Source organism: Syngnathus acus, chromosome 19, assembly GCF_901709675.1.
Source record: "Syngnathus acus chromosome 19, fSynAcu1.2, whole genome shotgun sequence".
In the NCBI taxonomy this organism is placed as follows: Eukaryota; Metazoa; Chordata; class Actinopteri; order Syngnathiformes; family Syngnathidae; genus Syngnathus; species Syngnathus acus.
In genome coordinates this window covers 142,833-203,780 of record NC_051103.1, presented here as the reverse complement: position 1 = coordinate 203,780, position 60,948 = coordinate 142,833, and the positions used below count along the sequence as shown (strand labels likewise).

The 60,948-nt window shown below is 46.6% G+C and overlaps 1 protein-coding gene and 3 long non-coding RNA genes across 5 annotated transcripts; 2 read left to right on the top strand and 2 right to left on the bottom strand.

The window, feature by feature from the left end:
- Nucleotides 1-14,740: 14,740 nt before the first annotated feature.
- Nucleotides 14,741-53,929, bottom strand: LOC119137899. Of its 2 annotated transcripts, XM_037277503.1 has the most exons (5): nucleotides 53,770-53,929; nucleotides 49,645-49,753; nucleotides 45,945-46,064; nucleotides 45,729-45,807; nucleotides 14,741-16,051 (listed from the first exon to the last, which is right to left on the bottom strand). In XM_037277503.1, the coding sequence occupies exons 1-5, from the start codon at nucleotides 53,859-53,861 to the stop codon at nucleotides 15,960-15,962; spliced, it is 492 nt and encodes a 163-aa protein (XP_037133398.1). In that variant the 5' UTR covers nucleotides 53,862-53,929; the 3' UTR covers nucleotides 14,741-15,959. The 2 variants fall into 2 exon arrangements, with proteins under 2 accessions (XP_037133398.1, XP_037133401.1); XM_037277506.1 differs by lacking the exon at nucleotides 49,645-49,753.
- LOC119137916 lies at nucleotides 19,527-34,829 on the bottom strand. Its single transcript, XR_005101024.1, has 3 exons — nucleotides 34,694-34,829; nucleotides 23,010-23,014; nucleotides 19,527-19,536 (listed from the first exon to the last, which is right to left on the bottom strand). It is a non-coding gene; the product is annotated as an uncharacterized LOC119137916 (long non-coding RNA).
- On the top strand, nucleotides 34,743-35,597 carry LOC119137941. The gene is made up of 2 exons (XR_005101048.1): nucleotides 34,743-34,842; nucleotides 35,456-35,597. It is a non-coding gene; the product is annotated as an uncharacterized LOC119137941 (long non-coding RNA).
- Nucleotides 36,232-59,396, top strand: LOC119137938. The gene is made up of 3 exons (XR_005101045.1): nucleotides 36,232-36,241; nucleotides 45,345-45,349; nucleotides 59,271-59,396. It is a non-coding gene; the product is annotated as an uncharacterized LOC119137938 (long non-coding RNA).
- Nucleotides 59,397-60,948: the final 1,552 nt, after the last annotated feature.

The following is a 60,948-nucleotide window of genomic DNA, read 5'->3' as shown; positions in this document are numbered from 1 at the left end:
CTATAAAACTGGGACCCATTGTCTCCCTGCTTGGCACTCAGCATTAAGGGTTGGAATTGGGGGGTTAGATCACCAAATGATTCCCGAGCGCGGCGCCGCTGCTGCTCACTGCTCCCCTCTCCCCCAGGGGATGGATCAAAATCACACGGGGATGGGTCAAATGCAGAGGACAAATTTCACCACACCCAAATGCGTGTGTGACGATCATTGGGACTTAAAAAAAAAAAAAAAAAAAAAAGTCAAAATTTGGGTGCGTATTATACATGGGTACAGGCTTTTTTCCAGCATTGACATGCCATTTTTAGGGTGCGTATTATACATGGGGGCGCATTATACATGGAAAAAAACGGTACTTAAAAGTTAGTTCTTCAAAATTAACTATTGTTAAATTGGTAAAGGGGAATTTGTTCGTTGAACCAGTAAACCTTCATTCCCGTTCCAAATTTCACCAGAAGATGGTGCCAAAGTCAGATTGACCTAACATTACTATAATTAATAGTTTAAAAAGTCATCGATTAGATGAAGATTTGTTCTGAAGCACAGCAACACACAATTTTGGATTATGTTATATTATTTTGTTTTGCTATAATATACTTTGAAACTGCTTGAATATTTTAATTTGCTAACTAGGGAAGCCCATGCTCATCGTTAGGTAATGAGAATGAGACATGTTAATACCAGTTAGAGTAAGCTGCAATATACTTTATTTTATTTTGTTTTGCAATAGTTAGTATAGTTAGTAGCAACTTGAGCAGCATTATAGTACTGATGTTTCATTTACACATGAATGTATTAAGAGTTGAGTAAGGACAAGGGGCTGACAGTGGTACCGTGGGTGGAAAAAAGTCAAAAAAGTCAAAGTCTGCTTTATTGTCAATTTCTTCACATGCCAAGACACACAAAGAAATCGAAATAACGTTCCCACTATCCCACGGTGACAAGACATAGTACACAATATGCATACAAGTAAACAACACAAAAAATAAAAACAAGAAGGCACAAACAATGAATAAATAAGAGTGATGAATAAATAATAAATAAATAACATAACAAATAAGAGGAGCAAAAATGGAGCAAGTGTCAGAATAAAGCGCAAAATTACAGGACGCTACGCAGAAGGGGGGAGAGAGTTCAGGATCCTAACAGCCTGGAGTATGAAGCTGTTGGTGAGTCTGGTGGTGCGGGAGCGCAGGCTCCTGTACCTCTTCCCAGAGGGAAGACTGCAATCCCACGTTGAGCTTGACCTTGAGGTCACCAGCTTGTCAAAATACGTTTTTAAGATGCTTGAGTGTTTTAACTTGCTAAGAGAATCCACGATCATAGTTAGGATTATGTGTTAAATTGACTATTGTGAAAGTATGGGTTATTATTGTCACGATGTTTGATCAGTATCAAACATGTATGTAATATTGATGTACCATTTACACATGAATGTATGAGTGTGAGCGAAGACAAGGAGGCGGAAAGGGTTAATGGTGATACTAAGTGGTGGAAGACTGAGGTCCCACATACACTACCGTTCAAATGTTTGGGGTCACAAAATTGTTTGGGTGACCCCAAACTTTTGAACGGTAGTGTATATATTTATTTAGATAATTATTTATAGATTATATATATAATCTTCTGTGTAAAAAATCTTATAATATATATGTATACTTATATTCATAGATTATATATAATCTTATACAAATATAAGATATAATTTATAATATTTAATTCATAGTATTTTATTATAATAATATTTACACTACTGTTCAAAAGTTTGGGGTCACCCAAACAATTTTGTGACCCCAAACTTTTGAACGGTAGTGTATGAGTGTGACATCGGTCACGTTCATCCAGTTGAAGCCTAAACAAAATGCTGTTTGACGGAACACAAGTCAGAGAAAAAACATTTGCAAATGTCACGTTGATGGACAGTTGACAAGATTTGGGAGTGGGAAACAGGATGAAGCATCCCTGAGAAAATTGTTACTTCCGTGAGAACATGGTCATCTCATCTGGTTGAATCCGGTTGAGACCGGCTGAGATGCAGGTGTAGTCTATTCTGGAAGCATTTGGGTCATCTGAGGCCAATGTATGACGTCATGGAAAAAAACTGGTACGTGACCAAGCAGGCATAGTACCCACGAACTGGACTGGTATAAACGGTTCGTTCGGACAAAGAGCTTCGCTCTCTCTCGCCCGGTAGGCTTTCCCCGTCAGGGGTATGGCCCCTGCGGCTACTGCCGTTGGTCGAGAACGCCTATTAGACAAAGATAGATTTCATTCTTTCTGAGATTAACCGTATTTCCGTTAAAATGAATTTATACTATCTTCAAATTGGACTTAGTCAAATTTTAAGCTCAAAGACAGGCTAGAAGATGCAGACCTCGGTGCAGGAGAGAGGAGCCATTTTTAGGGCGTCGTCATCTCCATTCTTTAGGCCAGCCTGTTCTTTTAAACAGAATTCGGATTTTGGAACAAGGAGAACTGATCACTCGACTTTTCCACCAAACAGACCTCTAGCCTCTTACCCTTTTTTACTATATTTTTGAGTTTTCAAGAGAGAACTTAGAGACTGAATAATTTTTGCTCTATTGAGAATGGTGAGTGGAAATTATTGTTAGTTGTTCGAACAATTGAAACTTGTAATTCTCTTTCTTGCTTATTCATTAAATTTCTACTTTATAATCATTTAATTTCGATTAATGATTATTTTGATCTTTTATGCTTTAAATCTCTTTTGTTTCTCTATCATAGTCATACTTTAAACCCTTCAGTTCTTTTTTAAATGAAGACAGCTTTAATCCTTGACATCAGGGAGGGTCAGAATCTGGTTCGAAACCGTTAACTTAAGCTCAGCTAGTGTGAGTGTACGCTAGTGAAAATAAACGAGTTCCCGCGGTCTTAACAAAGACAGCTAAACTATTCCGAGCGGATAACAAAAGCAACAATCTTAATAGGAAAGGAGAGCTGCTGAAACGGCCGCGATCGAGGAGATCCTGGGTCTCGACAAAGTAGTTACTCAACCATCGGGTTTCTTTGATTTCAGCGGGACTGGCGTCCGGAAATGACGGAATTAATCTAACAATAGATTAATTAACTAAACAGCGGTTAGACTCGGAACGAATCTTCTTTCTGTACCGGCTTAAATCAATTCTCGTCTCCCCTACAGACTGCGTTACTGCAGAGGGGCTAAAGTACAGAATTTTACCCTTTAAACGGAGAGCCGGTCACTTACATCAGATAAATGCACAATTGACAGCCCTGCACATTAGCCTGTGCCCAATGACTTTTACACCCGCGCAGTGGAACCCCATGTTGCTCGTGTTGTGGCCGTGCAGCCTGTCCCTCGGCAGGAAGGATGGTGCCTCGGGCATTTGTCCACTGACGGCTTCTTCTTCGAATGCAGAGGCCCGTGTGGCTACTATCAAGGACACCACGCCCCCCCGAGGCTCTGTTTACGAGTGTGATGGCCCTTGCTATGGGATGCCTGATGACCAATCGCCGGTTGAGTCACCCGCTAACCCCGCCCGGCCGGCGGACGAGAATTTGGAGCAAAATTCCGCGGCCGACGGCGTCGATATGGGCGAAGAGGACAACTGGAACTTTTACGGCGACAGTGGCCCTTTGGGTGAAGATACACCTCCAGAATTGAGAGCCCTGGCTGAGGGATCCGGCGACGCCAGCAATAACGACACCAGCGACCAGTACGTTGGCGCGTTCGGTCAGGACCGCATGGAGCGCTTGCTTCAGGCCCTGGCACGAATTGCTGAAGAGGGCTGTTTCACCCCACCCGACGGACTGCTCCCTGTTTCCTCTGCCGGGAAAGTTGTGAACATTTTTGACTCTGAAGACGAGATGCCAATGTAGCTCCCGAACATGGTGCGGGGCAAGGCGGTTTTGTCGCCTGGTCCTAAATCCAAGAAGGGGGTATCAAGTTACATGGAGGGTAGGATGGTACAAGATGGTGCGTGAATGTGTATTGGATTTGGCCCAGACGAAATTCCAAATTTCACCAGAAGATGGTGACAAAGCTTGACATGGAAGACCTGAAGGAGGGGGCCTGAGTATAAGTTAATTCTTCAAAACTAACTATTGTTAAACTGGTAAAGGGGAGTTTGTTGGTTGAACCAGTCATCCTCCATTCCCGTTCAAAATTTCACCAGAAGATGGTGCCAACGTCAGATTGACCTAACATAGTAAATTAATAGTTTAAAAAGTCATCGACTAGATAGAGACTTGTTCAGTTTTAATCCTTGACATCAGGAAGTCTCAAATCTGGTTCCAAATAGTTATCTTAAGCTCAGCAAGCGTGGGTGCACGCTAGTGGAAATAAACGAGTCCCTGCGGTCTTAACAAAGACAGCTAAATCTATTCCGAGCGGTTAACAAGAGCCTCAAATCTTATAGGAAAGAGCTGCTGAAACGGCCACGATCAATTTGAGCCCCGGTTTCGACCAAGTAATTACTCAACACCGGGGTCTTTTTGATTTGAAAGGGACTGGCGTCCGGAAATGACGGAATTATCTAGCAATAGATTACTTGAACAGCGGTTACACTCGGAACGAATCTTCTTTCTGTACTGGCTTAAATACATTCTCGTCTTCCCGTAAAGGCTGCGTTGCAGCAGCGGGGCTAAAGTACAGAATTTTACCCTTTAAACGGAGAGCCGGTCACTTACATTTGATAAGTGCACGATTTGACACACCCCACTGGAACACATTGACAGATTGACAAATGTTCTGGAGAGAATACGTCAAAATGGATTAAAACTGAATCGGGACAAATGCCAGTTTGGTGTGCCAGAAATCACATTTTTAGGGGGAAAACTGTCTACTTGAGGTGTACATCCAGATGAGAAGAAAATTACCGTTTTTTCCCGTGTATAATACGCAAAATTTAACTAATTTATTGTCCTAAAATCTGGGGTGCGCATTATACATGGGTACAATTTTTTTTTTTTTTTTTTTTAATTAAATTTTTTTTTTTTTTTTTTTTTAAGAAAATCATGGTACTGGTACGAGTATTGATTTATGTATTGTTCTCTTCTTGTCATGTTGTGAAAGAATGTGGGTTGAATAAATACCGAAAGAACAATAGTGTGTTTGTACTGTGCTCTGGTAATTTCGTCAAAGAAGGGATAATAGTCCTCTTCTCTTCTTGACTGACAATGAATGTGATAGTTTAATACAATCAGCAAATAACAAAATGCGTATTATAGGTAATATTTTATTTCACAACACTTTGCCTTGTTCCTTTCGTCTCTGCTGTTCACTTCAAACACGCTCCATACGAACGCAATGCTCTCGTATCAAACGCTTGCTCGATCACCTGCTCGTTTGCTGTCACAATGTACCCTACACAAATCCGAAACATTTGTTGCGGCTCCGAGTCACGACGAGGGGCAAGTTTTGGTTTCCAAGGGTGTTTTTATTCCTCTTCAACGTCTCTCCCATACAGAGCCGCCTTTTTCACATGTCCGCACGTCACTTTCCTCTCTTTTCATCTGATCGCGGTGGTGCCTTTATGGGCAGTCGGAGAAATCAACGCCAACAAAAAAAATACATCCAGCCTAGTTAAGACCATACCAAAGACTATAAAAATGGGACCCATTGCCTCCCTGCGTGTGTGACGATCATTGGGACTTTAAAAAAAAAAAAAAAAAAAAAAAATTAAAATAAAAATTAAAAAAAATTGGGTGCGTATTATACATGGGTACAGGCTTTTTTCCAGCATCAACATGCCATTGTTAGGGTGCGTATTATACATGGGGGCGTATTATACACGGAAAAAAACGGTAAAGCAATATTGACAACAACGGAGTGCTGATAGTAATGGGAATGATCAACTTCATTGGAAAATTCATACCCAACTTGTCAGTGAAAACATCGGCTCAAAGAGACCTTCTACATAACAATTCGGAATTCGTTCTGACACAGAGACATGAGCGCGAGTGGAACACTTTAAAGACCACGGTGACAAGTCCACCAGTAGGGGATAGTGGGGTAATTTGTGCCAAGGGGCAAGTAGTGCCACACCTGTTCTCCAGAAAACCATAGAAGAAGTTGGTCATGTGACCACCTATTTTTGAAGGGGCATCCATTTCACGCATCCTGCAGAGAAGGGAGACACGTGGCTTGAGAGGTAAGCACATTTAAGTTAAAAAAACATGTTTTGCCCTCAAAAGTAAAATTTCTATGATAAAGGGTTTTTGATTGCTGTGTTTGAACAATTATAAACAACTTTGAAAACAGTTCACACGGGTTTTAGTGCTGTAGTAAGCTACAGCATGAGTCCATACAATTAGCATGATGCTTGCTCAAAACAGCAGGAGGATGCATTTTTTTCAAAATGGTGGGTCTGGGGTAATTTGTGCCAAAGGGCCTGGGGTAAGTTGTGCCACTGGCAGAAGATAAAGATAAAAAGGCTGAACAGGAAAAGGAAAATAATGAAAGAGAGAAGAAAGGGGCTATGAAAGCCTCAAATCAAAACAAAACCAAGAAGAAAATGACCGTGTACAGCAGTGGTTCCCAAAGTGGGCGGTACCGCCCCCCTGGGGGCGGTGGAAAGATCTGGGGGGGCGGTGAGGAAGAAAGGGGCGGTAGGGGGGCGGTAGGGGGGGCGGCAGTCGATTTGTACACAACACGCCGCTCTGGCCCAGTCAGATCCGACAGCATAGACTACAAAAGCAAAAGCTCAGGTTTGTAATTTCAAGCTTGTAATGTTCAGAATTTTATCTTATAATAAAAACCGCATTCTGGCGGTCAACATCATCTTGAGTTCAAGTCAACATGAAATTGGGGACTCGCCAGAACGCGCCGTGTTGTGTTGTGTTGTGTTGAGCTGGTTAGGGCAGTGGTCCCCAACCACCGGGCCGCGGACCGGTACCGGTCCGTGGGTCACTTGGTACCGGGCCGCCAAGCCGCACAGACATTTTTTTTTTATCGACGATCAATTAATTCAGGTCAAGACACTCGTCCCGGTCACGTGACATGTTTCCCCAGTCGAGCCCGCAAAGCCAATATGTGGCGACAGGCTAACTAACCAGGCAGTGAAGCATTCAAAACTGCTTCAACACATGGAGACCAAGCATCCTGCAATAAAAGACAAACCTTAAATCACTTCGGGTGTCATTGTCTCCGATTACGTCTAGATGGGACCGGCTCGTTTCTGAGAAACAAACTCAGTGCTCCCACTAATTCAACGTAATGGTAATGATATTATAAATGTATTATTTATTTATTTATATAAATGTATTATTTATTTATATAAATGCCGGTCCTTGATGGGGGGGGGGGCGCTAGGAATTCACTGGGAAGCCAAAGGGGGCGCCAGCCTGCAAAAGTTTGGGAACCACTGGTGTACAGTATCCATTCATCCATCCATCTTCTTCCGCTTATCCGGGGTCGGGTCGCGGGGGCAGCAACTTCAGGAGGGACTCCCAGACTTCCCTCTCCCCAGCCACTTCATCTAGCTCATCCCGGGGGATCCCAAGGCGTTCCCAGGCCAGCTGAGAGACATAGTCTCTCCAGCGCGTCCTGGGTCGTCCCCGGGGTCTCCTACCGGTGGGACATGCCCGGAACACCTCCCCAGGGAGGCGTCCAGGAGGCATCCTGATGAGATGCCCGAGCCACCTCATCGGGCTCCTCTCAACGTGGAGGAGTAGCGACTCTACTCCGAGTCTCTCCCGGATGACCGAACTTCTTACCCTATCTCTAAGGGAGAGCCCGGACATCCTGCGGAGAAAACTCATTTCGGCCGCTTGTATACGGGACGCGGGTCACCGGGGGCCCCCTCTGGAGCCAGGCCTGGAGGCGGGGCTCGAAGGCGAGCGTCTGGTGGCCGGGCCTTTGCCCATGGGGCCCGGCCGGGCACAGCCCGAAAAGAAAACGTGGGTCCCCCTTCCCATGGGCTCACCCCCTGTGGGAGGGGCCAAAGGGGTCGGGTGCAGTGCAAGCTGGGCGGCGGCCAAAGGCAGGCAGACTGGGGTGGTGGTTCCCCTCTTTAAGAAGGGTGTGTTCCAATTACAGGGGAATTACACTCCTCAGCCTCCCTGGTAAGGTCTATTCAGGGGTGCTGGAGAGGAGGGTCCGTCGGGAGGTCGAACCTTGGATTCAGGAGGAACAGTGTGGCTTTCGTCCTGGCCGTGGAACAGTGGACCAGCTCTTCACCCTCAGCAGGATCCTCGAGGGTGCATGGGAGTTCGCCCAACCAGTCCACATGTGTTTTGTGGACTTGGAGAAGGCGTTCGACCGTGTCCCTCGGGAGGTTCTGTGGGGGGTGCTTCGGGAGTACGGGGTACCGAGCCAACTGATAAGGGCGGTTCGGTCCCTGTATCACCGATGCCAGAGTTTGGTCCGCATTTCTGGCAGTAAGTCGGATTCGTTCCCAGTGAGGGTTGGACTCCGCCAAGGCTGACCTTTGTCACCGATTCTGTTCATAATTTTTATGGACAGAATTTCTAGGTGCAGCCGAGGCGTTGAGGGTGTCCGGTTTGGGGACCTCAGCATCGCGTCTCTGCTTTTTGCAGACGACGTGGTGCTGTTGGCTTCTTCAGGCCGTGATCTCCAGCTCTCACTGGAGCGGTTCGCAGCCGAGTGTGAAGCGGTCGGGATGAGGGTCAGCACCTCCAAATCCGAGTCCATGGTCCTCGATCGGAAAAGGGTGGAATGCCCTCTCCGGATCGGGGATGAGATCCTGCCCCAAGTGGAGGAGTTTAAGAAGTTGAGAATTTGAAAAACAATAATGTTTTTGAGGAATTTCTAGACAAAGGTCAAACATGTGTTTCTGCAAGATGGGTCTGTACGTTGAAAGTCAAAGTCAAAGTCAAAGTCAGCTTTATTGTCAATCCTTTCATATGTCAAGACACACAAAGAAACCGAAATTCCGTTTCCTCCATCCCACGGTGACGAGACATACAAGTAGGCGACACAAAACAAAAACAAGAAGGCACAAACCATAAATAATAAATAACAAATAATAAATAAAATAAAATGAGCGATGAATAAATAACAGACCAATAACCCATTAAATAAGAGGGGCAAAACCGAGCCAGTGTGCATACAGCAGACAGCAAGAACAGGACGCTACGCTGAAAGGGGGAGCGAGTTCAGGATCCTAACAGCCTGGAGTACGAAGCTGTTGGAAAGTCTGGTGGTGCGGGAGCGCAGGCTCCTGTGCCGCCTCCCAGAGGGCAGAAGTTCAAACAAAGAGTGAGCGGGGTGACTCACATCACTCACAATCTTGGTCGCCTTGCGGGTGAGATGGGAGGTGTAAATGTCCTTCAAGGAGGGGAGAGAAGCACCAATAGTCTTACTAGCCGTTTTCACTATGCGCTGCAGGGCCTTCAAGTCGTGGTCAGTGCAGCTGCCACCCCAGACAGCAATACAGCTGGAGAGGACGCTCTCAATGGTGCCGCGGTAAAAAGTAGTCATGACGGCCGGAGGAGCCCCCGCTCGCCTGAGTTTCCGAAGGAAGTACAGGCGGCGCTGGGCCTTCTTCGCCAGCCATGCGGTGTTGGTGGACCAGGAGAGATCCTCACTGATGTGCACCCCCAGGAACCTGGCGCTGCTCACCCTCTCCACCACAGCACCGTCGATGGTCAGCGGCAGGTGTTGGGCGTGACCCTTCCGGAAGTCAACAACAATCTCCTTGGTCTTGTCGACGTTCAGCAGGAGGTTGTTGTCCCTGCACCACGCGGTCAGAAGGTCAACCTCCAGCCTGTATTGAGTCTCGTCTCCCTTGGTGATGAGACCCACCAGAGTCGTGTCGTCAGCAAACTTCACTATGCGGTTGCCGCTGCAGGTGGCAGCGCAGTCATGCGTCAGGAGGGTGAAGAGCAGCGGACTGAGCACGCAGCCTTGGGGGGCCCCTGTGCTCAGCGTGATGCTGGCGGAGATCTTGTCGCCAACACGTACCACCTGTGGCCTCTGACAGAGGAAGTCCAGTAGCCAGTTGCAGAGGCAGGTACTGAGGCCCAGCTTGTCAAGTTTGCTGATGAGACGCTGCGGCACAATGGTGTTGAAGGCAGAACTGAAGTCCACAAACAGCAACCTCACATACGAGTCCCTCCCCTCCAGGTGGGTGAGGGCCGAGTGGAGGGCAGAGCAGATGGCATCCTCAGAGGACCGCTTGGCTCGGTACGCAAACTGGAAGGGGTCAATGGTGGGGGGGAGAACTGACCGGATGTGCTCCAAGACAAGCCGCTCAAAGCACTTCATGATGACGGGCGTAAGTGCCACGGGGCGGTAGTCATTGAAGCAGGACGGAGCAGGCTTCTTCAGCACAGGTACGATGGTGGCAGCTTTGAAACACGACGGGACGATGGCCTGCTGCAGGGAAGTGTTAAAGATGTCCGTGAAGACACCCGTCAGCTCACCAGCGCAGTCCTTCAGCGCTCGACCCGGGATGTTGTCCGGGCCCGCCGCCTTACGGATGTCGATAGCGGCAAGCGTCCTCCTCACGCTGTCGGCGGAGAGGCACAGGGGCAGCTCGTGGGAAGGTGGAGTGGCCTTCAGCGGGAAAGTGCTGTTCTGAGCGTCGAAGCGAGCAAAGAAGCGGTTGAGGTCATTGAGCAGACGGACGTCGCCTTCACAGCTCTGCGGCGCGGGCTTGTAGTCCGTGATGGTCTGAATGCCCTGCCAAAGGCTCCGTGCGTCCCTGCTGTCCTTGAAGTGGGCGGTGATTTTGCCCGAGAACGCCCTCTTCGCTTCTTTGATGCCCCGGGACAGGTCGGCCCTCGCAGTCCTCAAGCCAGCCTCATCCCCCGCCCTGAAGGCTTTGTCCCTGGCCCTCAGCAGCCTGAAGACAGCCCCTGTCAGCCATGGCTTCCGGTTAGCCCGAGTGACGACGGATATTGAGTGTGTCACATCATCAATGCACTTCCCGATGTAGGAGGAAACAGAGTCAGTATACTCCTCAATGTCCGCCCGACCGTCGCAAGTGGCAGCCCTCCTAAACACGTCCCAGTCAGTAGAGCCAAAGCAGTCACGAAGCGCATCAGAGGCACCCTCAGGCCACACCCGCACCCGCTTGCGAACTGGTCTGGAGGTTCTCACCTTTTGTCTGTATGCGGGCAGAAGCATAACAGTGATATGGTCAGAAAGTCCAAGATGGGGGAGGGGGGCGGCTTTGAAAGCTCCTTTATGCGAAGAGTAGACCAGGTCCAGGAAGCTGTCGCCACGCGTAGGAAAATCAACATGCTGGTGAAGCCTCGGAAAAACAGACTTCAGATTAGCATGATTAAAATCCCCAGCGAAGATGGTGAAACCGTCAGGGTGCGCTGTCTGTTGGTCACTGACAGCCCGGTACAGTTCACTAAGAGCCGCGACCTCTGTCGCCTCCGATGTTGGAAGGCGGGATGTAAACCGCGACCAGCAGAATCGCGGTAAATTCCCTCGGCAGGTAAAAAGGACGGCACTTAATGACCACAAACTCCGCCAGTGGCGAGCAGTGCCTGCATACCACCACAGAGTCCCGGCACCACTCGTCACGGATGTAGACGCATATTCCACCTCCACGAGATTTCCCCCCTCGTACAATGGTCCGGTCCGCCCGATAGCACGCTAGCCGCTCCAGACGTACAGCCGAGTCCGGAATGTTGACGGTCAACCAAGTCTCAGTGAACACGAGCACACAGCAGTCACGCACCGTCCGGTTTGTAGATCTCAGCAAGCGAATGTAATCCATTTTGTTGTCCAGCGATCGAACATTCGCCAGAAGAATGGAAGGCACGGCCGGGCGAGCCGGGTTGGCCGCCAGCCTGGCCCGGACGCCCCCACGCTTGCCCCTCTTCAGCCTCCTCGCACACCGCTTTCGACGCCTCCCAACCGGGGGAGGAATAGCAGACGAGTCCGGCGACGCTTCAGGACGTAGCAGTCCGAGCTCCTTTAATGTCCCCGCATCAAAGTCCAGAACTCGACAAAACTCGCTTTCGCCGATGTCGAGCAGAACCTTCCTGCCGTACTTGTAGCACGACTCAGTACGACGAGACGAACGCACAAAACCGCCGGTCAAACACTCATTTGACGAACAAAACACCGTTCGAGCGGGACAGAGAGAGGTCGCTGCGTATGCATCTTGAATTGGTATTGTACCAAAGAAACGGATTGTTGCGAGGGTTTTTTAGAAAATGAACATTCAAGACTTACAGAAGGACTCCCCTACATGTGCATCAGAGTCACTCAGAGTGCTCCTAGCTATTGCCAGTCAAACAAAGTTAAAGTTAAAGTCATTTAAAGTCCCAATGATCGTAACACACACATCTGGGTGTGGTGAAATTTGTCCTCTGCATTTAACCCATCCCCGTGTGATTTTGATCCATCCCCTGGGGGAGGGGGGAGCAGGTTCCCCTCTGGAAAGTTCATTCTATTGATATTAAATCTGCTTTTCTACAAGGAATGGAACTTTCAAAGATCATTTAAGTCCGTCCCCCGCGTGAGGCAGGTGTGGACAATGTACTCTGGAAACTCAAGAGATGTGTCTACGACCTTGCAGATGCCTCCCTCTACTGGTACAACAAGGTCAAGGACCTAATGTTAAAAACTGGTGGTAGAGTGTCCAGAGTTGACCCAGCAATTTTCTTTTGGCCAAATGAAGATTCTTAAGTTGTGGGCGTACTAGCATGCCATGTAGATGATTTTCTCTGGGCAGGGTCAGACCATTATGAAAAAAATGTAATTTTTGTACTCAGGGCTACTTTTCATGTTGGGCGTGAAGAACATGAGAGTTTTTCTTATGTGGGCATGGACATTACAAATTTAGGTGATCAGGTGGTTCTACATCAACACAGCTACATTGAAAATCTGCAGCCAGTTCGTTTGCAGGCAGCTCAGGCTGTTCAAAGAGATGCTCCTTTGAACAAAACTGAGGCAGAGCAGCTTAGGTCAAAAATAGGACAGCTGTTATGGGTTGCCAAACAAACGAGGCCTGATGTAATGTTTGACGCATGCAGCCTGGCATCTAACATTAAAAATGCTTCTATTTAGTCTATTCATGAAGTGAACAAGATCCTCCGCAAATTGAAGTCGGAAAAGGTCACACTTAAGTTTCAATACTTGGGGAGGAGTGATGCTTGAGTTTAGCTGTCTTTAGTGATGCTTCTCTTGGCTATCTCCCGGATGGAGGAACTCAGGGAGGAGCTTTAATTGCACTTACGGGTGAAGAAGGAAAGTTCTCCCATTTGTTTTGGCAGTCTAAAAAAAAAGAGATGTGGTGAGAAGTACTCTAGCTGGAGAAACCCTTGCCATGTCAGATGGTATAGACAATGGAACGTTTCTGTCCATGCTGTTTTCTCAGCTCACTACTGGAAATGCGAGTCTTCATGTTCTTCCTCTTATCTGTGTAACTGACAATGACTCTCTGTTTGATGCACTGAAGTTGACTAAGCAGGTTACAGAGAAGAGGCTTAGGCTAGAACAGGGGTGGGCAAACTACGGCCCGCGGGCCACATCCGGCCCACGGGACCGTTTAATCCGGCCCGCCAACCCTGAATTAATTGTATTATTAAACTTTTTTTTTTGTCATTTTGCCTGCAATGACTGCGTTTCCCCAGTAGATGGGGAACCGCTCGCCTGCGCATTTACTACCGGAAGCCGTGTCAGAAAGCTCGGTGCACACTCACAAGTGCGTGTACGTACGTACTCAGTAGTACGGACATGGCGCACTCGCGCTCTATTTGTATCAGTCCCGAATTTAGAGCGTGGGCTGTGACGACAGCATTCTTGTAATTCGCTCGCTGAGCTTTCAGATACAGTTTTACGCTAAAGCCACCCACAAACCTTCCCCTGGAATCCTTCCATTAAAATGAGTGGCCCGAAGAAAAGAAGTGAGTGCCGAATGTTAAAAGAGTTGCCAATTTGGCTCGACGTACGCGACGTGACGTTCAGCCACATCAACCCGTCACAGATCGAGGTAAACGGATCTCTCCTAAGAATTGCCACAACAAATTTTACTCCAGACTATGATGCACTAGCAAAAAAGGGAGACCAACAACACTGTTCCCACTGAAAATGAAGGGGAGGCTCTCAAGTTTGTTGTAAAAAAATGCATTTTGAATATGATTTGTACACATAGCAGGGATTGAAACTAGCGACCATTCTCATTTTCAAACAGTGCAGGATGCTCAAGGACATTGATGCACCACCTGTTTGCGACTAATCTTAACCTGTAAAGTTCTTAAGGCTTACTTTAAGGAAGTGTTTCCCGTTTCCTCACCTCTGTTACCAGGTGTTTGTGAGTTAAAACTCTGCTCTGATTTTCAGATACCCCTCACCGTGTTGCCGTTTTGATTACTTTATTTGGATGTATGCTTTCACCGATTCTTCAAGATGATATATTTGGTCAGAATGTTTGCTGTGATCTCATAAGATAAACATTTTTCATTAATCTGACCTGCAGGCACTGAAGTGATGGAGACTGTTATTCATAATAATAGTGTCGTATTTTATGAGAATCACTGATAGCAGTTTTTTAGTGATTTTTTTTTTAATGCTGTTAATAAATGCATTTGTTTTCAAAAAACTTGTTTGGAATATCCATGCTTTACTACCTACTAAAGGCCAAAATCTTTTATGCAATGACCTTTACAGGTCGCTTATATTACTTCACACAAACACTACGTCCATCTGCTCCTGGTTCGGCCCTCCGGTCCAAATTTAGAACCCAGTTCGGCCCGCGAGTCAAAAAGTTTGCCCACCCCTGGGCTAGAATTAAGTAGTGTTAAAGAGCTCCTACAGGCCAAGAAAATAAAACAGATATTTTGGTCAGAGACTAAGTCCCAGCTTGCAGATTGCCTGACAAAAAAAGGGAGCTTCTTCACTCATGCTTCTCAAAGCGTTAGATGAAGGTTCATGGCTACTTAAATTTTTGTTTATAGATAGAAAATAAACCTTTTGTTTTGTAGTTCAAAAAGGTCTTTATTCAAGCACACTTTAAATGTTCTGTGTATTTGTTTATTTTATTTTTAAGAAAGAGGGAGATTGTTAACTCCTGATGCTATGCATTGTGGATAAGGAGGCGGTGACGGAAGTGTTGGAAGTTTTTTTGCTGTCGGGTCACGGAGTGCGATGGAGTGAAATAATGTGGCCGAATAAAGGTGTTTATGACAAGCTTTGTCATATATTGGAATTCACATCAACAAGTCAAGGTAAGGTGGAAGGTTTTAACAAAGTTAATGTTTCTAGTCAACATTCCAACATAATCATACGATCAATATAATGTCAACCCTAATACATCCTTTTCCTGAATTTCTTTTCCTCACGAGGGTCGCGGGCGTGCTGGAGCCTAACCCAGCTGACTTCGGGCAGTAGGCGGATGACGCCTTGAACTTCTTGGCAGTCGATCGTAGGGCACGCAAAGACGAATAACTATTCGCACTCAACCTTATTGACAATTTGGAGTGGTCAGTCGGCCTACCATGCACGGGAAGAACATTTAAACTCCTCACAGGAAGGGGACAGAATCAAATTCACAATCATCGCATTTACCTCCTTTTTCAAACCATATATTATAAATTTGAATAATGCAATTGCAAAAACAAAGAGATGCCTAATATCAGTTTGATATGTTTGTTTGAATCCATTTTTATTTAGTTGTGCTTTTAATTCACATAGACATTAATTGCGTGTGATTCATGGTTTAGGGATTTTCTTCAGCCTGAGGTTATTAGAAATTCACAATTACTGTAAAATACATTTTAGAATACAAATGCTTGTGGTGCATTTGCATGTGTAACTGTTCTAACTGAAACATAACGCAATACTTAATGCATATTCGGGGGCAGCACCATAAATCATAGAGGCTCATGTAAGTCTCAGTTGCTGGCACAACCGTCACTCATGTTGGTAACGTAAAGCTATTTCTGAGCAATATTGAATTCAATTGTACAGGATTGATACATTTTGCACATTTTTGCATTTTTCATCCACACTTAAAATTACTCATATTACTGAAGTAACTTATTATTGGAGTCAGAAGTCAAACTACTGTACAGTTGGCTGAAGAGCGTTGGGTGCATAGAAAGTCGCTGGTGATCTCCTTGTAACCCCTGGCCTCAGTCAGACTGCTTCCTGTTGAAGAAATGACATTCACATAATGGTTATTGTTGGGGAGGCTAGTATTTGGCAGGATCTTTAAGTTATATACAGTGGGCCTACTACACCTGATGGTGTATTGGTCGAAATACAGGATTGGTATTCAGTAGAGTTTAACAGAGACATGATGCAAATGATGGATAGCAGACGACAAGGCTATGAAATATCAAAATATCATTAAGTTGCACAACAGTTGAAAAAACATCCGTCCGCATAGAACAGGGGTAACCAAACATTTTGCAAGGAGGGCCAGGTTTGATAAAGTGAAGGGGCCCGGGTGCCAATAGTTTTTTCGGACATTTTTTAACTACATAAATTCCATGCAAATACACACTATTATAAAACAAATGTCATTGTCCCAATAGTCTTTATTTTTTTAAATGACAAAATAACTAAATATAAGTCCAACAATAGAACACCGCTCGGGTTCAGATCGGGGGACCGTTCCTCCCAATCATGCCCTTCCAGGTCTCACTGTCATTGCCCACGTGAGCATTGAAGTCACCTAGTAGAATGATGGAGTCCCCAGAAGGAGCACTCTCCAGCACTTCCTCTAAGGACCCCAAAAAGGGTGGGTATTCTGAGCTGCTGTTCGGTGAATAGGCACAAACAACAGTCAGGACTCGTCCCCCCACCCGAAGGCAGAGAGAGGCTACCCTATCGTTCACCGGGGTGAACCCCAATGTGCCCCCCAGCCGAGGGGCAATAAGTAGGCCCACACCTGCTCGACCCCTCTCACCGTGGGCAACTCCAGAGTGGAGGAGAGTCCAGCCCCTCTTGAGAGGGCTTGTACCAGAACCCAAACTGTGTGTGGAGGCAAGTCCGACTATGTCTAGTCGGAACTTTTCTGCCTCACACACCAGCTCGGTCTCCTTTCCAGCCAGAGAGGTGACATTCCATGTCCCAAGAGGCAGCTTCTGCAGCCGGGGATTGGACCGCCAAGGTTCCCGCCCTTGGCCGCCGCCCAGCTCACTACGCACCTGACCCCTTTGGCCCCTCCCACAGGGGGTGAGCCCATGGGAAGGGGGACCCACGTTCCTTTTTAGGGCTGGCCCCATGGGTGAAGGCCCGGCCACCAGACGCTCGCCTTCGAGCCCTGTCTCCAGGCCTGGGTCCAGAGGGGGGCCCCGGTGACCCGCATCTGGGCGAGGGAAAATTAAGTCCATATATTGTATTCTTCATAAGGGGTCTTTTGAGCCGTGGTTTGTCTGGCCCCTCACCTAGGATCCTTTTGCCATGGGTGACCCTACCAGGGGCATGAAGCCCCAGACAACATGGCTTCTAGGATCATAGGCACACGCAAACCCCTCCACCACGATAAGGTGACGACTCAAGGAGGGGAGAAGAATTCAAAGATGCCCAAAATAAAGATGTCGCCATAAACCGATTGTTAGCCTTGAAAATAATATTTTCTCGCTAAAAGCGTAAAGACAAGATGGCAGAGAGCAAACCAGTCATACACCTACCTTCCTTGCGAGTGGTCCCAGATTGATGGAGGTGTTTTCAAAAGAGAGACCAAAGTGAGGTCATAATTAGTGGTCCCCGATTCTCTAAAACCCATTGTCTACAAGCACCTACAAGAGGAGATGGGACACCTGGGCACAGATCGTATGATCTAGCTTGAGCGCGCTTCTTCTGGCCTAAAATGAGACAAGAGATGGAGCACTATTGTACCCAAGTATGCCGTTGCATAAAAAGGAAGAAACCAAACAGGGTAACTAGAACACCTATTCAGAGCATTGAGACTTCTGCACCTTTTGAGATGATCTGCATTAATAATAATTAATAATAATTCATTAAATTTGTATAGCGCTTTTCAAAAACCCAAAGACGCTTACAGGGAACAAGGCAAAGACATACATGAGGGGAGGGGGACGGGGAAGAAACAATCGGATAAAATTAAGAAGAGGAAACCAGTTATGGGTAGGGGAGGTCATGCGCTTGGGAGAAGAGGTACGTTTTTAGATGGGACTTAAATATGGGGAGTGTGGGTGAGTCACAGACAGACTGAGGGAGAGAGTTCCAGAGTCGGGGTGATGTGCAGGAGAAGGCTCTGTCACCGAAGGATTTGAGTTTAGATTTTGGGACTGTCAGACGTGAAGTATTGGAGGATCGGAGGGGACGATTGGGGCAGTAGGGGACAAGGAGGTCGGATAGGTAAGTGGGAGCCAGGTGGTGAAGGGCTTTGAAGGTGAGGAGGAGTATCTTGAAGATGATACGCTCCTTAATGGGGAGCCAGTGAAGAGAGTGGAGAACAGGAGTGATGTGTTCACGGGACCGGGTGTGGGTAAGGAGGCGGGCAGCAGAGTTTTGGACTAGTTGAAGTCTATGGAGTGAGCGAGCAATGATTCCAGTGAGAAGGGAGTTGCAGTAGTCAAGCCGGGATGAGACGAAGGAGTGGATGAGGGATTCAGCGGCAGAGAGAGAGAGGCAGTGCCGGATTTTGGCGATGCGTCGGAGGTGGAAGTAGGAGGTCTTGACTACTGAGCTAACATGAGGGTGGAAGGACAGTGTGGGGTCAAAAATAACGGCAAGGTTGCGTGCCAGAGGGGAGGGAGTGATGTTTGAGGAGTCAATGGTGAGTGTGATGGATCCAGTTTTATTAAGGGAGGATTTAGTGCCTATGAGGAGGAGCTCTGTTTTGTCACTGTTGAGTTTGAGAAAGTTGTGGGTCAGCCATGTTTTTATTGTAGAGATGCAGGTTTCAAAGTGGGTGAGGGAAGGGTTACGGGTTGGTGTGGTACGTATATAGATCTGGGTGTCATCAGCGTAGCAGTGGAAGTCCAGATTGAGTTTGCGGATGACAGTACCAAGGGGAAAGAGGTAACAGATGAATAGGAGGGGGCCAAGAACTGAGCCTTGGGGGACCACTTGTGTAACTGGGGAGAGGATGGATGTGTGACCGGAGAGAGAGATGAACTGGTTTCTGTTGGTGAGATAGGAGGTAAGCCAGTCGAGTGCAGTGCCCTCAACACCTAGTTGGCGCAGCCTTTGGAGGAGGATGGAATGGTTCACAGTGTCAAAGGCTGCGCTAAGGTCAAGTAGTAGTAGGATGTTGAGGGCACCAGAGTCTGCAGAAATGAGGAGATCGTTGGTGACTTTAACTAGAGCTGTTTCGGTGCTGTGAAGTGGGTGGAATCCGGACTGGAAGGGTTCATAGAGGTTGTTGGACTGGAGATGGGTGTGGAGTTGGGCGGAGACAATGCGTTCAAGGGTTTTGGAAAGGAATGAAAGGTTGGAGATGGGACGGTAGTTGGAAAGGTTGAGTGGGTCCAAGGTGGGGTTTTTGAGGATGAGGGTGATGGCTGCAAAGGAAGAAGTGGGGTCGGAGGGAAGGGCAGAGGATAAGAGCTGGCAAAGCGTGATTGGGTTTACAGTCTTGATGTTGCAGTAGGAGATGGTGCGTTTTGTGGAATTATGAGGCGAGGGTAGAGGGGCGGAGAAGAGGATGCAGAGATGATCTGACAGTGGAAAGGTGAGAGGACGGGGGTTGGATGTGAGTGGAAAGGAGGAGCATACTATATCCAGGGTGTGGCCTTTGGTGTGGGTGGGGAAGTTGATGTGCTGGGTGAGATGAAAGCAGTCCAGAAGTTTTGGAACGGACTACGGAAAGATGGCGGCGCACGCAGTTGCAGCGGCTCAGTGCTCTCCCGATCTACGCATTGTTTGTTTTTTGTTAGTGTTTGTACCCACTGTATGTCATACACCACCTACAACCGGCAGGAGCTCCTCAGGATAGGTGTTTGCTGCGAGTTGAGTGTCGCAGCAGAGTTTCACCGCTCGAAAAACATACCGGAGGATATCATCAGGCGCCCCGGCTCCCCTTGGATCACCATCCCCGCTGGGAGGAAGCGAAGGCAGCGCAGAGAGAGAAAACAAAAATGAGGCTGCAGGGCCGGCGCGTTAACCAGGCTACGGAAGCAGCCGTTCAAACCACCGCTCCCAAGCCTGTTTCTTACCAACGCCAGGTCTCTTGCTAACAAAATGGATGAACTAAGGCTACAGATGTCTGCGAACCAGACCGTGAAGGACTGCTGCATGGTACTGATCACCGAAACCTGGCTTCATCCACTCATACCGGACTCTGCTATCGAGCTAGCAGGATACACCACACAGCGTCATGACAGGACTGAGAACTCCGGCAAGAGCAAGGGGGGGGGCTCTGTATGTACGTCAATAACAACTGGTGTACTAATATGGTGACTGTAGACAGTCACTGCTGCCCGGACCTGGAGTACGTGACTATTAAATGCAGGCCCTTTTACCTCCCTCGTGAATTTACCGTAGTCATGACGACTGTTGTTTACATACCTCCGGAGGCTAATGCTAAGCTAGCTATCGGACTATTACATGGCAGTATTAGCAGCCAGCTGAGCAGATATCCTGACGCAGTCCACATCATGGCAGGGGACTTTAATCATGTAGATTTGAAAGCAGCACTCCCTAGTTTCCATCAGCATGTTAAATGTGCCACTAGAGGAGTAAACACTCTGGACAAGGTCTACTCCAACATCAAGCTAGGCTACAGGGCAAAACAGCTACCTCACCTGGGCCAGTCTGACCATATGTCACTGCTATTACTCCCGGCATATACCACCATCAGGAAATCAGCTCCTGTCATCACTAAAACTGTTAAAACCTGGCCTGACGACGCCTCTCAGCAGTTGCAGGACTGCTTCGACAGGACTAACTGGGACATCTTCGAACACCGGGACTTGAACGTGTTCACAGACAGTGTTCTGTGTTATATCAAGCACTGCACAGACACTGTCACAGTGGACAAACTTATACGGATATACCCCAACCAGAAGCCCTGGATGACCCGGGAGGTCCTTCGGCTGCTGGAGGAGAGGGACACCGCCCTGTCCCTCAGGTCTGAGGACGGGGCTCTCTACAGCACAGCCAGAGCCAACCTGAGGAGAGGCATCAGAGAGGCCCAGCTTGCCTACAAGAAGAGGATTGAGGATCACCTGAACAGCAACAACAGCAAGCAGGTGTGGCAGGGAGTCCAGCATCTCACCAACTACAGAACCACCATCGGAGCTGCTGAAGGGGACGCCTCACTGGCAGAGGTCCTCAATACCTTCTTCGCCCGGTTCGAGTCCGAGCCACCTGAAGGGGCCACATCACATCCCACAGACCGCAGCAGCTTCACCCTCACAGTGAAGGAGCACGAGGTGAGGCGCACGCTGCGGACCATCAGCCCGAGGAAGGCTGCGGGTCCTGACGGCGTCACTGGTCGTGTCCTGAAGGACTGTGCAGATCAGCTGGCTGGAGTCTTCACAAAGATTTTCAACCAGTCCCTTACTGAGTCCACCGTCCTATCCTGTTTAAAATCCTCCACTATAGTCCCCCTGCCCAAGAAACGCCACATCACCAGCCTCAATGACTACCGGCCAGTCGCACTCACCCCGGTGGTCATGAAGTGCTTTGAAAAGCTGGTACGGGGTCACATCACAGCACTCCTGTTCAGAGGTTTTGACCCCCACCAGTTTGCCTACAGGGCAAATAGATCCACAGAGGACGCAGTAGCTACAGCCCTCCACGCTGCACTGTCCCACCTGGAGCAGCCGGGGAGCTATGTGCGGATGCTCTTCGTGGACTTTAGCTCTGCTTTTAACACCATCCTCCCCCACAGACTGGTGGACATACTGGAGGGCCTGGGACTTCCACATAATACTTGCAGGGGGATTAAGAGCTTCCTGACGGGTCGCAGCCAGAGGGTGAAAGTGGGCCGTCATACATCCACACCTCTCAGTCTTGGTACCGGCTCCCCACAGGGCTGCGTACTGAGCCCACTGCTTTACACGCTCTACACACATGCATGCACCCCCGCCCACCGCAGCAACACCATCGTGAAATTTGCGGATGACACCACCGTGGTGGGGCTCATCTCAAAGGGGGATGAGTCTGCCTACAGGGACGAAGTGGTCCAGCTATCGGAGTGGTGCGGAGAGAACAATCTGCTCCTAAACACGGCTAAAACCCAAGAACTGGTCATTGATTTTAGGAGGAAAAATAAAACGGACATTCCACCACTCATCATCGACGGGGTCTGTGTGAAGAGGGTGTCCTCCTTCCGCTACCTGGGAGTCCACATCGAGGAGGACTTCACCTGGGGCGTGAACACCTCTGAGCTGCTTAAAAAGGCCCAACAGAGACTCTACTTTTTAAGGGTGCTGAGGAGGCACAGCATTACACGGAGACTGCTGGTGTCCTTCTATCGCTGCTCCATAGAAAGCACTTTAACGTACTGTATATGTGTTTGGTACTCCAGCTGCACTGCTGCTATGAGGAAAAAGCTCCAAGGGGTCATCAACACAGCACAGAAGATCATTAGCTGCCCTCTCCCCACACTGGAAGACCTACACAGAACCCGCTGTCTCAAAAAATCACAGAACATTCTGAAGGACACTTCCCACCCTGGCCACTCCCTTTTCGAACTGTTGCCATCAGGCAGACGCTACAGATTAATTAGGTCGAGGACTAGCAGATTCGCCAACAGTTTTTATCCTACAGCGGTAGTCACATTGAATGCAGCTAAACGTAAATGATTATGTCTGTGTATGTTCTTCTGTGGGTTTTTAGCTTGTTTTTTTTATCTTTTATTCTATTTATTCTATATATTTTTTATCGCATGCGCGGATCGGTTGGCACTTTTTAAATTTCGTTGTACATGTGACAATGACAATAAAGATCTATTCTATTCTATTCTATTCTATTCTAAGGGAGATGAAGTCAGACGTCAGTGGAGCAGTGGGCTGGTCGATGTGGATGTTGAAGTCACCGATGAGTAGGAGGCGATAGGAGACTGAGGATACGATGGTGAGGAGTTCAGAGAGTTCAGAAAGAAAAGACGGATGTGACTTTGGGGGGCGGTAGATAAGAACAGCAGTAATAGAGGCTTTGCAGCTGACGTCATCAAGCTACCCACATTAGCTTGGCGGCCATCTTGGCGGTCAACTTTTCAGTGCCTGTCAACGACTCACACACGCTTTCTTGTTATATCTGCTGCTATTTGAGCTTAAAAATGCCGGATACCTGCTGTGCTGTTGGATGTAGCAATAGACGAGGCGATAAACCAAATCTTAGCTTCTATAGATTTCCGGCGAACATGAAAAAACGTGATAAATGGATCGCGGATATTCGTCGTGAACGATGGAAACCTACGATTTACACAAGGATATGCAATGAGGACTTCATATCAGGTATGTAAACAAACCATTCACCCCTGATTTGTTTCACAAAATGTGAAATAATACAATATGGGATGATACAAATATGATTGTTGAAAATGCTGGGTGCATTTTTAGAAAGGCAGCAAGAGCAGCAAGGCAGGGAATGGGATGATTTCTTCAGTTCACCCCCCCCCGTTTTTATTTTGTGTTTATTTTTTCATGATGCTTCATCTGATTGGCTTGAAAACGTTATCAATGTAAATATTGAACTTCATATTGGAATTGAACAATTAATTCTCGAGTGAATGCATTAGGAAATTTCCCAAAAAATTATTATGAACCTTGTGAAACAATTTTTTTTTAATGTAGCATTTTTTAACAAGAGGGTTTTTGTTACTTCATTTGGCACAAGTTTTCAAGCCATTGGCACAAGGTTAAAATTTTTATTGGTTAAGTTTTCAAGCCAATCAGATGTGGCATCATGCAAAAATAAACAAAAAATAAAAATGGTAGCAACTTGAACAGACAGGTACAGTATCTGAATGATTTCACTCTATTCAGTTTTTTAATATGTCAAGTTATGAAATGCCATTACAAAACAAATCGACGAGGTAATTATAAATATCTGGATATGAGAGTTCAGGCAGGTCGGCTGTTGCAAAATGCTCGGGCGATTTTAGAATGCTTCTCGGTAAAAGGTACGGATCCGTTGTGCCAACAAGGTTCAACTTCTCTCTGTAACGTTTCTTGGATTCTTCATCCAAATGCCCAACTTCGTTGGATAGCAAATCAGCCATAATTCGGATGAAATCGGTGAAAATGTAGCGCAGAAATCAAACAATCTATACAAACACGTAGGGACGAGTTGACCGCCAAGATGGCGGCATAACACAAAATCACGTGATAAAACCACGTGACTGCAAAGCCTCTATAGAGTTGGGGAGGGAAAAAGCGAGATATTCAAAAGATGAAATAGATGGGAGGTTGAGGTCCAATTCAGTGATGGGTAGGGACCGCTTATGGAGGACAGCAATACCACCTCCTCGCCCAGAGAGGCGGGGTTTGGCGATGTAGCTGTAGTTAGACGGAGTGGCTTGGTTGAGAGTAAAATAGTCCATGGGCTGTTGCCATGTTTCACAGAGAAGGAGCAGATCCAAATTATTTTCCAATAGTAGTTCGAAAATAACTAGTGATTTGTTGGAGAGGGAGCGACAGTTCAGCAGTGCGAGGGAGATGGATGAAGGAGCGGGGGTGGGGGAGCGGAGATTGTTGAAGTTGACAGTACGGGAGGTGGGGGTGACGGGGGGGCGAGAGGTAGTCCAGAAAGATTAGGATCCCAGCCTTGCTGGCAGCTGAGGCAGCAGCAGCAGGGAGACGTTGATTATTGTTGAGATGATGAAGATCAGCAGCAGTGTAGACAAATGGACGAGAAGTTGGTGGAATGGAAGCCCGGAGTAGCAGAAGTGATAATTCATGGACGAGATGAGACGTGACAGCAGCTGGGAATAATTCAGAAAAAATGGTAGAAATGGCTAGTAGCTGGTTAGCTAGGAGTTGGTAGGCAGTGAAATGCATGGAAGCAGCAGTGGACCGAGTCGTGATGTTGGGGGAGTGGGTGGTGGTGTTGGTCAATCCCAACTGTACCCGTGCAAACGGCACGCCCTAGTGTGTCATGGCGGCACACAGCCGAGCCACGACCGGCGAGCTCGCAGCGAGCGGGTGCTCCCCCCGAGGACGCCGGCCAAGTGGCCAGAAAGTTGGGTTGAAGCCGTTTGCCGAGCCAAGAGCAAGCAGCTACAGGCTCAGAGCCGGGAGGTAGGAGGGTCCGGTGGTGGGTTGGCTAGCTGGCTAGCGTAGCTCGTACTCAGAGGGAGCGGGATCAGAGAGGTGCGAGCAGAGCTCCAGAGATACGCGGTGGGCAGGTGAAAAGGCGAGAAAAATAAAAGAAAAAACGGGCACACTTACAACGGGAAACACAAAACAAACAGGGGACAAACAAATAGCGGACACGGTTCGGGGTAGAAGCGGCAGTCAACAATCCAGACGCCAGCGTTGCTCTAACCCGGAAGACAAGAAAAGGGGGCGGGTTGCAAGTTGCAAGGAGCTGGGCATTGACTACCTGCTTTTGTACAAGTGTATTGGAAGAGAGGAATATATTTTTATAGTAATGGATAATCTCACTAAATATGCTTAGGTGTACGCAACAAGAGACAAGTCAGGAAAATTTGCAGCAAAGAAGATTTTTGATGACTTTATTATGTGTTTTGGTTTCCCATACAAGATACATCACGACCAGGGAAAAAAAGTTCAAAAACAACCTCTTCCACAAGCTCCAAGGCTACTGTGGTATCCATCATTTTCGCAGTTCCCCGAACCACCCCCAAGCCAATCCAGCTGAACGCTTCAACCGAACGCTGTTGGGTAGCTGCGTACATTGGAAGAGTCCTAGAAATTGACATGTCCTGTCCTCCTGTCCTTGGTCTTCAAGCTCCCCAAAGGCTCCACATGTTTTATAAAATTGGAACTGAGGTTGCCTTTATCTGGTCCGCATCAGAGAGGGGTACGAATGGAATATGTCTTTCAACACCACCTTTCGGTCTCACTAACACGCCCGCTGTCTTTCAGGCACTCGTTAACAACGTCCTCCAAGGTATGCTCAACCGCTTCGTATTTGTCTACCTCGACGACATCCTTATTTTCTTCCGTACTCTGTCGGAACACATCATCCACGTCAAGTCCGTCCTCCGCCGCCTCCTCGAGAATTTCTTGATCATCAAAGTGGAGAAATGTGAATTCCATACAAAATCAGTATCTTTCCTGGGCTACATTATCGCTGAGGGATGCTTCCAAATGAACCCGGCAAAGGTGTTGGCGGTCACATCCTTCCTACCACCTGCAAGTAACTACAACAATTCCTCTGCTTTGCCAAATTCTACAGGAGATTCATTCGGAACTACAGCTCGGTCGCCTTACCACTGACCGCCCTCATCGGCACCTCCGCCCCCATTCTCCGGATGCCCGATACGGGAAGGCATTTCGTGGTCGTGATCGACGTGTCGGATATGGGGGTAGGGGCCATCCTCTCACAATGCTCCAGGCCGGACGACAAGCATCTTCGCACTTTCTTCTTGCGTCGGCTAACCGCGTCTTGACATTGGCAACCTCGCGCTCCTCGCTGTCAAGCTAGCCCTGGAAGAGTGGTGGCACTGGCTGGAGAGCACTGCCACTCCACTCATCGTGTGGACCGACCACTGCAATCTAGAATACTTACAATAAGAGGCTGAACTCCCGCCAGGCGAGGTGAGCTCTATTCTTTGGGTGCTTTAACTTTACGTTGTCTTACAGACCGGGATCCCATAACACCGAAGCGGACGTGCTTTCAAGACTGGCACAGGAAGAGGAGCACGCTCGGGAAGGGCCGGCAACCATTCTCTTTGAATCCGTGGTAGTCGCGACAGTCTCTTGGGACGTCGATTAATGTGTCAGAGGTCAGCCCGGCCCGAGCGCTTGTTCTGATGACCGCCTTTTTGTTCCCAACCAGGAGCTGGATAAGTCTACATGTCCCCTAACAATCAGTGCGGTTGGGCCCAGCAACTGCCCTGGGTGGAATATGCCCACAACTTGCTTCTCAGCTCGGCCACAGTCATGTCCCCATTCCGATGTGTGTTCGGCTACCAGACGCCGTGTTTTGAACACCAGGAGCGTGACGCCACCTGCTCTTCGGTGCTGGTAAACATAGGCTGGTGCCACCGGGCGTGAACCAGGTCTCGGGGTTATCTCCTCCGGACCGTCACCGGCTATGCTCGCCAGTCCAACAAACACCGGATATCAGCACCTACAAACTGTGTAGGCCAGCGTATTTGGCTTTCTGCACGAACCTTCCACTTCAAGTGGAGTTGCGCAAGTTGGCACCACAATTCGTGGGAGCATTCCCCGTCCACAAGGTGATCAACCCATCTCAGACTCCCAAGGTTCATGAGGATCCATCCGACTTTTCGCATTTCCCAGGTGAGACCAGTACACGAGCGCACGCTGACTCCTGCGTCCACGCCTCCGCCTCGTCAACTGGGATCCTGTGTACATTGTGTGGGCCTTAATCCAGTCAACAGGAGTGTGGATTCTAATACCTGGTCGACTGGGAGAGGTACGATGACTCCCACCGTTCGTTGAGGAGTTCCACCACCAGCATCCCGAACCAACCTGCCTGCCGGTTGTGTCGTCCACTCCAGGTGTTCTGGTGCCGCCAGTCCCAGTTTCGCCTCCTGACGTTAGGGATTCAGACGCCTCTGCAGAGTATTGATCTGCTGTGGAGTATAGATCCACTCCTGGTTCTCCCCCGCCTGTCCGGCATCTGGGTCCTGCTTGATCACCATGGATAGTGCTTACAGCCACACCCCCGCTATCAAGTCAATCGTCCACATCAGCTCTTGCCTGTCACCGGTCCACTATTTAAACACCACACTCCTGCCACTCCTTTGTCAGCTCGACCTATGAGCTACCCGTCCGTTCCTGTGCCTTGTTTTGTTGTGTGCTGTCTGATTCCCAGTTGACAACCCAGTTCCGTGCTCTGACCAACCAAGCCCGGTCGCCACCCGTCCTGACCACTTGCCTGTCTTACAACCAAGCCTGATCGCCGCTCGTACTGACTGCCTTATGACCAAGCCCGAACGCTGCCTGCCTCGATCAATGCCAGTGTAACAACCACGATTCAGCCTCGACCCGAAGCTTCCCAAGCCCGACCCAAATGCTCTCTATCCAAATGAAAGTGCACCACGCACTTGGTCGCCCTGCTCGTCTGTCAACCCTGATTTTAGGGCTTCACTAAAACTTTATACCGTTTGTCCCCACGGGGGTCACGGGGGTGCTGGAGCCTATTCCAGCAGTCATCGGGCAGTAGACGGGGGCTCACCCTGAACCGGTGTCCAGGGGGATCGCGTGGCACACAGAGACAAACAACCATCCGCACTCGCACTCACACCAAGGGGCAATTTGGAGTGCTCAATCGGCCTACCAAGCATGTGGGAGGAAACTGGAGTGCCCGGAGAAAACCGACGTAGGCAAGGGGAGAACATGCAAACTCCATACAGGGAGTGGCGGAGGTGGAATAGAACCGGCACCCTCCTAACTTTGAGGCGGATGTGCTCACCAGTGTGCCACCGACCTGCCCACATATTAACATATGTTTAGTTATTGTCTGCCATACAGGTAATATCGTATTAACACAGCCATTGTATTCCTTTGTTCAGACAAATTGAGCACGTCTTACCTTAACAAACTTGCAGCCGAAACTGTCAGAAAAGTTTGTTAGCATTGTCTCCTCCCCCACCGTCTGTTGTCTTCCGGGTTAGAGCACGCTGGCGTCAAGCTTGTTGACTGCCGCTTCTGTCCCGGACCGTGTCCGTTACTTGTTTTTCGTTTTCCTGTTTTCAGTGCACCCGTCTCTTCTTTTATTTTTCTCGTGTTGTCCTCCGTCCACTTCGCATTCCCGCAGCTCCGCTCTCACCTATGTGTTTCCTCTCCCTCGGACTACCAGCTACGTTAGCCAGCTAGCCAACAGCCAACTGGCCAAAACCACCACCGGACCCTCCTGCCTCCCGACTCTGAGCCTGTGGCCGCCTGCTGTGGACTCTACGGCAGCTCTGGCCTGGCTCTCTGGCCTTCCGTCTGGCGTTCTCGGGCGACGGGCTCCACTCCCTGCGGGCTCCACTCCCTGCGGGCTCGCCAACCGTGGCTCTGCTGTGTGCCGCCGTGGTGCGTTGGGGCCTGCCGTTCGAGCGGGTGCAGTCGAGGTCGACCGGCATCACCATCTGGTCCATCTGGTCCAACATCTGGACCGGCACTTCCCCGATGGCTCACCCATCTCCTCTTTTTGGACTACCAACCCCCCGTCACCCCCACCTCCCGTACTGCCAACTTCAACAACCTCCGCTCCCGCCCCTCCTGCTCCTCCATCCATCTCCTTTGCACTGCTGACCGATGTCCTGTTATTAACTATATCCTATTGTCTCCCCCCCCCCATACGTACCCCCCCCCCTTTTTTTTGTTATCTGTAAAGCGTCTTTGGGTTATTGAAAAGCGCTATATAAATTGAATGAATTATTATTATTATTATTATTATTAATTATTATTATTATAAAGTAAGACCTGCTCAATTTGTCTGAACAAAGGAATACAATGGCTATCATCAATGGAGACATAGTGAACACAATTCAACTATCTTATTAACATATCGCTAGAATTATTTGTCATGTTTTGTTGTTATCTATTATTGTTGAAGCACTAATTTGTTTCTTTCTGTAGGTCTATAGAAACCACATGCACACGAATACACGCACACACACGCATACAACATAGTGACAATTTCTTCAATAAAGAGTGGCGTAAGAGTGTGACCATTGTTTCCCTTTGTTCTGGCCCGACAACCTGGGGAGATTGAGTATACCTAAATCAGCCCCCAAATACAGTCCTTATTCAAGGTCTCCAGTTGAGTTTCTGTCCTGAGTCACGCAACTGCGGAAGGCTGAGATAAAGCATGAATGGTTAGAACTGCTCTTACATCTCTAAGCCAATCAGTAGCAAGAAACAGATCAACATGTTCCCATTGGTCTTGTCTTCTCTCCCGGCCAATAGTGTGCTGTAAAGTCATTTGAAAAAAGCATAAAGCCGCGATGCACCAAATATATCCGCAACATTTGTTTTAATAAAAACCTGCGATACTGCAAGGCCGCATTAAGTGAAGTGCGAAGTGGCTATTTTTCCATTGTACTATTTTTCCATTGCACTATTTTTCCATTACACATTTTGGCAACAAGGTCAGTTGGGTGCATGCAGTCAAAGATCACCCACATCCACAGTATTTGGAGAAATGGAGACAAGTCATGGAGGAGGCATACGCCATTGCAAATGAGAATGCCCAGAAAGCAGCAAATTGGATTAAGAGACAATATGATGCAAAGGTCCGGAAATCAGTGCTCGACCCTGGAACGCGTGTTCTAATTAAAAACCGGACTTCAACGGGAAGACCAGGTAAACTCTGGGATTTGAGAGGATACAGTTTTCACACAGGAGTGAGACAAGTGGGAACCGATTTGCCAATTTATGAAGTACAGCCGTAAATGGGAAAGAGTCGTTCCAGACTCCTGCACAGAAAATTGCTTATGGCCTGTGACTATTTACCTTTCACACAGGGGTGAGACAAATCGGATCTGATTTGCTGATTTATGAAGTACAACCGTAAAAGGTTCCAGAGTCCTAATGTAGTGAAATTTGGATTCTATGCGTCTTTGTATGTTCCCTTAGGTGATAAACTAGCAGCAGTGAGACTACCATAAGCTATTTTTGCGGTACAGAGAAGCTCTAGTTTCAGTAATGTGTAGGTACTTAGAATATGGAAGGGCCATTCGTCCGTGACCAGGAAGACCCTTGTCCATGCCCTTTTAGGGGCATCGGAAGCAACCAGTAGAGTGAGACTCGAACCGCAGCTGTTGTCTTACGAGGTACAAAAGATGTGGGGCCACAAGGAACAGAGAGAGAGGAGAGAGAGAGGGAAGGAGAAGGAAAAAGGGGGCCGCAAACATCTTTGCTTTTGGGGCCACTCGAACTTTTGAAGAGACATCACTCTGACTGGGGTGCTAATGGGACGTCCAACGCTGCGTGTTCGTTTCGCATGGGGGGGGGGGGGGGGGGTGCTAATGGGGCGTCCAACGCTGCGTGTTCGCTTCGCTTCGCGGGGGGGGGGGGGGGTTGGGCGCGGCGGGGGATGTTTATGCGCTGGATAGATTTCTTGTGCGCTGAGAACGTGCGGGCAGTGCGCGATTGCGCACGCGCGCAGCTTAGAGGGAACATTGGCCTGCGGCAGACCGCTATAGAGGCTTTGCAGTCACGTGGTTTTATCACGTGATTTTGTGTTATGCCGCCATCTTGGCGGTCAACTCGTCAGCTCGTTCCTACGTGTTTGTATAGATTGTTTGATTTCTGCGCTACATTTTCACCGATTTCATCCGAATTATGGCTGATTTGCTATCCAACGAAGTTGGGCATTTGGATGAAGAATCCAAGAAACGTTACAGAGAGAAGTTGAACCTTGTTGGCACAACGGATCCGTACCTTTTACCGAGAAGCATGCTAAAATCGCCCGAGCATTTTGCAACAGCCGACCTGCCTGAACTCTCATATCCAGATATTTATAATTACCTCGTCGATTTGTTTTGTAATGGCATTTCATAACTTGACATATTAAAAAACTGAATAGAGTGAAATCATTCAGATACTGTACCTGTCTGTTCAAGTTGCTACCATTTTTATTTTTTGTTTATTTTTGCATGATGCCACATCTGATTGGCTTGAAAACTTAACCAATAAAAATTTTAACCTTGTGCCAATGGCTTGAAAACTTGTGCCAAATGAAGTAACAAAAACCCTCTTGTTAAAAAATGCTACATTAAAAAAAAATTGTTTCACAAGGTTCATAATAATTTTTTGGGAAATTTCCTAATGCATTCACTCGAGAATTAATTGTTCAATTCCAATATGAAGTTCAATATTTACATTGATAACGTTTTCAAGCCAATCAGATGAAGCATCATGAAAAAATAAACACAAAATAAAAACGGGGGGGGTGAACTGAAGAAATCATCCCATTCCCTGCCTTGCTGCTCTTGCTGCCTTTCTAAAAATGCACCCAGCATTTTCAACAATCATATTTGTATCATCCCATATTGTATTATTTCACATTTTGTGAAACAAATCAGGGGTGAATAGTTTGTTTACATACCTGATATGAAGTCCTCATTGCATATCCTTGTGTAAATCGTAGGTTTCCATCGTTCACGACGAATATCCGCGATCCATTTATCACGTTTTTTCATGTTCGCCGGAAATCTATAGAAGCTAAGATTTGGTTTATCGCCTCGTCTATTGCTACATCCAACAGCACGGCAGGTATCCGGCATTTTTAAGCTCAAATAGCAGCAGATATAACAAGAAAGCGTTGACCGGCACTGAAAAGTTGACCGCCAAGATGGCCGCCAAGCTAATGTGGGTAGCTTGATGACGTCAGCTGCAAAGCCTCTATTGGACGAAGGTGCTGCGGCTCTTGTGTAAAATGGAAAACGTAGAAAAGAGGACTCTGGGGGGTTTAATATTGGTATACCATGTGAGAAAAGTAATTTGTGTGCACACTTAAGTTAAATTCTGCAGAATAAAAGGGGAAAATATGCAGCGCTATTAGAAACGAAACGAAACAAAAGTTAAGTAAGACGTGCGTATTTGTCAGTGCATCTGTGCACTGTTATAGAGCTCGGTACGCCAAAACCAGCAGACACAGAGACAGCTTCTTCCCCCAGGCTGTTGCTCTGATGAACTCACACCACTCTTAGAGTCTCAGAGTCATTACTGTGCAATAACATCCTGCTCTCCACACCTTTTTTGAATTTGTCTACACTGTTTGTACTATGTGTCCTCTCTGCATCCATTGCAGCCTGGTCATCCTGGAAGAGGGACCTTCCCATCTGTGGTCTCTTCTCAAGGGTTCTCGTTTCCCCTAGCTGGAGTTTTGAGTTTTTCCTTGCCCTTTTGGGAGTTTAAGATCAGGGGATGTTTGAGAATATTTGCCATTTTTCACATGTCCTGAGTGTTGTTAGTCACCTAAATGTTGAACAGAGGGTGTGATTTACCGAAGTCAAATTCCTTGTTTGGCACGCTCAAACATGGCGAATAAAAAAAACTCTTGAATCTTGAATCTCTCTCTTGATAACAGTTAAAATGACCAAACTGCATAGCAGCAGTTGGCAAGAAGCAAAATGTGGAATGGATTCGAATCCCGTTGTCTGTCTTCTGTGTTCGTGTGTAATCTTTGTGAACTCTGTGTCAGCTTAATGTTGTCTGTTTGAGCTTGCGCGTGGCGAGACGCTTGGGATCCCATGTGTGTGTGTGTGTGCGTGATCCCATGGGTATGTGTGTGTGTGTGTGTGTGTGTGTGAGGGGGCCCGTGAGTGAGTGTGTGTGTGTACGTGCTCGTGAGTACGTGCGTGTGTGTGTGCTCATGAGTGCGCATGGGTGTGAGCGTGTGTGCTTGTAGAAGCAGCAAAAGGAACCGAGAGGATGGTGTGCTCTTCGGCGCTCTGGGGCGCGTGCCCGCCTGCGCTGCTTGCGCGGGGAGGGGGATCTGGTGCCCTGGGCGGCAGGGTGGCCAACCTGTCTCGGCCCACTGTGTTTCAAGGCTGGACCCTCCCCGCTCGGGTGACGTCGAAGCCGCGCGCGCAGGGTTGGAGTTGTGCCCATTTTAGGGGGCCTACTGTGCTGAGCAGCGAGAGGAACTATGACAAAATGATGGAGGACGGAATGCTGAAGGGGCAAAAGAATGCATGACCAACAGTGGGGGTACACCGGTGTAACTGCAACCCAGGAGAATTAATGTTCCACAGCTGTCTAACAGGAGAAATAGGAGCATGCGTGTGTTAACCAATACGATCTAAAGAAAGATTGGCTGGGACAACAACAAACGGTGGCAGAAGAGTGTGGCCCCCTCGTAAATAATGAGGGACCCTACTAGGGCCAGCTGGCGCTCCCTTTAGCATTCTGAGAGGAATGGGAAATTGGATCTGAAGAAAAGCCCAACTTGTTAATTTAAATTGCTGAAAGGATGACAAAATTGAAAACAAATTATTGATACTCCTCCGTTTCTTTGGGGCTCTCCTCAATACGTCTGATTTTCTGTTTACATAAAAAACCTGAGATGGCGGATACATCCGTTTTCTCCAGGAGGACAAAGAGACACAGACTGAACTTAGAATTAATGTTTAATAGCCGTCTAACAGGTGGAGTAGGAGTATGCGAGGGCTAACCATTACAAAACAAATATAGGTGATTTGGGTGTCTAAAGAAAACTAGGCCGGTCAACACTAATTTATGAGAGCAAGAGAGATATCGGGTGAGGGCCACAGCGGCAGCTGGAATTAAAGGAATTCTCTGGATTTAGACATAGGACTGAATTGTATGCACGGAGAGCCTGCTCGTAAATTAAACTGGCCCGACAAGGATGACCAGCGCCTACTGCGACAAGACTCACAGGTCAAAAGCAGTAAGTCCAAAATAGAGGAGGAGATGCCAACGAGGAGATATTGGATTTGGTAGTAATCTGTTGGTTCTTTTAATACCCTTGTAAAAGTATGCTCGGTACAAATAAATTAGCGATAGGAGGAATTTAGAGGTCCAAAAGTAAGAAATTCAAATGAAAATCACATCCTAGATTCAAATAACAGGAGCATGGGAAAAGTGAACAGCTGAGAAATGGCCTTCGATGTAGTGGCAGAGGATTAAAAATTCAAGATAGTCCAGTAATATAGGCAAGTGAGCATAACACCAATATTACTGAGGTCAAAAACAAGGATGATGCTATGTTTGGAATATGACTTAATTATGAATAATGTACATTGGGTACGCAAAATTTGGAAACTTTATCTGAAATTGAAGGCGCAAATCAGGAAAGGTGGAAAGGTGATGGAGAGGATTGCATAAAATCAAAGGCAGGAAAACAAACGATAGAATGTGGCCTGAAAATAGGATGAGCTTCTGGAAATTACAGTATAAGTGACTGTCTGACTTCATAAGACCAAGTCGGGTTGTTATGATGCGTCTAGTGCGTTGGTGGAGTGCCCAGTGCATGTCACTTCTCACTGTCAACCCTCACCGCTGGCTAGCAGTATGCGAACGGGAGAGCCGAGTGCGTAAGTCTCTCCCTGCCAGTACATAGCCTCTCTAACAGCAAGCCCTATGTAGTGCCTCCACGCGGCGACACATGGTAACTGGGTACAACACGGACCCAGGCTAAACTACAAGGGACTCGGAGGAGGTTTGGCCCCTAGACGTGCGGCACGCAGGCCCACCGGTGTGTGGACACGCCCTGGTGCCCACGAACCAGCCCCCAACTATGGGTTAAATAGTACCACTGCCCAGTGGGCTCCTCGGGAGAGGAATGGGCTAAGGGAGTCAACCCCTACAGAAAATCAATTTCCCCTTGGGTTGGTGTCAGGAAGGGCATCCGGCTGTAAAACGTTTTGCTCCAAAAATGTTCTCAGTATAGGACTCTCAACCACGAGATGGCCATGGACCGTCCTCGGTGGAAGAAAGCCATATTGAGAATCCAGTCCAACCCAGCGGCGCCTGGAAAACGGACTTTAAACCGATGATGATGATGATGAAGTGAGAGAAATCACAGTTAAGACTTGCAATTTTAAGTTTGGGGTAATCTGCCACTTTAAAATGGTTCAAATGAGGTCCATCACAATACATCCGAGAGCTAATGAAGGAAAGGCGCCGTCTTTCTCAAGTATATTAAATTGTTGTTAATAGTAGAATTTGAAGTTTCATTAACACAAGGTACCAGGAAATTAATGGCAAATTGGAAGACGATATTTTAAGTTTGGTGTCCCAGTCTGTCTTTTCCAGTATCCATCAGTGACCCTGAAACTCGATCCCGAGACTCCACCGACAGCTGAGAACGACAAGAAAACGGTGCTTGGCTCTGAGGCACCTTTGACCTTTTGCAAGAGCAAAGAAGGACTATATTTGTGCTTGGGGGGGAGTTCGAATTCCGATTTGTTCGAGAACCAGGACGTTCGAAAACCGAAGTTTGACTGTAAAATAAATAGATACAGCTCACTGACAAGTGCCGCTATTTGAGCTAATTTTAGAACAGTCCTGCGGGCGACTCATGCGGTCCTCACGGGCAACCTGGTGCCTGGAACCATGTTGGTGACCCCTGGTATAATGTGTTATTGGAGGTCTTGCATAATGTAGACATGTAGGGGCGCTGTGGTGCGCCAGGGGCATTGTACACACGAGTAGTGGGGGAATAAAGAGTTGGTGAATAAAGAAGTTGCATTAGCGTTCGTTTCATTTCTCCTCCATATAAACATAACATGGTGTCAGAAGTGCTGTGAATCAGTAACTCAAACGGAGAAATGTCCACCGTGGAGGGAAAAGGCAAGTCGGGTGAGGAAGACGAATGAGTGACGGAGAAGATGAGCAGAGTGGGGAAGGAGCTAGCATGATGGCTAACACACCCAGCGCTACGTTGATTTACCAGCTGCCACAAAGCGAAAGGCGCCCACCATGACGCATGACGCAATTCTTGCGACCAGCTTGTGTCCTCTCTTGTTGTAATAGCCAACTATAACCATCACTATCAACTGCTTACCTTGCACCAAGACACTGAACCCTGAATTGCTCCCAGTGGCACTTGGCAGCGCCTTTCAAAACAGCAGCCCCCATTGGTAGAATATCTTAATTTCGTTGTACATCAGTTGTACAATGACAATAAAGTCATTCTATTCCACCAAGCCTACTTGATGGACTGTTAACAGGGACTACGTGTTTGCTGATTACACATACAGATCCTTGAAGACTGTTTCTGAACTGTTTTTACAGTTGTCAACTAGTGGGCAGGGACTATGAGAACTGGCCGCTAACAGGTTTGAACCTATGACTCTGGCCTTTCTCATTTGACCTGTGCGATCAACAACTCACGGGAAGGGATTTAGATTTGAATCAATTTTTGTCCTTTATAGACTCACCATTAAAATACTTCTCATTCTGCTTGGGTGATCTTTGTCTGATATTAACATTTTTGATGATCTTGAACATTAAAATGAGGAACACTACACAAAAAACAAAGAGTCTGAGAAGAGGACAAATATTTTTTCACGACACTACCATGCGATCCTCTGTAGTCTATTAATTCCCCCTGCGGGTAACGTATTAGATTGCAAAAAAAATAACAACAACAATAACAACAAAAATGAAAGCATATTGTGTGGTATTATAGTATGTTGATAGTATGATATTAAACTGTGTAGTGCAGGGGTCACCAACCTTTCTTAAACCGAGAGCTACTTCCTGAGTACTAATTAAGGCAAAGGGCTACCAGTTTGACACACACTTCTGAAATAGCCAATTTGCTCAATTTGGCTTTCACTATGTGTTATTATTGTCATTTCCAGTTCACATGTAAATGTGATTTTAACAAGAATAGCAAAAATACAGTCAAACCTTGGTTTTTGACCACAATCCGTACCAGAAGGCGGTTTGAGAAGCGAATCGGTCGAATTCCCAATCTATTTTTCCCATTACAAATAATGGAAAAAAATTTAATCCGTTTCAAGACAAAAAAAACCCGCCTTTTTTAAGCATTTTTTCATTTGCGCATATTTGTCCGATCGCGCAACTGCAGCGCACCGCCGAACGCGCAACCGTAGCGCGTGGCCCACCGCGCATCTGCACCGTGCTGGTCGCATTATTGTGACAGAGCCGTCGCTGAAATTTAGAAAATATTTTTAAAGTCCTGATGTACTTTCCAAAATTTAAGTGGACCTCAGTGTGCAGGGAACTTCATTTGGTCCGATCGCGCAACCGCAGCGCGCCGGGTGCTCACTGTCGCATTGCTTTAAGTGCGTCTTTGTGTTTTAGGATGGCTTTACTGCTCCCACTTGCTTTCTTTAGAGGCATGATTAGGGGTTAATACAATCCTCAAAGTAACGAGAATACAATAACAACGGAGTCAGTCGCCATCCGGGCCGCGCGGTCGGGTTTTCTCGGGTCCTCCCGGCTCATCTCACGAGGTTCGACTTCCGAATTTTGTTCGACAACCGAAGCAAAAAAATTTCGAATTTATTGTTCGAATTCCGATTTGTTCGAGAACCAGGACGTTCGAAAACCGAAGTTTGACTGTAAAATAAATAGATACAGCTCACTGACAAGTGCCGCTATTTGAGCTAATTTTAGAACAGTCCTGCGGGCGACTCATGCGGTCCTCACGGGCAACCTGGTGCCTGGAACCATGTTGGTGACCCCTGGTATAGTGTGTTATTGGAGGTCTTGCATAATGTAGACATGTAGGGGCGCTGTGGTGCGCCAGGGGCATTGTACACACGAGTAGTGGGGGAATAAAGAGTTGGTGAATAAAGAAGTTGCATTAGCGTTCGTTTCATTTCTACTCCGTATAAACATAACATGGTGTCAGAAGTGCTGTGAATCAGTAACTCAAACGGAGAAATGTCCACCGTGGAGGGAAAAGACAAGTCGGGTGAGGAAGACGAATGAGTGACGGAGAAGATGAGCAGAGTGGGGAAGGAGCTAGCATGATGGCTAACACACCCAGCGCTACGTTTAGCATTCAACGACCAGATCCCTGTGATTTTTCCAAGCCGCACGAGTGGACAAAATGGATAAGGAGATATGAGAGATTCCGTCAGGCAAGCAACTTAACCGCAAGCTCCGAAGAAAATCAGGTGAATACCTTGATATACTGTATGAGAGACAAAGTAGATGGCGTTTTGAGATGCTTGAAGCCCACTGAAGCAGACCAGCGTGACTACATTAAAGTGAGAGATGGTTTCCACTCGTTCTTTATAGTGAAAAAGAACATTGTTTATAAACGAGCACGCTTTAATATGCGCAAACACGAAAAACAAATGAGACTGTTGATGCATTTGTCACCGCTCTGTATGCATTAGCTGAACACTGTAATTATGAGACATTGCATGATGAGCTAACCAGGGACAGGATAGTGGTTGGACTGGCTGACACACGACTCTCAGAACACATGCAAATGGAGAAAGATTTGAATCTTGAAAAGGCTATTAACATGGCAAGACAATCTGAGGAGATTAAAAATCAGCAAAACACACTGAGGAGTGACACCAGTGGTGTAAAGCAGATGGATATTTGCTCAGTAGACAGAGTATTTAAAGGCCGACAGCAAAAAGAAAAGCCAAGATTCAATAAGTTCAAAAGTAATGGAGCTAAGCCACCAGTAACATAAACCAAAAAGGCTCCCAGTGCTACAAATGTGGTGGCGCATCTCACCCTAAGCACGAGTGCCCTGCCAATGATGCCAAGTGCCACACGTATGGAAAAAAAGGTCACTACCAGCGTGTGTGTCGTGCAGGTAAAGCTGTGCATGGTATAGAGGAAGAGGAGGAAAGCTTCTTTCTGGGTTCAGTGACATCAGACAGCAATACATGGACTGCTGATATAACCATAATGGATAAAAATGTCACCTTCAAACTCGATACTGGTGCGGATGTTACTGCTGTATCACAGACTGAGTTTAGTAACATCTTTTCCAACCTGCCTGTTCTCAAAAAGCCAGAAAAGCCCTTGTTTGGTCCAGGACGGATTCCACTGGTTCAACAGACTGCAGCTGAGGAAGGGAGCCAAGCAGACAATGGAGAATGTTTATGTTGTTCAAAACCTGAGCACGCCATTGCTTGGGTTGCCAGCCATTAAAGCCCTTGGCTTGCTCATCCGAGTCGACAGCATAGACATGGAGACCCTCAAGGCAAGTTACCCCAAGTTGTGCAGCGGTCTGGGTAAGCTACAACAAACATACACTATAAAGCTCAAGCCAGATGCCGTGCCATATTCAGTGAAAACCCCCAGGAGGATTCCACTACCTCTGGAGGGTGAAGTCAAGAGAGAGCTCCAGCGCATGGAAGCTCTGGGCATCATCAGCCGGGTGTAGGAGCCAACTGATTGGTGTGATGGCATGGTGGTCGTGCCCAAAAAGGACAGAAAAAAGGTGCAGTTGTGTGTGGATTTAACCGGCTCGAATGTGTATGTGTGCTGTGAAAAGTACATTCTTCCCTCTGTGGAAAAAAGCCTGGGAACGCTTGCTGGAGCGAAGCTGTTCAGCAAGTTGGATGCCAACATGGGCTTTTGGCAGATTCCATTAACGGAGGAGTCAGCCAATTACACTACATTCATAACACCCTTCGGACGGTTCCACTTTAACCGCCTTCCATTTGGCATCGCCTCTGCGCCCAAACATTTCCAGTGCACGATGGCGGAGATCACAGAGGGGCTCAACGGTGTGGTTTGTCAGATCAACGATCTGTTGGTGTGGGGGTGGGACCAGGAAGGGCATGACACTCGACTTTATGCCGTGCTACAAAGACTGGCAAAAAGCAGGAATCACACTGAATGTGGACAAGTGTGAACTCTCCAAGAGCGAAGCAGTCTTCCTGTGCCATATCATCACAGCTGCAGGCATCCGCCCTGACCCAAGAAAGACAGAGGCCATCACAGACATAACAGAGCCCACCAGTGTGAGTGAATTAAGGAGTTTTCTCGGCATGGACAACCAGCTGGGAAAGTTTATTCCCCAGCTAGCTGAAAAAGATAAACCACTCCGTGACCTCCTCTCAAAGAAAAACTGCTGGGTCTGGGACATGGACCAGGCAGCAGCATTTGAAGCGCTAAAGAAGGCTCTATCCTCGCCTCCTGTGCTGGCTATGTACGACCCGGGCAGAGACACCAAAGTATCTGCTGATGCATCATCGTATGGTTTGGGGGGCGTTCTTCTCTAGAAATGGGGGGAAGACTGGAAGCCTGTGGCTTTCGCATCACAGCCAGCTGAGCAGATATCCTGACGCAGTCCACATCATGGCAGGGGACTTTAATCATGTAGACTTGAAAGCAGCACTCCCTAGTTTCCACCAGCATGTTAAGTGTGCCACTAGAGGAGTTAACACTCTGGACAAGGTCTACTCCAACATCAAGCTAGGCTACAGGGCAAAACAGCTACCTCACCTGGGCCAGTCTGACCACATGTCACTGCTATTACTCCCGGCATATACCACCATCAGGAAATCAGCTCCTGTCATCACTAAAACTGTTAAAACCTGGCCTGATGACGCCTCTCAGCAGTTGCAGGACTGCTTCGACAGGACTAACTGGGACATCTTCGAACACCGGGACTTGAACGTGTTCACAGACAGTGTTCTGTGTTATATCAAGCACTGCACAGACACTGTCACAGTGGACAAACCTATACGGATTTACCCCAACCAGAAGCCCTGGATGACCCGGGAGGCCCTTCGGCTGCTGGAGGAGCGGGACACCGCCCTGTCCCTCAGGTCTGAGGACGGGGCTCTCTACAGCACAGCCAGAGCCAACCTGAGGAGAGGCATCAGAGAGGCCCAGCTTGCCCATAAGAAGAGGATTGAGGATCACCTGGACAACAACAACAGCAAGCAGGTGTGGCAGGGAGTCCAGCATCTCACCAACTACAGAACCACCATCGGAGCTGCTGAAGGGGACGCCTCACTGGCAGAGGTCCTTAATACCTTCTTTGCCCGGTTCGGGTCCGAGCCACCTGGAGCGGCCACATCACATCCCACAGTCCGCAGCAGCTTCACCCCCACAGTGAAGGAGCACGAGGTGAGGCGCACGCTGCGGACCATCAACTCGAGGAAGGCTGCGGGTCCTGACGGCGTCACTGGGCGTGTCCTGAAGGACTGCGCAGATCAGCTGGCTGGAGTCTTCACAACGATTTTCAACCAGTCCCTTACTGAGTCCATCGTCCCATCCTGTTTAAAATCCTCCACTATAGTCCCCCTGCCCAAGAAACGCCACATCACCAGCCTTAATGACTACCGGCCAGTCGCACTCACCCCGGTGGTGATGAAGTGCTTTGAAAAGCTGGTACGGGGTCACATCACATCAATCCTGTTCAGAGGTTTTGACCCCCACCAGTTTGCCTACAGGGCAAATAGATCCACAGAGGACGCAGTAGCTACAGCCCTCCACGCTGCACTGTCCCACCTGGAGCAGCCGGGAAGCTATGTGCGGATGCTCTTCGTGGACTTTAGCTCTGCTTTTAACACCATCCTCCCCCACAGACTGGTGGACATACTGGGGGGCCTGGGACTTCCACACAATACTTGCAGGTGGATTAAGAGCTTCCTGACGGGTCGCAGCCAGAGGGTGAGAGTGGGCCGTCATACATCCACACCTCTCAGTCTTGGTACCGGCTCCCCACAGGGCTGCGTACTGAGCCCACTGCTTTACACGCTCTACACACATACATGCACCCCCGCCCACCGCAGCAACACCATCTTGAAATTTGCGGATGACACCACCGTGGTGGGGCTCATCTCAAAGGGGGATGAGTCTGCCTACAGGGACGAAGTGGTGCAGCTATCGGAGTGGTGCGGTGAGAACAATCTGCTCCTAAACACGGCTAAAACCTGAGAACTGGTCATTGATTTTAGGAGGAAAAATAAAACGGACATTCCACCAGTCATCATCAACGGGGTCTGTGTGGAGAGGGTGTCCTCCTTCCGCTACCTGGGAGTCCACATCGAGGAGGACTTCACCTGGGGCGTGAACACCTCTGAGCTGCTAAAAAAGGCCCAGCAGAGACTCTACTTCCTAAGGGTGCTGAGGAGGCACAGTATTACACAAAGGCTGCTGGTGTCCTTCTATCGCTGCTCCATAGAAAGCACTCTAACGTACTGTATATGTGTTTGGTACTCCAGCTGCACTGCTGCTCAGAGGAAAAAGCTCCAAGGGGTCATCAACACAGCACAGAAGATCATTGGCTGCCCTCTCCCCACACTGGAAGACCTACACAGAACCCGCTGTCTCACAAAATCACAGAACATTCTGAAGGACACTTCCCACCCTGGCCACTCCCTTTTCGAACTGTTGCCGTCAGGCAGACGCTATAGATCAATTAGGTCAAGGACTAGCAGATTCGCCAACAGTTTTTACCCTACAGCGGTGGTCACATTGAATGCCGCTAAACGTAAATGATTGTCTGTGTATGTTCTTCTGTGGGTTTTTAGCTTGTATTTTTATTTTTATCTTTTATTGTATTTATTTTTTTATTTCATGCGCTGATCGGTTGGCACTTTTTAAATTTCGTTGTACGTGTGACAATGACAATAAAGATCTATCTATCTATCTATCTATCTATCTATCTATCTATCTATCTATCTATCTATCTATCTATCTATCTATCTATCTATCTATCTATCTATCTATCTATCTATCTATCTATCTATCTATCTATCTATCTATCTACGGTCACTCACGCCAACTGAGCAACGATACGCACAGGTGGAAAGGAGGCTCTGGGCCTCACATGGGCCTGTGAACGGTTGCGGGATTTCCTCATCGGAAAGGAGTTTTGCCTGGAGACCGACCATAAACCCCTTCTCAGCCTACTCGGAGCCCACGCACTGGATCTTTTGCCACTGAGAATCCAGCGTTTCAGGATGAGACTGATGCACTACTCATACTCCATCGTGCACGTACCAGGAAAGTCGCTTTGGACAGCAGACACACTGTCACGCGCACCTGTAAAGTCACGCATGTCCGCTGATGACCAAGAGCTGATGGAAAGCACAAACATATATGTGGACTGTGTCATTAAAAGTCTACCTGTCAGCTCATCATATACTGAAAACCTGAAAGAGCAGTTGAAAGCCTCTAGTGTCTGCTCACGTGTCATGACCATGTGCACGGAAGGATGGCCAGCACATGCAAAATTGGAACCAGTGCTGAAAGACTACTGTCCGAAGCGAGCTACATTAACAGTGAAAGGTGGCTTTCTGCTAAAAGACATACGACTTGTAATAGCTTCTGCAGTGAGGCACGATGTGCTCGTCAAATTACATGAAGGACACTTGGGCGTCGTGAAATGTAAAGCACGTGCGGGTCAGTCTGTGTGGTGGCCGGGACTTAGCCAGCAAGTGAACAAAATGGTACTGAACTGCAGGACATGCATACAGGAGCAACACAACCCAAAAGAGCCACTCATGCCATCAGGGTGCCCTGAAAGACCATGGCAAAAGTTGGGGGCAGACCTGTTTGTCCTGGGAAGTAAAACATACCTGCTTGTTGTTGATTACTTCTCCAGGTACGTGGAGATTGCACAGTTATCTCACACCAGGTCCACTAACGTCATCATTCATCTTAAGTCAATCTTTGCTCAAAATGGCATCCCAGAGATCCTGATGTCGGCTAACGGGCCACAATTTTCTGGACAAGTCTTCACCTCCTTTGCGACCTCATATGGGTTTGCGCACATCACAAGCAGCCCAGGATTTCCACAGAGTAATGGTGAAGCGGCAATGGCAGTCCAGACTGTGAAAAACCTCATGAAAAAGGCAGGGGACCCTTACCTTGCTCCACTCTCTTATAGAGCCACACCTCTGCAGACTGGGTACAGTGCAGCGCAACTCCTCATGGGCCGACGTCTTCGTACTACAGTGCCGACTCTTCCCTATCAGCTGGACCCTACACTGCCCGACAGGGTCATGTTCACCCGGAAGGAGAAGGAGAAAGCATTTGCTGATGCTAAAAACTACAACAGGTGTCACCGTGCCAAAACGCTCAGTGACTTGTCACCAGGACAAAGTGTATGGGTAACCAACACAAAGGTATCTGGAACTGTGCTCCAACACCACAACACTCCGAGGTCTTACCTGGTGGATTTACCTCAGGGTGTGGTGAGACGCAACCGCCAACACCTAATACCTCTACACACACCTGCACAAGACAGTGATTCGCCACCGCAGCAGTAAACGCCATTGCCAGCTCCAACGCAGGCAGCCACATCACCTGCTGTGGTACCCCATGACTCACCTGCAGAGACTCCTGCTCCCAGAACCAGGTCTGGAAGAGCCGTCATTAAGCCTAGTAGGCTTGATTTATGAACTGACACAGATTTAGTCAATCAGAAACCCCTACTGTTATTTTTGTTTATGGACATTTTTTGATAATTCTATGGGGGAGGTTTTGAGCACATTAAGTTAAAACTGTTTGAGCATTTAAGAATCTAAGAAACAGTAGTTAATGTTTACATTATACTAATAATCACAAAGTTGTTTTTGTTTACAGTGTTTTTCTGTAAGAGTTAGATAGGAACAGACCTTTCTACACAAGAAGCAGAATAAGGTCTGACGAGACAAAGGCAGTCTACCCTTTGATCTCTGGAAAAAAGGGAGATGTGGTAGTATAGTATGTTGATACTATATTAGTTGCATAATGTTGACATGTGGGGCGCTGTGGTACGCCAGGGGCATTGTACTGCTATGTTACACACGAGTAGCGTTCATTTCTACTCCGTATAAAAACATATTGCAAATTCAGCAATGTTGTCATGGTAAATCTTAATCACCTAATATTTGTACTCGCAGTAACACTCAACTTTGCAGTGCTTTTTGTTAGAGTTGTGCTCACTCTAATTTATTTGCAAGAACCACACGGGAGACAGTATGCCCTTTGAGCACTTGCAAGTGGAGAAATTGTTCGTCACTGTACATACAGTGGTGTTCGAACAAAGTCTGCCTTTGGTTTCTTGCAAGAGCATATTTATTGAGAACAAGCAGGGTGGGGGTGACAGTGAACATGTTTGGTGGTCACCTCAGTAACTGGTTAATCAGTGCGGAGGGTCCCAGCTCATTGTTTTACAAGGTTGTGAAAAACAGAAACTAGTGGAGCATTTTAGATGACTAACTAAGCAAGAATGTTTCCATGCCATTTGGAAAGTTTCAATAACTGAATGGTTAAACTTTCTAGAGTCAAGGAAAGCAGAAAGGTTTAAACAAAGTTAATAATTCTAGTCTGCATTCCAACATAATCATACGATCAAGATAGTTTGTCAACCCTAACACTTTTGTTCTTACCGTCCATGAGGTTGTAGAGGTTGCAGTAGTTTGTACCATGGTCTTTTATGAGATACCAAATCTCAGAGATTGACATGGCCTAGGGACACCATACAAAAAATAATCACATAGGGAATAGGAAGACGGATAGAAAAACATCACATAGTCAGTGATTCAAAGTTCGCAGTTATTAATTTCATACATTGTAAGATAGTTTATAGATGAGTGGAAACCTACCGAAACATGACAGAAGTTGTGGAAATAATAGGGAAGTAGGCGAAAATGAATAACATCCACATATCTCTTAATGGGTTGCATGTGTTTGGCAGCTATAAAGTGGACTGAGGCAGACTCTAACTGGAAGGCACAAGCACATACAGTATAAATGATTGAGACAATCACATGACTTTTACAGACATACATTATAGTGTTACTAAAGCAGCCCTTCTCAAATAGTGGGGCGCGCCCCCGTCGGGGGGCACGGTCCGATACTAAGGGAGGCGCGTGTGGCACCAGGGAACATGCTTTTCTTTTTTTCTAGATTAAAGGGTAATTAGACATTCACTGCAGTAGGTGGGAGTGGCGGTATCACTGTAAGAGTGTGCGTAAGGAGTAGTCGCTCTACAGTGTAGAACGCACGGAACATATGCACACAGCACAGAGCAGGCGATAAAATGTGCAGTGGGACACCATAGAAAAATATTTAACAGGGTTGAAAAGAACGGCGGTGAGAGATGGAGATAAGAGAATTGAGAGTCACACGAACACTAAGAAAAGGAAATATGACGAAGCATACGTAGCGCTCGGCTTCAGTGTGACTACGATGGGAGACGAGGAAAGACCGGCGTGTTTACTGTGCCTTACAATGTTGGCAGTGGACAGTATGAAGCCAAATGAATTAAGGCGGCACTTAAAGTCATTGCACCCTGTCATGTAACATGAGTGTGGGGTGGAACAAATGGTGCAAAAAGTGAGTATGGATTGCTCCCAGGAATAAATTGGCGAAGCTGACATTCCAAATTTTAGCAGCAGATGGTGCAAAATTTAAGTTGAGAAGTATTGAATAAATTGGCAGAGCTGAAATTCCAAAATTTTCCAAAAGATGGTGCCAAACCGTTAGAGGGGACCAAATATGGGCAAGACCTGCTGAACTAGCAAAAACAGAAGACACGGGGTCGGGTTTTTGGGTCACGCACGGAAGCACAAATATGGTTTTTATTTTTATTATCTTTTTATTTGCTTGGCTGAAATATATTCTTAAAGCAATATTATCACACAATTAGACCAAGATGCCCACCAATATAAGAATAGGGGTGTGTAAAAAGTGTTTGAAAGGTTGAAACAAATATGTTTTTATTTTCTTTTATTTTATTTTCTTTGCTTGGCTGAAATATATTCTGTAACAGCTTAAAGCAATATTATCCCACAATTAGAAAAAGGGGCCCACCACGAAGTGGTGTGTTAAAAAAATGTTTAAAAGATGAATTCAAGGGTTTTGATTTTTGATTTTATGGTTGAGTAAAGTGTAACTTTGAAGTATTATTTTTGGAAAAGGAGAAGTGAAGAAAAGAGGAAGTAAGGTAGTTGCCAGGGTTTCGGACGAATTTTGGTGGAAGATAGAGAGTGGGGCGGAAACAGCTGCCCAAAAACAGCAGGTACATGAGCGTGGGAAACTGGTCAGTGTAGAGGCCAGCAAAAAGAGGGGGGGGGCAGAGAAGTCTATAAAAAGGTCGCCATAGACATCTACGGGGCTCTCTCCCGGACCGCGTTCATACGTGAAGAAACCCGTATGAGTTTCAAGACTTTTTCTAAAGCCTTCGAGATCTTTGTGTGAGACGCAAGATTGCTGGCCTGGATTAACTTGGATTTACTCAAAAATAATTGGACTGGACAACTTTGCGTGAGGAACTAGGTGAGGGGATCGATCTTTCTGTATTTCCGCGAGGGGAGGGGGACAGTCATCGGGTAGTCGGTCCTCGCGAGACCAAACTAGTTCCCAAATTGGATTTTTAGAAATAAGATCGAACTGATCACTCGACTTTATTTCCACCAAAAAATAACCCAATTGGTAGCTACCTTTTCCCTCTTTTCTGATTTATTTTTGTTTTACAATCAAAAGTGCTCTGGGATTGAATGATTTTATTTGCAAGTGTATCAGTGAGTGGGATTGTTCAGTTTCTGGAGGATTGAGATTTGTGATTTTATTTCATGCTTCTTCAATAAAAGTGTTTTATATACTCATTTAATTCGTTGTGCGCTAATTTGTATGATATATGCAATCGATTGTTCGTGGTTGGTTTGATAATTTGATTTATTAACGGGAAATTATTATGGTGTGTAATCACACCATAATAAATAAAAAGTACGAAGGTGTTTAAATTAGATATATTTAATCTGAGAGTAGAATTAAAAGTAGTTTAAATGTCCGTCGGGAACGGGCCAGTTCCTATTTTGTCGGGCCGCGTCAAAGCTACGTTGGATGATTTTGAGGGATTAATTTGCCTTCAAAATTAATTGCAGGATAATTATAATTCGATTACCATTTTGATTCATATTAAGTAAAATATTATTTTGTTGAAAACGATCGAGTTGGTGGAAGCACTCCCACGGTTAAGTGTTTATATATATAAGTTAGAATTAGTGATTTAATGCATTAAATTCATTTTCAAATACTATCATTGCCATACTTCTGCTAATTTGATTTTTTTTCGAAAAACGGGAAGTAGGCTCGCTACTTTTTCAACCCAGTAGAGCGGGGCCGTATCATGAGTTACTTCGGCAAAACTAGTGCTAGGGTGCGCTAGACCAACGAATCCCTGAGGCCTTAACAAAGGCATCTAAAAAATATCCGTAACGTAATACCAGCATCAGACAACCGAAGGGAGCCATCATTATGGCGCGGTCATTTCGACGACTCGCCTCGAATAGAGTTACTCGGCTCGTGCGTCGGATGACTTAAAAAGGATTGGCGTCGTAAAGAAGTTAGATTGATTTTGGTAGAATTAATTTAACTCGGGTGGTTAGCGTACGGACGAGTCCCTTCACCCCCGGCTTATTGAACCCGTTACTGGGGAGCCGGTGCCACTTTAATAAAGTGCGCGTTTGACAACCCCAATCCCGCTGATAAGATGCTTAAGGTTTTTCAGCGAAAACGGGCTGAATATTGTCAACAATCATCCCACTTTGTGAATGCTACTTCAGTCAACCAGCAATCACTGTTAGCGTCATATAAAGTAGCGTACCAAATTGCTCCGTGCAAAAAAACAAACAAAAAAAACCACCATTGCAGCCGTGGATATGGTCTCCGTCATGCTACCTCATTTTAATTAAAAAAACAGCACAAATTGTTTTATTCATTTTTGTTTTGTAGGTTAAAATATTTTATATATTGTGCTCCTGAGTTAATGTTGCTGATTACTTTGAATTGAATATTATTTATTGCTGTTATTTAATTTAATATCATGCATGTTTATTATTATTTTATTGTATTATACAGTTGGTCAAGAGTGCTTATAGTTTAAGTAATTATAATTTATTTTTTAATTTCAGACAAAGTGATGCACTTTGAAGCTGTTCTATTACAGACTAAAAAACAATGTTATTAATGAAGTTAGTCTTTATTGTAAGTTGATCTTTCTTTTTTATTTATTTTTTGTTTTTCTTTAAATAAGGGTACAAGCATGGGGTGTGTGAAATGTTTTCTTCTCCTGGGGGGCATCACAGAAAATAACTGAGAAGCACTATTGTTATGTTATGTCATAGGGGTGTTTTAATACCTTCTGAATATCTGGATTATCAAATTTGCCCAAATGTACATATTTTAAAATATATATGTCTTTTGCAATATCCAACAAATTTACAAACATAATACAAAAATAATGGTACAACGTTTTAGGTACAATTTTAGATATTGCTATATCTCAATCACACATACAACCTTGTGCAAGCATCGTTGTCCGCCCTGCCTGCAGCCAGCCATGGTTTCCCACTTTCTTATTTGTAGAACCAGGGATTTGTAAACTGTCTGACAAGGTATCCCAAAATACCTGGAAGGGGTGAAACAGTCAATGTTATTGATAGGGTACTTTCACTGACACGGTCCATACAAAAACAATGTACAGTACTTTTTAAATGAAAGTTGAATTGCAATACTCTAAAAATCCTCTTTACTGCATCTCACTGGGATGGGCTAGACAGAAAAATATACTTTTAAAATGAAAGTTTAAATGTCATACTTAATTCATCTCTGAGGAATGCTCTTTATCTCCTTGGAGGTTAGTCAGTGATGGTGTTGGTTGCCCAACTGTCGCTATGGCTCTGAATTAACAGTACATTGCATTCAACGTTGAATATCCATCCATCAATTCAACCACTCAGTTGCTCAGGAAAGAAATTGGCAGCATACTTCATGTACTGTATTAGTGAACCAATTTATATTCCCCCTCCTTTATTGAGAAAGTGTATTTTCGAGTGACATGTAGGCTGCAAAAACACGTAACTTTCTCCCTGCGCTGTTGATTTCTCTCACTTTAATTCTAACACCATTTACCTCAAGTATGATCAGTGTTTCTGTCGGTCCATAATCTTTGACCATGGGTTGGCCTCAGATGTGAACATTGACACAATTAAGGCTGTTCCCGAACAAGGTACATTTTGTTAACAACCTATATTAGCTGTGGTGCAATTTAACTAAATGATTTTTTCCTAACAAACAATAAAAAAAAAAAAGCAAAAAACACCTTTATACCAACTACCGTATTTTTCGGACTATAAATCGCGTTTTTTTTCATAGTTTGGGTGGGGGGGCGATTTATACTGAGGAGCGACTTATATGTGAATTTTTTCATAAATTTTCAAAATAAAAAAATAAAAAAAAGTGAAACCGCGATAAACGAACCGCGATGTAGCAAGGGATTACTGTAATCTGAATTTCAAGTGACGCCAGCGGCGCGGCGCGGCGGTTGTTTACATAAAGGACAAATATTCGATCACGGGATGACGAAGATGACGAAGGGCCCCACGTACTACCGGCATCATTAGCGGCTTTGTTTGTAAGTAACACGGAGGACGAAGAGTTTTAAGGATTTAATGATTTGGAGTGACACAGAAGGTTTGAAAAACGTATGGCTTTTACGCACGCCCAGTCCTAGTCTACGGAGCTCTCTTTCACCTCCGTGGATGGAAGTCGGGGGCCGGCGCTCGGCCAGGTGGCTGTCCGGGGACGGTGGATGGGGCTCGGACATGGCTTTTACGCACGCTCGGTCCTATTCAACGGAGCTCTCTTCCACCTCCGTGGTCGGATGTCGGGGGCCGGCTGTCCAGGGACGGTGGATGGGGGTCGGACACTGCTCCTACGCACGCCCGGTCCTACTCCCAGCCCCCTCCGTGGCTGGAAGTGCCACCTCCGGGGATGGAAGTCGACGCTGGTGCTTGGGGCCGTATGGCGGTTAATTATTTATGTTATAGTTATTTGATATATTTTATTTTGTGTAGCAACTTGTATATGATTTTATCGTTACAGTTCAGTAGTTGTTGGCTCGTTGAACTCTTGTTTTATTAAATAAAGAGCCGTTTACCAAACCCACGTCTTTCCTTGTACTTTGTTAACGCTACAATGTAGTTATATCCTCGATCTGTGGAATAACGACGAGGCTGACATCAGGGCGCACGCGCGGCGTTGTTGACAAAGGACGAGGAATTTGATCGATGGATTTAATGATTTGGAGTGACACAGATGGTTTGATAATATTATATATATATATATATACAGCTTATATAATTGTTATTTGATATATAATTTATATATCGTTATATGGGCCTGTGGAATATTTTGAAGTGCAAGCGCCGTCAGCGGTGCACACCCATTGTTGACATAAAGGACGATCAATGGATTTAATGAATTGGAGTGACACAGATGGGTTTATAAATGTGTTATTTATGTAATAGTTTTTTGAATAACTCTGAATGTTACGTCAGGCCCGTTTTCTGCTCTTCGTTTGTGTTTATGTCACGTTAGCATACCTATCGTTTAGCCTGTTGTTGCTCGTTCATGTCTGTTCTTGGTATTGGATTTTGTTGAAAAAATTTCCCCCAAAATGCGACTTATACTCCGGAGCGACTTATATATGTTTTTTTTCACGTTATTGTGCATTTTATGGCTAATGGGACCTATATTCCGGAGCGACTTTTAGTCCAAGAAATACGGTAACATGCACACAAGAATCAGCTTTTTGTTTTGGAACATTAAAAAAGGGACAAAAGGGAAAATTAAACTTCAAAGCATTATGGGAGAAGTCATCGATACCCAGTCTTCTGGGAGGGGACTCACTCATGCGCCAAGTAATTTTTTTTTGGGGGGGCCAAGTCACATTTTGAGATTTGGAGTCAAAATCTCAAAGGCACACCAGGCATGGTCCAAAGCAGCAGGCAGCACCTGCCAACGCAAGTGGATTTGCTCCCAGTGTGCCAGATAATTTCTTGGTGTTAGTGCCCGATGAGGAAACTGCTTTGCAACAACTATAAATGGTGTAGCTACAACTTCAAGCTGGCTCCCAAAAACGGCTTCCTTCTGAGAAGGTCTGTCAAGTTTCTTGGTCATGTGATTGACAAGAGTGGTGTCGACAGACCCCAGTAATATCACGGATATGAAAACTGCCGACCTCACGTCTGATGATGTGACCCCATCCCAAAAGCGAGTGAGATCCTTTTTAGGGATGCTGAATTACTATCAGCACTTGGTGCCCAGATATTCTTTCATTGTCAAGCCCCTGTTTGATCTTTTTATGGGTGTAAACAAGAAAGGCAAACACCTAATCTTCCAAGCTGAAAGTTGCACCCCTCTAATTGGATGCTGAAGCAGGAGGCACTGTCCCCAATGTCCACGCAATGCTGTATAGGCGTGTCGGCCAGGACAGCCCCACAACATCCAGAGCATTTAAGAACTGCGGGTGGATCTCATTTCTCGAAGGAGCATTTTAACTACCTCGGTAACTTTGACCCCAGAGGTTGGAGAGTCCACCACAGCATCTTCAGGCCCTGCCTCGGTAATTAGAAGGTGTGTCGGTGGAATTAAAGAGATCTTTGAAGTAATCTCCCCACCGACTCACGACGTCCCGAGTCGAGGTCGGCAGAACACTGTCTCCACCATAAACAGTGTTAACAGTGCACTGCTTCCCCCTCCTGAGATGCCGGATAGTGGACCAGAATCACCAACATGTTATTTTCATTTACTTTTTCAATGAGTGATCCGTTTATAGTTAGTTGTAATTCCTTGTTGATGTTCTTTCTCCCCAAAACCATGAATTTTGTTATGCTTAGTGAAAACCTGTTGATATTGAACCATATTTGGAGGTTCGGCAATTCTTTAGTTACAGTATCAATCAAAATATGTAGACCCTTTCCAGAACAATTTACAGTAGTGTCATGTGCAAACATTACCAGTTTAAGTTTGTCACACACATGGATTGTCATTTATATACATTATAAACAGTTTAGGCCCCAAAACCAACCCCATTGATATTAAACTTGATCTAGTATTACCAATTTGTAAAAATGGTTGTTTATTATTTAGATACCTTTTTATCCATTTTAGTGATTTACCCTGTATTCCATACCCATTTAGCTTTTCAAATAGAACGTTATGGTTTATGGCATCAAAAGCTTTCCTTAGGTACAAGAATATTCCTATGCTATGCCGCCCATTATCCAAGGATTCTTTTAGTTCTTCAGTGAATTCTGTGAGCACATGAATGATTGTTTTCTTTTTGCAAAAGCCATATTGATTATCATACAGAATATTGTCGTCTTCTATAAATTTCTCCAGCCTTTGATTAAAAGTTTTCTCAATTATTTTAGAACACTGAGGGAGATAGTTATTTAGTTAATGCTTATTCCCATGTTTATAAAGGGGAGGGTTTGTGTTGCCATATTGCTTATTAAAAATAAACGTATCTGAAGGCATTAGTAAACAAACAAACAAGTGAACAAATAATATAATAATAAAATAATAATAATAATAATAAATAATGAGATATTAATAAATAATAATAATAATAAATCTTACCAGTCTACTTTGCATTGGGCATGCAAAGGTCCAGCGAGGCAAAGCTCATTAACACCAACTGCCAAGAACATTAGAATCAAGCAAGTATTCATGATACATCAAACTATTTACAAATGTACAATATACAGCTGCTCCAACACTTCAGATGGCAAGCAAACATCCCAAGACTGTCATGTGCTTTTCTGGAAAGGAATTTAACTAAATTCAATTTACTTTAGTGGTACAAACAATGAATGCTCACGGATTTAATGAGATGAAGGTGGAGCTACATCAGGGGTCTCAGATTTGCGGCCTGTGGGCCAACTGCGGCGCCCGGGACAATAATTTGCAGCCCCCGACAGGGCCGGACTGGGAGATTTTTTCAGGCCAGGAGTCAGTTATGTAACCAGGCCACCCTGGCCTTGCCAACACGTGCATGTTCACACCCACACTTAAATGCATGGGTACAAGCAAAACACATTTGTGCGCACACACATGCACACACAATTGTATGTTTTTGGCTGATTCAAAACAAATATGCACTCCAATATAAGCATAATAGTCACAACAACACTCACCCTGGATATTTTTAGTCCTGGACAGGTCCAAGACTCAGCTGTGGAGGGGTTCACCCACCAAATATTTGGAAGCAAAATATGGGAATGGCTTTCTTTGGGTTTTGTAGTGGGTGGTAGCGGAAAAACCAATCAAAATCTCTGGAATGAGGGCGATAATATTCAAAAGGTCTCTCTGAGTCTGACTGTTGGCCTATCCCTTGAACTGTCCTCTGGACTTGTCTTGCCAGTATACTCTGCATCTGCTGGGAGTGTCAGAACAACCAGCATAATAATTATATTATCGACAATAACACATTTAATCAATATCAAAAGAATTATATGGTCAAATATATGTTTTGTTTTTCAAATGTTTCATGCATATTCATAGCCTATTCAATCCCATGCAGTGATAGATGACTGTCTCTTCTTTACCTGTGAGCTGCTCAGAGCGAGTACTGGGCTTACTGTCTGAAGCACCAAAACTGGCAATATTTCCACCTTTGCATAGGTTCAATAGACATATTTTAATATTACCGTATTGGCCCAAATATAAGACGGCGTTTTTTGCATTGAAATAAGACTGAAAAAGTGGGGGTCGTCTTACATTCGGGTTCTAGACATTACATTCACAACGCTAGACACGCCAGATATCTTTAAAGCGAATGATGAACTTAACTCCCCAGGCCAAAGCGAATCCCTGTCACAAAGAAGAAAAATAAAAATAGCTGTTAGAAAAGTTCCTATGTTGATGTTAAAATGTTGGAAACTTACGTCACCGCGCCTCAGGTCTCGCGTGAGTTACCTCAGCTTATCGTTATTGTTGGAGCTTGTGCGCAGCAGTAAGTTAAAGGTTGCTGGTATCGACTGAGTATGTTGCTGTGATCGTCTGCGTCTTTGACACAAAGTGAATATATACATTTCATTGTTGGTACTGGCTACTGTTGTGCCGTTTGTCTTATCGCGGTATTTAGTATAGCAGAACCGTCACGCGCAGTTACTATTTATGTAATGTGTGCCGTCTACTAGTGTTGTGTGACGTCAGAAGTTGAGCGTTGACTTACGTGCTGTATTTCTGTCTGTTGCAGAATCACACACCACACACACACACACGCAGGCACACATACACACACACACACACACACACACACACACACACACACACACACACACACACACTCACGCATACACACACGCACGCATACACGCATACACACCACACACCCTTCACATTCTTCATACAATAATCACACACACAAGAATCACGTTAACACACCCAAAGACTCACCCATGTACACTACACACACCTGCTCTCACATCCTTACGACCAAACATGTGCCCATACCAGGGGTGGGCAAACTTTTTGAATGGCGGGCCGAATTTGGCTCTAAATTTAGACCGGGGGGCCGGACAAGGAGCAGATGGATGTAGTGTTTGTGTGAAGTAATAGAAATGACATGTAAAGGTCATTGCATAAAAGGTTTGTACTTTTAGTAGGTAGTAAAGCATGGATATTCAAAAAAAGCTTTTTGAAAACAAATAATAATAATAATAATTAATAATTCATTAAATTTGTATAGCGCTTTTCAAAAACCCAAAGACGCTTACAGGGAACAAGGCAAAGACATACATGAGGGGAGTGGGAGGGGGACGGGGAAGAGACAATGGGATAAAATTAAGAAGAGGAAACCAGTTATGGGTAGGGGAGGTCATAGGCTTGAGGGAAGAGGTACGTTTTTAGACGGGGCTTAAATATGGGGAGTGTGGGTGAGTCACAGACAGACTGAGGGAGAGAGTTCCAGAGTCGGGGTCATGTGCAGGAGAAGGCTCTGTCACCGAAGGATTTGAGTTTAGATTTTGGGACTGTCAGACGTGAAGTATTGGAGGATCGGAGGGGACGGTTGGGGCAGTAGGGGACAAGGAGGTCGGATAGGTAAGTGGGAGCCAGGTGGTGAAGGGCTTTGAAGGTGAGGAGGAGTATCTTGAAGATGATACGCTCCTTAATGGGGAGCCAGTGAAGAGAGTGGAGAACAGGAGTGATGTGTTCACGGGACCGGGTGTGGGTAAGGAGGCGGGCAGCAGAGTTTTGGGCTCGTTGAAGTCTATGGAGTGAGTGAGCAGTGATTCCAGTGAGAAGGGAGTTGCAGTAGTCAAGCCGGGATGAGATGAAGGCGTGGATGAGGGATTCAGCGGCAGGGAGAGAGAGGCAGTGCCGGATTTTGGCGATGCGTCGGAGGTGGAAGTAGGAGGTCTTAACAACTGAGCTAACATGAGGGTGGAAGGACAGTGTGGGGTCAAAAATAACGCCAAGGTTGCGTGCCAGAGGGGAGGGAGTGATGTTTGAGGAGTCAATGGTGAGTGTGATGGATCCAGTTTTATTAAGGGAGGATTTAGTGCCTATGAGGAGGAGCTCTGTTTTGTCACTGTTGAGTTTGAGAAAGTTGTGGGTCAGCCATGTTTTTATTGTAGAGATGCAGGTTTCAAAGTGGGTGAGGGAAGGGTTACGGGTTGGTGTGGTACGTATATAGATCTGGGTGTCATCAGCGTAGCAGTGGAAGTCCAGATTGAGTTTGCGGATGACATTACCAAGGGGAAATAGGTAACAGATGAATAGGAGGGGGCCAAGAACTGAGCGTTGGGGGACCCCTTGTGTAACTGGGGAGAGGATGGATGTGTGACCGGAGCGAGAGATGAACTGGTTTCTGTTGGCGAAATAGGAGGTGAGCCAGTCGAGTGCAGTGCCCTCAACACCTAGTTGGCGCAGCCTTTGGAGGAGGATGGAATGGTTCACAGTGTCAAAGGCTGCGCTAAGGTCAAGTAGTAGTAGGATGTTGAGGGCACCAGAGTCTGCAGAAATGAGTTGGTGACTTTAACAAGAGCTGTTTCGGTGCTGTGAAGTGGGCGGAATCCGGACTGGAAGGGTTCATAGAGGTTGTTGGACTGGAGATGGGTGTGGAGTTGGGCGGAGACAATGCGTTCAAGGGTTTTGGAAAGGAATGAAAGGTTGGAGATGCGACGGTAGTTGGAGAGGTTGAGTGGGTCCAAGGTGGGCTTTTTGACGACGGGGGTGATGGCTGCAAATTTATAGACAGTGGGAAAGTGGCCAAGGGATAGTTACTGATTAAAAAGGGTGGTGAGGTGAGGGAGGAGGACAGGGAGGCAGGCCTTAGTTAAGGTCGTAGGAAGGGGGGTCGAGAGAGCAGGTCTTGGATGCGGTGATGATGTCTAGGATGGTGGAGGAGTCAACAAGGGAGAAGGCAGTGAGAGAGGGGAAGGGCAGGAGGTCAGGAAGGGGTGGCAGTAGAGCAGGGGAGGTGGGGGAGGAGGAGTTATTGATGGTGCCGGTCAGAGAACTGTTGATTTGGGCGATTTTGTTGTTAAAGTTGACAAGGAAGGAGTTACAGAGGGCGGGTGAGGAGGTTGGCTTGGTGGCCGGTGGCTGGAGCAAATTGTTGACAGTGGAGAACAGTATGCGGGGGTTCCGGTTGGTGTTATTAATGAGAGATGAGAAGTAAGCAGCAAGAAGAGCATCACGATAGGAGGAGATGTGTTGTTTGCAGGTTTCGGCATGGACGGTGAGGCGGGTTCTTTTGTAGAGGCGTTTGTTTCATGGAGCGGAGTTCCGGGGTGTACCAAGGGGCAGAGTTAGTGAATGTAACAGAGGACGTTTTCCAGGGGGCTAGGGAATCAAGGGAGTCAGAAAGGATGTTGTTGAGCATGGTGGCAAGGTCATCAGGGGAGGAAGGAGTGGGGTCGGAGGGAAGGACAGAGGATAAGAGCTGGCAAAGCGTGATTGGGTTTACAGTCTTGATGTTGCAGTAGGAGATGGTGCGTTTTGTGGATTTATGAGGCGAGGGTCGAGGGGCGGAGAAGAGGATGCAGAGATGATCTGACAGTGGAAAGGTGAGAGGACGGGGGTTGGATGTGAGTGGAAAGGAGGAGCATACTATATCCAGGGTGTTCAGTGCTGGGTAGGGACCGCTTATGGAGGACAGCAATACCACCTCCTCACCCAGAGAGGCGGGGTTTGGCGATGTAGCTGTAGTTGGACGGAGTGGCTTGAGAGTAAAAAAGTCCAGGGGGTGTTGCCATGTTTCACAGAGAAGGAGCAGATCCAAGTTATTGTCCAATAGTAGTTCGAAAATAACGCGTGATTTGTTGGAGAGGGAGCGACAGTTCAGCAGCGCGAGGGAGATGGATGAAGGAGCGGGGGTGGGGGAGCGGAGATTATTGATGTTGCCAGTACGGGAGGTGGGGGTGACGGTGGGGGGGCGAGAGGTAGTCCAGAAAGAAGGGATGGGTGAGCCATCAGGTAAATGTCGGTTAAAAGATAGTCCGGAGCTACGGTGGATGAAGCGGCGACGGCGGAGGATCCCAGCCTTGGTGGCAGCTGCGGCAGCAGCAGCAGGGAGACGTTGCTTATTGTTGAGATGATGAAGATCAGCAGCTGTGTAGACAATTGGACGAGAAGTTGGTGGAATAGAAGCCCGGAGTAGCAGAAGTGATAATTCATGGAGGAGATGAGACGTGACAGCAGCTGGGAATAATCCAGATAAAATGGGAGAAGTGGCTAGTAGCTGGTTAGCTAGAAGTTGGTAGGCAGTGAAATGCATGGAAGCAGCAGTGGACCGAGTCGTGATGTTGGTGGAGTGGGTGGTGGTGTTGGTCAATCCCGACTGTACCCCTGCAAACGGCAAGCCCCAGTGTGTCATGGCGGCACACAGCCGAGCCACGACCGGCGAGCTCGCAGTGAGCGGGTGCTCCCCCCGAGGACGCCGGCCAAGTGGCCAGAAAGTTGGGTTGAAGCCGTTTGCCGAGCCAAGCGCGAGCAGCAACAGGCTCAGAGCCGGGAGGTAGGAGGGTCCGGTGGTGGGTTGGTTAGCTGGCTAGCGTAGCTCGTAGTCAGAGGGAGCGGGAACAGAGAGGTGCAAGCAGAGCTCCAGAGATACGCGGTGGGCAGGTGAAAAGGCGAGAAAAATAAAAGAAAAAACGGGCACACTTAAAACGGGAAACACAAAACAGACAGGGGACAAACAAATAGCGGACACGGTTCGGGGTAGAAGCGGCAGTCAACAATCCAGACGCCAGCGTTGCTCTAACTAATGCATTTATTAACAGCATTGAAAATGTATTTCACCAAAAAAGTACTATCAGTGATTCTCATTATATACGACACTGTTATTATGAATAATAGTTTCCATCACTTCAGCGCCTGCAGGTCAGATTTATGAAATATGTTTATCTAATGAGGCGAAATCACATCAAACGGCAAACATTCTGACCAAATACATCATCTTGAAGAATCATCTAAGATCTAAATAAAGTAATAAAGAAATCAATAGGATTGTTGGTCTCCCTTTTTTGCAAGTGCATCATGGTCTGGAGTAAAATTTGTTGTGGTAATTCTTAGGATAACCTAGATCTGTGACGGGCTTTGTTGACGTTCATGTGGCTGAACGTCTGCGCACACACGTAGGTGGAGCCAAATTGTTCACTCTTTTTTTAAACACTCGGCACTCAGTGTCCACCTTTCTTTTCCTTGGGCCACTCATTTTAATGGAAGGATTCCATTAAGGTTTGTGGGTGGCATTATCTCAAGCAGCATCACGCTGAGCACGGGGGGCCCCAAGGCAGCGTGCTCAGTCCGCTGCTCTTCACCCTGCTGACGCATGACTGCACTCCAACCTATAGCAACAACCGCATTGTGAAATTTGTTGACGACACGACTCTGGTGGGTCTCATCACCAAGGGCAACGAGACTCAATACAGGTCGGAGGTCAACCTTCTGACCACATGGTGCAGGGACAACAACCTCCTTCTGAACGTCAGCAAGACCAAGGAGATTGTTGTTGACTTCCGGAAGGTCACACCCAACACCTGCCACTGACCATCGACGGTGCTGTGGTGGAGAGAGTGAGCAGCACCAGATTCCTGGGGGTGTACATCAGTGAAGACATCTCCTGGACCACCAACACTGCATCACTGGCGAAGAAAGCTCAGCGCCGCCAGTACTTCCTGCGAAAACTCAGGCGAGCAAGTGCTCCACCAGCCATCATGACCACATTCTACAGTGACACCATTGAGAGCGTCCTCTCCAGTTGTATCGCTGTGTGGGGTGGAAGCTGCACTGAATACAACATGAAGGCCCTGCAGCGCATAGTGGTTATTGGTATTATTGGTGCTTCACTCCCCTCCCTGAAGGACATTTACACCTCCCATCTCACACGCAAGGCGACCTCGATTGTGAGTGACGTGAGTCACCCCGCTCACACTTTGTTTGATCTACTGCCCTCTGGGACGAGGTACAGAAGCCTGCGCTCCTGCACCACCAGACTCACCAACAGCTTCATACTCCAGGCTGTTAGGATCCTGAACTCTCTCCCCCCTCCACCCTCGGCTGCATAACGTCCCGGCCTATTGGGCCACGTTGGCTGCCTTGCACTACTCCTCCTGTACTTTTGCGCTATATTCTGACTGTCTGCTGTATGCACAATTGCTCCATTTCAACCATGTTGCTCTTATTTATTTATTTGTTGTTTATTCATTGCTCTTATTTATTCATTGTATGTGCCTTCTTGTTTTTACTTTTTGTATTGTTTACTTGAATGTTTTGTTTGTCCGTGGACCAATATAAAATAATATATAT

Coding starts and splice junctions, on each gene's coding strand:
- LOC119137899 (XM_037277503.1), bottom strand. CDS start 53,861: ATGAATACTTGCTTGATTCTAATGTTCTTGGCAGTTGGTGTTAATGAG. Junction 46,065..49,644: donor GACAACGATGCTTGCACAAG/GTTGTATGTGTG, acceptor TGTGCCTTCCAG/TTAGAGTCTGCCTCAGTCCA. Junction 16,052..45,728: donor CCTCTACAACCTCATGGACG/GTAAGAACAAAA, acceptor TTTCTTCAACAG/GAAGCAGTCTGACTGAGGCC.